The sequence below is a fragment of the Arachis hypogaea genome, chromosome 12 (genome assembly GCF_003086295.3).
Source record: "Arachis hypogaea cultivar Tifrunner chromosome 12, arahy.Tifrunner.gnm2.J5K5, whole genome shotgun sequence".
In the NCBI taxonomy this organism is placed as follows: domain Eukaryota; kingdom Viridiplantae; phylum Streptophyta; class Magnoliopsida; order Fabales; family Fabaceae; genus Arachis; species Arachis hypogaea.
In genome coordinates, this window is record NC_092047.1 from 6,742,649 (window position 1) to 6,800,641 (window position 57,993).

At 30.5% G+C, this 57,993-nt stretch overlaps 3 protein-coding genes across 4 annotated transcripts; all 3 read right to left on the reverse strand.

Moving 5' to 3' along the window:
* Positions 1 to 461: 461 nt before the first annotated feature.
* On the reverse strand, positions 462 to 4,567 carry LOC112726603 (cathecol O-methyltransferase 1). The gene is made up of 5 exons (XM_025776052.3): positions 4,084 to 4,567; positions 3,099 to 3,264; positions 1,750 to 2,060; positions 1,605 to 1,669; positions 462 to 895 (listed from the first exon to the last, which is right to left on the reverse strand). The coding sequence occupies exons 1-5, from the start codon at positions 4,403 to 4,405 to the stop codon at positions 599 to 601; spliced, it is 1,161 nt and encodes a 386-aa protein (XP_025631837.1). The 5' UTR covers positions 4,406 to 4,567; the 3' UTR covers positions 462 to 598.
* Positions 4,568 to 17,463: 12,896 nt separating this feature from the next.
* Positions 17,464 to 21,507, reverse strand: LOC112726607 (cathecol O-methyltransferase 1). 2 transcript variants are annotated; one of them, XM_025776054.3, is made up of 5 exons: positions 21,019 to 21,507; positions 19,782 to 19,944; positions 18,645 to 18,955; positions 18,403 to 18,467; positions 17,464 to 17,903 (listed from the first exon to the last, which is right to left on the reverse strand). In XM_025776054.3, exons 1-5 carry the CDS (start codon positions 21,338 to 21,340, stop codon positions 17,607 to 17,609), a joined length of 1,158 nt encoding a protein of 385 aa, XP_025631839.1. In that variant the 5' UTR covers positions 21,341 to 21,507; the 3' UTR covers positions 17,464 to 17,606. The 2 variants fall into 2 exon arrangements, with proteins under 2 accessions (XP_025631839.1, XP_072066230.1); XM_072210129.1 differs by having other exon boundaries at positions 18,645 to 18,952; positions 21,019 to 21,471.
* Positions 21,508 to 31,445: 9,938 nt separating this feature from the next.
* LOC112726608 (protein DMR6-LIKE OXYGENASE 1) lies at positions 31,446 to 37,207 on the reverse strand. The gene is made up of 4 exons (XM_025776055.2): positions 36,860 to 37,207; positions 35,833 to 36,080; positions 33,802 to 34,123; positions 31,446 to 31,791 (listed from the first exon to the last, which is right to left on the reverse strand). Exons 1-4 carry the CDS (start codon positions 37,100 to 37,102, stop codon positions 31,546 to 31,548), a joined length of 1,059 nt encoding a protein of 352 aa, XP_025631840.1. The 5' UTR covers positions 37,103 to 37,207; the 3' UTR covers positions 31,446 to 31,545.
* Positions 37,208 to 57,993: the final 20,786 nt, after the last annotated feature.

Below are 57,993 nucleotides of genomic sequence, written 5' to 3' on the forward strand. Positions count from 1 at the left end.
TATGATGATTGATTTTAGTATATACTTAATATTATTGTAAAAAAATTTATATTTATATAAAAGATTAATTATTAAATTAATTACTATATATTTATAATAAATATATATTATTTAATTTATTTTTAATATATATTTTATATTTTAATATATATTTTATATTGAGAGTTGATTTTGCGACTAATTTTTAGTGTATGTGTGGTATGGTAGTAAAAATATATATGGGCAATAATATGTTAAGAGGAATGCTAGGGGCCAGCAATTTTTGTGATTTGTAGCCATCAAATAGTTATTAATGATGGTTTTAATGGTGTGAAATTGGTGTGAGATTTTATCCAGTGGCTCACTTTTCTTTGCTGGTTACATACTGGCCAAAATTTAACAAAGTTGCTGGCCCTAGACTTTTCGAATATGTTAATAGAGGGGAGAATGGAATATATACAATAATACAAAGCGACTTTGCGTTAAGATAATTTATCTAGTATTTTATTTATGTATAACTTTTCTATTTTATCTGTATCCAAACATCTAAATTACTTAATATTTTTTTATTTAGAGACACTCACCAATATAATATAGGACTCTAGATACATATTTGTCTCTACTTGTAGAACTCCATAACCCAATATCCAGAGACAGAGCACACAAATTTGATGGAAGAAAATCCAGAAGCAGTGGCCAAATGAATGAAGTCATGTTTGGTTCTCTCTTTTCCTCCAATGTTTTGAGTCATCATCAATAAGTCAGCTTTGAAAGCAACCTTAGCGGCGGTTTTATTCTCCGGAAAAACCGGAACCATTGTGTCTACAACAATCACTTTTCCATCTTCAGGAATGGCTCTATGGCAATTCTTCAACACCTTCAAGCAATGTTCATCACTCCAATCATGAAGTATGCACTGAAATTTTTGGGTTCAAAAATAAAGTCATGTCACATGTCCATATGTAAAATATAAGAAAAATATACAATTTTGTCTTTTCCCCTCCTTATTTTTGTATGTTATATATAAAGTAATAAGTTAGATAAAATATTATAATAGTAAAAATAAAATACTTCTTTTATTAATATAACAAATGTAATTGGTTTTAGTATTTAGCCACATGATAAAAAAAATTTTAATTGCTACAAAAATATCTAATTTAATATTTTTCATATATTCCACTATAAACGATAAAACATTTAAAAAAATGTAATTATATATTATGCATAATTTTTTATAGGATAAAGTATATTTTTTGTCCCTAAAATTTGACAAAAGTTTTAAAAATATTTTTAAGTTTTATTTTGTTTTAATTTTGTCCCAAAAGTTTTCGATTTGCACCAAATATACTCTTGATGGCTAATTTTTTAAAAACTTTAAGACCGATTAAACAATAATTTCATAAAAACAACCCCTTAACACAAATAAATCAAGCATAAATTTTATGCATTATTGTTAGATTGGTCTTAAATTTTTTGAAAATTTAGCCGTCGATAATATATTTGATGCAAATCGAAATTTTTTTTGCATAAAATTGAAACAAAATATAACTTAAAAGTATTTTTAAATTTTTTGGCAAACTTTAGAACAAAAAATATATTTTATCATATATATATATATATATCACCTTCATGAAAATGGCATCTCCGTTAGGAACACTCTCAAACATATCTCCTCCCACATGTTTCACACCTACAAAATATACAAAAAATATATATATAAAAAATAACAATAAAAAATAAAAAAGGAATAATAATAATAATATATTATACCGGGATAGGTGAGGGCATGTTGAATGACATGAGGCAAGTCAAAGTTAATAGCATTGATATTTGGATATTTGGAAGTGATCATTTTGAGATTGAAACCAAGACCACCACCAACATCAATTAGAGTGTTAATGTTGTTGAAACCTTCATAGGACTCAAGAACCCTCTTCATCACTATGGTTGTGTGGCTTATCATAGCTTTGTTGAACACATCATTGAACCTTGGATCCACACTTGGGTACTCAAATGCATGCATCCCATTAGCCCTGACAAATGGCACACCTCCTTCCAATATTGCTCCTTTCAGTTCACTCCTTTACCAATAAAATTATTCTATCAATTTCTGTTAACTCTTGTTTATGTGTTTAATAAAAGTATTTTTATGGATGTGTCTAATAAAAATATTTTTTTTCATAATTGTATCTAATAAAAGTGTCTTTATAAATGTATCTTCTAAATATGTCTCCTTATATATATATTTAAAATATAATTATTATTAACAATAAATTAACAAATAGTATATTAGTACCTTATACTTTTCCATACATTCAAAAATCATTCAACATCATTATGTCACCTAAAAATTCATACAAATTAAAAATAAATAAATAAAGTGGGAAAGGAACAAAGAAAAAACACACATCTACATCTTATTGGCAAGTCAACTTAAATTTCCACCAAACTCTTCAATATTTTATGACTATAGAGATATTCTTACGTTTTTCTATTATGTAAAAGATTCTAATTATTTGTTAGGGACTTAATATCTAATATATACTAGAACGAGTAATATACTAATATTTATGACAAAAAAATATTTAAAAAAATAATAAAAATTTTCCATCAAAAAATTAAAATTACTTTATTTTATATTTATTAATTATTAATTATTTTAATTTTTATTAATTACTACTAATATAATTTAATAATATTAAATATAATAAATATGTAATTATAAATATTACATACATTAAATAAAAAATATTAAATTAAATAAAATAATTTTGAATGATTGGGTTCCTACCAATACGAGTTATGACAAAGGAATAACGTGCAATACTCTTACTCTTTGCTGAAAATGATAGTATGTAAATTAAAATAAAACATGTTTTCTTTTTTTTTTTTTTTATAATTTTTGGACATGATAGTATGTATATAGGTGAATTTTAGTATGACTATATTATGGTAGTTATGATAATTATACAAATGTTGTTAAAATTAAAATTATATTTTTTTAATAATATTTAAAAAAAAAACATTACTTAATAATAAAAAAACGTTAGTTTAATTTTAGTCACATTTTTTAAAACACTGTAATAATAAAATTTCGTTAAAGTTTTGGTAACACTGACCAGCTTTCCAAGAAAACCTTATCCAGAATCAAGCTCAAACTGTGTCCAAAATTGACACCATCATCATCACTCACAAAATATTTGGAAGCAGCAGCTGTAAGACTATACACAATCTTCTGAGGAGATGCAATAAGCTCATGTTCTTGATCATTTTCATCTTTGGTGACTGAATGCAGAAAACATGTGGTAATAATAAGAGCAAATAAAATATACATATGAGTTAGGAACTTTTTATTTTTTATATATGAGTTAAGCACATTTAAGTTTATTGGTCACATACATTCATTTAACTCGTGAGACTAATTAAACTATGTATTTAAACGAATTAGGCTAACATGTTTAACATTCTTAATACATACATAATAAAAAAATTTAAGTAATTTTTATCTTAATACAAAACAAATATAATAGATAAACACTACACCAATTCCAGTAGATAGTGGCCGTTATAAACCATTGCAAATTGTTTAGGGTGATTATTCAAGCAATTTTAAAAAACTATTCTAAAATTAGTTTCTAACTTCTTAAAGAAAGATACTTGATTGCTGTTAAATTTAGCAGCAATTTAAGACCGTCACAAAATTAAAAAAAAAATGCCACAAAAATACGGACCGCGGTGCGGTGAAGTGAGAATAAAATAAATAGAGTGAATATCCAACTCGGTCCTTGACAATTATTTCGAAAAGACTACGAGGCTCTTAACAAATAGAAATACTCAACCCGGCCTCTGAGCTTTACTTTTATGGGAGTGATTAGTCTCTGTGCAAAAAAAAAAACACTGACACAGGAGCTAATCAGTCCCATAAAAGTAAAGCTCAGGAGTCGAGTTGTGTATTTTTTTTGTTAAAGACCTCGTTGTCTTTCAAAATAATTGTCAGGAGCCGTTTAAGATTTTTCTCAAATAAATATGTATAAATTCGTGTATATCCAAATCAGCAAATCCAAAAGCTTTAAAAAGGAATACATGGCCGCTACATATATATACCTTGAGGAAGTGATGAACAAGACAACAAAGAATGACTTGCAAGGAGCCTAAGAAGGCGATCCACCATCGATGGTGCATTAGGGTTTATGCTACCAATCTGTGATGCAATGTCTTCAGATGAGAGCTTTGCATGTTCACCACCTTTGGCCATTATGTCGAAGATTCCAAGCTCAAATGCAGTCTTAACAGCCATTGGAAACGCCACTAAAATCCCCAAGTCCATTGCAAAAAGCATTCCATCTTCTTCTTCTTCTTTAAGAAGATTCTTATTGGATTCATCATCAATAACAACATTTTTATTGCTCTCTAATGATGGAGCCATAAAAATGATAGATATAGCAATGGGTTATTCCTAGATATATAGAAGATGAAGATGTTCTATATATTACAATTGAATAATAATGTATGTTGGTTTTGATTCATGAATTGTGTGGTTATATATACATATATATATATACCATGGTATATATATATATATAGAGGATTTGTATCAAATAAATTTTAATTACTTGATTTATTTTTGTCTTCATTTGCAAATTTTGCTTTTACTTAAGACAATAAAAAATTAATTTGAACAGTTTAAATTTGTCTTTTTAATATTTATTATTAATTATAATAAAATTAATTAATATTAAATAAAATAAATTTAAATTATTTTTAACTAATTTTTTTGTTATTAAATATTTTCGATTAATTTTATTTAAAAGTTTTTGCTCACATTTAACTTTGTAGTTTTTTTTTAATAATTAGCTGTTTTAATAATATATTAATCGGATATTCAAAAATTACCAGTCAGCATAATCACATTATTAGTCAAATAAAGAAGTGATAGCATTCAAATGTCTCTTAGAAAAATCGTCATATTTCATAGTCAATCCTCGTGGCATGAAAATCAAATAATGTAGCGAAACATGACTTCAAGATTAGGTAGGGCAATTCTTTATTCACCAAATTAAACAATTTTAAAACACCAACATGTAGAAAAGTAATCTTATGCATGAGTTAATAAATAGTTAAACACACTTATTAGTTTGAGGCACTAAAAATAGTTAAACAAATAAGTTTCTTTTTTTCATAACAAGATGTAGATATTTTGATTATTTTCCATATGTCATATATGGAAAAAAAGTTATATTACCATTATATTCTTTTATAGATATTTTTTTATAAAAGTCCTTCTAATATGACTATACTACAATAATTAATAGTGATTACGGTATTTTAAAAAAATATTATTAAATTTAAAATAATATTTTTTTATTATTAAACAATATTTCTTAAAAAGTTATTTAAAAAATATTACTTTAATTTTAACCATACTTAATTATCATAACTTAATTATACTAGAATTCACCTCCTTATCATTCATGAATGATTCAAGTTTTGGATTGTCTACCATTGCTCACAAGAATATTGAAATATTTTTATACAAGACTTGTGAAGTAGGTTTCTTACGTACCATCTATCATGCATTATTCTAAGGTAATAAAATGTGGCTGCTAAACCGGGCCGGCATCGTGTATGATGATATATGTATTATGTGTGTTATGAGTATTGCATAGTAGATGTTTTAAGTCTCAATCATTGCTTGTCTCTAATGACTTAGTTAGAAAAAGTAGTTAGCTTGTTTGCATACCTTTCTGTTTTTAAAGTTGGTTATTTTTCTAGTTTAGGAGTCAGTTAAGAGTTTGCTAGGTGTAGGAAGCTTCCACTTTAAAAAAAATATCGAGTAACGTCAGATTTATTGACAAAAAAATAAAATTAATCTGCTAGTAATAAGTTTATTGTCGAATTTTGTGTCAATTTTAATTCGACAATATAAATCTCGTCGGTAAATATTTACCATTAGATTTTGTTGTATAAATATTTACCAGAGAGATGAGAGGGGTAGAGGGAGAGAGCGGGAGGCGAGAAGGTCAGAGAGAGAGAAATTCAAATGAGGGAAGAAGATTCACGATTTGAATTTAAGGCATAATTACCGTCAGATTTACTAGCGAATAAATCCAACGGTAACATGTTGCGGGTTACCAAAACGCAGCATTCTAATAAGTGGATTTACCGTCATAATTTTTTTATTGTAAATTCGACCGTAAATGTCATGCCTATTTCCCTGTTTTTCCTCCCATTATTACTGGCAAATTTATCGTTGGAAACGAGAATCCGCCGATAATATTTTGACACTACGAATTTCATGCTTAATCTGCCGGTAAAAACGCTGCTATTCTGTGACGCTTAATCTGACGTTACTCAGCGTTTTTCTTGTAGTGTTCCCTTAGGTTCTAGAATCTATTGTAACTATAAAGCAACACCTCTCTCATTGTACAACTCACCTCACAATTACACATCACTGAATCACTGCTTCTATGATTCGGTTTCTCTCTCTTTTTTCCTTTACTTCTGATCTCTCTTTTGTTCTTAGTTGTGTTAATACACCTAAGTTACTGATACCTATTGTTTTAGTATGTTAAGTTCGTTTTATCTTTGGTTTTTAAGCTAATTGTCACTTGATTTAACATATTGTTTCAATGCGTGCAGTCTAAGTTATTGGATCATGAGGTGAGGATGGAAGAGACCTTCAAGTATATTCACACTTTGAAGGAGAATAAAGAGAGATTTTTCGATCAGCGATTTGTAGATTATTATGTGTGTGTTTGGATTACAGTTTGCAAACGGGAGTTCGCATAAAATTGATTTTACAAACTTGATTTTGATCAAAAGTAAGTTTATGTTAAAGTGATTTATGTTTGGTAATTTTTGTATCAAAATTGATTATAGTAAAATAAATGTCGTTTGGCTTGTACCATTCAAAATCACTTTTAGATAAAAAATTACTAAAATAGACATCAACTTAAAAAAAAATTTATATTTTAATTTAGATATTTAAATATATCTTATTAGTTAATTTTATAATAAAATTAATATTTACTTACTAAAATAAAAATAGACAAAATATATTTTTAAATAAAAATAAAAAATATAAATTATATATATATATATATATATATATATATATATAAGAATATTTAATCAAATATGTTTCATTTTTTAAGTATTAAATGTTACTTTAGTATTTTTTTATATTGTACTCTTATTCTAGTACTCTCAATAATCTTATTCTTAATATTAATTTGAAATCTAACGTTTATAATTTTATTATTATCTATAATTAATTTTTTATTTAATTTATCTTTTTTAATGGAATCATAATCTATATTATAAAAAATTACACTAAAACATAGAATACGAGAATTACAATTATAAAAGAGAGTAGTGAAAATAATAAAAAAAATTAAATATTTACTTTATAGTGATTGAAACAAATCTAAAAGTTCTTCTTGATCTTTTTATATAATATATTTTTAGTATTTTTAGTACTCTTTTTTTTAGTATGTTATAATTTTTTACTATTATTATTATTTACAGTTAATTTTTTATTTAATTTACTTTACCTAATAGAATCAATAAATCATATTATAAAAAGATAATAACAAACATAATACACAAAAATCATAATTATAGAAATGTATAATCAGTTGAAAAAAATAAAAATAATAAATAATAGAAAAATAGGGCTCATATAAATAGAAATAACAAGAATTTTATAAATAATACAATAACATATATAAAGGATAAAATTGGTAAAATATAAATAAATAGTTAGTATCTATGGCCAAAAGCCCCTTAAGCAAACGCAGAAGCTAAAAATAGTTGCTTCTTGTAAAACGTGGTTTTAGCACAAAATCACTTCTGCGTTCAAGAGAAAAAAATTTGCCAAACCAAAAGTTAAAGCTTTCAAAAAATTTAAACGTGCTTCTTCCCTTCCAACGAGTTTCCCAAACACACCCTATGTGAGTAAGCGTCATAGTTTATTTCATAACATATATTCGTTTTTGATTAATTGTCATCCTAATTACTTTTGCATATAATATGGTATAGAAATCCTATACGCAGAACTTGAAGATTGCAACCCAGCAATCTCAACAGAGTGGGGTGGGGGTGGTGGGGGGGACAGGAACAACTAACTCTTCTGCTTTTGTCGTCGATCCTGATGCGGTATGGTACCATACCGCATCCGAGCCGTACAAGAATCATGTCCATGGGCTGGGGTCGTTCTTTGTCAGAAACCTCAGCACCTCTACCTTGAGGGCTTCGTCTACCTCGGCCACCAGCATTGCCGATCCTGAGGACGTCGATTTGCAGGAGTAGGTTCACAGCCTCACCCAGAGCCTTTAGGACCAGAGTCACCAGATGCATCTGGCTAAGGAGAGGTATAACAAGCTCCTTGCACGCATGGCAGCGAGGGATGTCTGCGATGCAAAGACAGAGTCCCTGAGGTAGGAGCTCAGGTAGGAGCTAGAGTAGATTGAGCAAATGCGGACCAAATGGCGGTGTACTGTAACCAGATATGCATTGGTGGTAGCACCACTGCTGGAGGGAGCTCCTCGTCCTCTGCACCAGATCCAGGACAGGCACCAACACCACTACCTAGATTGCCACCTCAACAGGACCAGGGAGATGATAGCAGCGATAACTATCAGGACCTGTAAGGATTATGGTTTTGTTTTACTCTCTTTGACAATATTTTATCTCTGAGTTTTTATTTTATACATTTGTTATTTAACATTATATATAGTTGATAGTTTTCATTAAAAATACTACTTGATTTTTGCCAATTGGGATTTGACTATTAATTGTTGACAATTCATGATGGTATATTATATTGAGTTCTAACAGGTTCAAAAAAATTATAATTACCATCGAATTTTCTATCGGTTAATTTGCCAATAAATTTTAATTTAATAAATATAAAATAATATGTTACAGTCAGATTTACAGGGGATAAATCCGACGGTAATGAGGCACAAAAATAGAATACAGGGAACCAAAGTTACCATCGAAAATTATCCGATGATAACCACCTCCATAATTTCGCCAACTATTTAATAGAATCCGATTTTATTGTCTGATTAGTCCAACACTAAATCTAATGGTAATAAATTTACCAACATATTTTTTCCGTAATTTCGCTAGTAAATTCGATAGTATTAAAAAAATTTATTGTAGTGTGTGCAGCAAGCTCTCAACTCACCAGAATGAAAAAAAGCAATGGAGTTAGAATATGAAGCACTAATGAAGAACAAAACATGGGAGTTGGTTACTCTCCCTCCAAACAAAGAACCAATAGGAAGCAGATGGATGTTTAAAATCAAGTATAACTTAAATGCAACCTTGCAAAAACACAAAGCAAGGTTAAGGGCATAAGGTTGTGCTCGGAGACTTGGGTTTGACTTCACTAACATATAGTCAAGTAGTAAAACCCACTTCAATCAGATTACTTTTATCAATTGCTTTGGCAAAAACTCTTGAGTTATTAAACAGCTAGATGTGAATAATGCATTTTTATACAGAGATTTGGTCGAAGAAGTATACATGAGACCATCCAAAGGATATGAAATTAGTGATTTTTCATAAGTACGCAAGTTAACCAAGGTTGTCTATCGACTAAAATAAGCTCTAAGAGAGTGGTATCACAAATTAACAAATGGATTAGCTGAAATTGAATTTAAGGCAATTAAGTCAGATGTATCAATTTTTTTTGGAAGTATTGGTAGAGTTAAGACATTTGTGTTGGTGTTTGTAGATGATATCATAATCACCGGTAAATCTGAGAAGCATGTGAAAGAAATAATTAAAAGGTTGAGTGACAAGTTTGCACTCAAAGACATAAGAGATCTTCATTACTTTCTTGAAATTCAAATACAAAGACAAATGATGGTGGGCTGCTTTTGTCACAACAAAAATACACTAGTGAGGTGCTGAAGAAGGCAAGTATGCAAGGATGAACGAGTGTTGGGCTGAATTCTTCGTTGTCAAATCAAGAATATTTTATCTCCATATTTATTTTTGGCATGCAAACACAGAGATTTCATAATATGATACATTTCAATGTAATGGGGGAAGTTAAATTAATCTTCATTTCTATACTGTAATTAGGCGTGATTTACTGATTATACTTTTAAAATGAGTAATTAATTAATGTATGTAAGTTGTAGATAAAAATATGTTGTACTGTAATTTATATATCATACTCTTCAACTAACTTGAGTTAGTTAAGTCGTTAATTTATTTATTTATTTAAATAAATATTAAAAATTCGAATCCTACTTTAAATATGTAGTAATTCATTGACCAAGAATAAATTATTAAATAAAACTCAAATACATAATGAATTAATTCTAAACCTATTAAATTAATAAATACTGTGCAGAGAAAGAGTACGTACTCCGTACTCAAAGAGAATGAGAGAAGGAGAAAGCGGGGGCGAGCGGTTGAGGGTGAAACACGGTGAGGAAGATGGCCATGCCATCGGAAGAGATAAGGGGGAGAGCGTGGGTGGGTGTGCATCCGGTGTTAAGGAGGGTTCTTCTCGAGAGGGGTTAGGAAAGCCATCCAAGGTCTCTTTTAGAGATAAAGTCATTGGTGCAGAAAAGTCTAAGGCCTTTGCATTAGTAGGGTCTTTATCTGAGAATGGTATCGCGACGGTGACAGGTAAGCAGGGTGATTCTCGTCCACCAAGTGTCAGTTTTACCAAGGAGGCAAAGAGCTGTCTAGCTGAACCTTATAAGGAAGCCATCGTGATCAAGGTGCTGGATAAGTATTATGGCTACACGGCTCTCATGCATAAGCTCCGGATAGTATGGCGCATCAAAGGAGGGTTTGATTTGTTGGATGTGGGATTTGGATATTTTTTGGTTAAATTTGATATTGCTGGGGATCGTGAGAAAGTCATTCTTGGTGGCCCGTGGTTGATAGACGGTCACTATGTTGCAGTAAAGCCATGGGATGTGGATTTTAGGCCATGCGAAAAATCCTTTGGATCAACGCTGGTATGGATTCGAGTCTCGAGACTTCCAATTTGGTGCTACCAGGAACAAGCAATGCTGCGAATTGCTTCTGCAATTGGGATTCCGGTGAAAGTAGATTTGGCTACTAAGCTTGCAGAAAGAGGAAAATATGCCCGAGCTTGTGTTCAAATTAATCTTGAGTTGCCTGTAATCAAACATATTATAGTGGAGGGTGTGACTTATGAAGTGGAGTACGAGAGTTTACAGTTGATTTGTGCTACTTGTGCACGGTATGGGCATGATAAATCGCTGTGCATGGAGAAGGAGTCCTTGGAAGGAAACATAAATTCCTTTGGTGATGGAAAAAATAATGAAGCCCCAACACTAGTGCCACACAACAATCATGAGATTCAAAAAGAGGCTGAATCAGAAGCTCGTGATTTGGGTGAGAAATTAGGAGTTGTTAAAGGGAAGGATGTGGTTACGGAATCATTGGCTCCTCACGTGTCTGATGGTCTTGTTAATGAGGCATGCATGGATGATGGAGAGGGCTGGCAACAAGTGCTGCGTAAGAAAAAATTTACAATGGGCCAGTCATCAGGTTTGAAGGACCAAGATGGAAAGCAGCACAAGTTTGGTTCGAGAAGGATTCCAAGGCCCAATTTGCATGGTGATGGAGGCAAATCAACTGGCATTAGGATGGGGAAGCAAGAAAAACATGAAATTGCGCCATCTCCATCGCGCAGAACTCCTGTACGTCGTGGAATTTCTCTACGGAAGCGTCCTCGGCCTTCCTCCTTGCAGAACTCGCCAGTTGATAAAAATGGTGGCACAACGGAGGAAACCTTAGTAGATGGAAGCATGGCAAATGCAGTGTCAGGGGGTCCAAAGGTGGCAATTATTGAGGATCAGAGTGTGCCAGTACCGCAGGACAAACCACCTATTGAGGTTGGTGATTCTGTTTAGAGTTTATGTTCTTATTTATTCTGTCCCTATTATTTATGGATAGTTTAAATATGATTGTTTGGAATATTAGGGGTGCTTCTAATAAGTTAGCCCGGGTGCATTGTAAGGAACTTGTTAGGAAATTTAGACCTGTTTTCTTTATTGTGGTTGAAACTCACTCCCCTTTTCAGCATTTAAAATTATTTTGGGAAAGGTTGGGGTATCACTCTGTTGGTATAGTAGAGGCAGAGGGGCATAAGGGAGGTATTTGGTTTCTATCCTCTATGAAGGGTGTTTGTTGTAAGTTCATTGATGCTTTTGATCAAGGTGTTACTGTTGAGGTTCACTTTGATAATTTAATTTGGAGGTGTAGTGGTATTTATGGCAGTCCTCAATTTAATAAAAGGGTTCTCCTTTGGGATTATCTTGTTGCACAATCCATGGTTTTTCAAGGACCTTGGATTGTTCTTGGTGATTTTAATGAAGTCAAATTTTCTCATGAATCTAAGGGCTGTCAATTTTCTCATCAAAGAGCAGACATGTTTGCTACTTCATTAGGGGATAGTGGTTTGTTTGATCTGAAGACTATCGGGAGGCAGTTTTCTTGGTACAGGAGGGTGAAAAATTATGTTGATGTGGCAAAAAAGCTTGATCGAGTCTGTATAAATAGTAGTTGGTTATCTATCTTTCCAGAGGCTTATGCAGAAGTTTTAAATAGGCTTCAGTCTGATCATTGCCCTATTCTGGTGCGTTGTAAAGGTCGTCCTCAGCCTAAAGGGAATCGACCTTTCCGATTTGTTGCTGCTTGGGCTACTCATCCTGGGTATAAAGATATTGTGAATCAGTCATGGTGGTCTGGTAATAGAGGAATTCATGGCAAGCTTTCAGAAGTACAGAAGAATTCACTAGAGTTTAACTCGAAGGTATTTGGTAACATTTTTGTTAAGAAATGTGAATTAGAGCAGCAGATTAATTATTTACAAAAGCGTTTGGAAGTGGTGGATAGTATTTATTTGCGTCAGAAAGAGCAACAGTTGCTTGATGATTATAATAATACTCTAGTGCAAGAAGAGCTCCTATGGTTCCAAAAGTCCAGAGAGCAGTGGGTAAGGTTCGGGGATAGGAATACAAGATTCTTTCATATTCAAACTCTTGCGCGAAGGAAGCATAATAAGATTCATGGCCTTTTTCTCAAGGATGGAGTGTGGGAAACTGATCCAGAGGTTCTGAGTCAAGAAGCAGAGTCTTTCTATAAAAGCTTATTCTGTCATTTGGATGATGTTGATTTGGGTTGCCTTGGTGATGTGCCTCTTCCTTCTCTGAATGAGGAAGCTTGCAATAATCTTACGGCACCAGTTACTATGGAGGAAGTCAAAACAGCTGTTTTTCACATGAACTCTTTTAAAGCTCCAGGTCCGGATGGGTTTCAAGCTTTCTTCTTCAAAGAATATTGGGAGATCATTGGTCTTGATGTTTGGAAGATGGTTAAGCAGGCATTCTCCGGTGTTACTCTTGATCCGAGAATGTTGGAGACTTTACTGGTTCTCATTCCAAAGGTTGAATCACCGGTATCTATGAAAGATTTCAGGCCGATTAGTCTCTGCAATGTAGTTTACAAGATCATCACGAAGGTCCTTGTTAATAGGCTTCGTCCTCATCTTGCGGAGATTGTTGGCCCGCTTCAAGGAGGATTTATTCCGGGACGAGGAACTCCTGACAACATCATTATTGCTCAAGAAGTCCTCCACTTTATGAAGAAGACTAAATCAAAGAAAGGCACACTGGCCTTTAAGATTGATCTGGAGAAAGCTTATGACAGAGTTGACTGGAGGTTTTTAGCTCATACCCTTAAGAGCTTTGGTTTTCCTATTCCTACACTTAATTTGATTATGAATTGTGTCACTGCTTCTTCCTTATCTATTCTTTGGAATGGGAGTCGTCTGAATGGCTTTACTCCTAGCCGAGGTCTTAGATAAGGAGACCCTATGTCACCCTATCTTTTTGTGTTGTGTATGGAGCGACTGGCATGCTTTATTAGTCATCAGGTTGATTTGGGCTTGTGGGAGCCGGTTGCTATTTCTAGAGGGGGACCAAGAATATCCCATTTAATGTTTGCGGATGACTTGCTTCTATTCTGTAAAGCTACAAAGAGACAAGTGCAAAATGTGATGTTGGTTTTAGAGACTTTTTGCAAAGCATCTGGGATGAAGATTAATGTGGAGAAGTCTAAAGCGCTTTGCTCCAAGAATGTCTCTGCAACAAGGAAAGAGGTTTTCACTGGGGTATCCTCTATCAGATTTGTCCAGGATTTGGGCAAGTATCTTGGAGTTACCCTTAGCCATTCTAGGGTGACTCGTTCAGCTTTCAATGGTGTCCTGGATAAGATTCGGAGTAGGCTAGCAAGCTGGAAAGGGAGTTTACTCAATCGGGCTGGTAGACTCTGCTTGGTTAGTTCTGTTGCCGCTGCTATTCCCACGTACCAGATGCAGGTCTCTATTTTTCCCAAAGGAATCATTAGTAAATTGGAGCCTATGATGAGGAATTTTCTTTGGAAAGGACAAGTTGATGGAAGAGGATTGAATCTTGTTAGTTGGAAGGTACTAGTTACTCCAAAAAAATATGGAGGTTTGGGGATTAGAGATCCTTATTGTGTAAATATTGCTCTTCTTGGGAAGCTAGTTTGGACTTTTTTCCAGCAGCCAAACAAGCTATGGGTCCAATTATTGGATGCCAAATACCGATCATCTCTATATGACTGTTTTAGTTATCCTAAGAACAAGGACTCTCCCATTTGGAGGTGTCTTTGCAAGGCTTGGAAAGTGTTGAAGGATGGGTTTGCTTGGTGTATTGGAGATTTGAACCAGAATTTTTGGTTTTCTAGCTGGAGGAGAGAAGGACGGTTATCTAATGAGATGGATTATGTCCACATTTCTGATTCGAATCTCCGGATACAGGATATTTGGTCGGTTGGTAGGTGGCATTTGGATACTCTTTATTCTCCTTTATCTCAAAATCTGAAAGATAATATTCTCTCTTACAATCCAGATGAACAAGCAGGTCCGGAAGTGGGTTGGTATTGGAGTGGGTCTGCTGCCAAAGTCTATGACTCACGCAATGGTTACTTGTGGTTGTGTAAGCAGCTGTTTGGTTGGGAGGAGAGGGAGAATTGGCTTTGGCTTTGGCGTCAGCTTGTTCCGGAAAAGCATAAGTTTTTGGCTTGGTTGTGTCTTAAGGAGGCTCTTCCTACTGCAAGTTTTCGCTTTAGAAGAGGGATGTCGTCATCGGATAGGTGTCCAAGATGTCTTTCTAGCCAGGAATCGGTTATACATTGTATTCGGGATTGTCCAAAAGCTCAGCTTGTCTGGCAAAGGTTGGATATTCCTTGTCATCCTTTAGATTTGAAGAACTGGTTCTTGTATCATAGCAGAGAGCACCCGTTCAAGTTCTTTTCGGGACTTTGGTGGATATGGCGAGCAAGGAATAACGACATCTTTAATCCCCACGAAACTTGGCCTCCGGAAAAAGTCATTTGTCTGGCATTAACTTCAGAAAAGGAGCTTAGAAATATTTTTGAATTACAACGTATGTCCCTTCCCTCTACTCTAAATGGTTTTTGGAATCCCCCATCCATTGGTACTTTTAAGATTAATTGTGATGCTAGTTATTTTGGTTCGGGTGATAGTGTTGGTTTTGCTTGTGTTATTAGAGATTGTAATGGGAGCTGGCAAAGGGGGTGTTTAGGAATGATTGAGAGTAATAGTATTCTTCAAGGAGAATTGTTTGCTATTTGGAGAGGATATCTCTTAGCTTGGGATGTGGGTCAACGAGATGTTATTTGTGAGACAGATTGTGTGGAAGCATTTAATCTTGTTACTCAAGATGGTTTTAGGTTTATTGATCCACTGGTGCTCAAAATAAGAGATATCATGCATTGGAATTGGCGTGTTGACTTTCGTTTGATTATGAGAGATGCAAACACGGTGGCAGATACTATGGCAAAGATGGCGATGAAGTTACAACTTTCGCATGTGGAGCTTCTTTCACCTTGGGAGGAGTTTAAGAGTAGTCTTAAACGGGACTGTCCCTCTATTTAAGCAGTTCCTTGTTTTGTTTCTTTTGTTTTTCTTTGTTTAATTTATTTCAGTCACCAAAAAAAAAATTAATAAATACTGTGAAAAACTACTCTTAACACCTATTTAGTAATTCTCTCGGAAAAAATATATAATTATAGTGTGACTATGTTAATGATGGTTATCATAGCTATGAAATATTAGAAATATATAGTATGATCATAATTTAATTTATTATTTTTCAAATAATTTATTGTTATTATATTAAAAAATTAATATGATAAAGTCTTTGATTAAATTTAAAAATTTATCATTATAATAGCTAGTAATCATAATAATGAGAGATATTTTTTTATAATTTAATCTAAATTATTTTTTATTATAAAATTATTAAAAGAATATTAATAATCTAAAAAGATCAAAATATATATACATAGTCTTCGTTAGATGAATATTAATACATCTCATTATTTATCAAATTATATATATGGTACATATAGAGATATAACTATTAAACTGACTCACTCTGAGAATGTCTAATGGTTATAATTACTACATATATATTTGTCAATAGGATATTCTTAAGATGAACATGGTAATAGAATTTTCTTTGACCTGTGACTGTCATGACAATTAACAATATATTTATTATACTTTGATTCTGGACACCTAATATCCTAGAGTGTTAGTTAAATGGATATTGGGTGTGATTTAAATATTTATAGAGTTAATGATAAGTCAATAAAAAATCTGTCACTTCTTAGTAAAGAGTTTGAGTTCTATGATTATAATAACTTAGATAAATAAAATTTTGGCCAATAAGATTAAAAGAATGAAAAAATGAGTTTCTTAGGTCATTTATAGTTTATTATAATAATGATAACAAGTTAGAATTTGATAATTAAAATATATTTTAAAAGTTAACAAAAAACTGAAAAGATGGAATAAATTATATACTTTATTCTTCTCAGATTCGTAGTAAAAATGTATTATTTTATCCTATTAAATTGTTGAGGAGTGTTGTTAGATATCAATTTTGATTAATAAATTTAATATGTCTAATTTATTACTCACTTAGTATTAAAACTATGAGACTATACACTAACGAGTATTCTAATTTTACTAAAGGATTATTTAATTATTATTTTAATTTAATATTTTTGTGTATATTAATTTTTTGTAAACAATATAAAAAATATAAAAATATTATTTATATACTAAAATTTAGTAACTATATATGTATATATAAATATATATTTAATTTAATTTATTTTTAATATATATTTTATATTTTAATATATATTTTATTATGATGCCTGATTTTAGTATATATTTAATATTATTATAAAAAATATTATATTTATATAAAAAATTAATTATTAAATTATTTATTATATATTTATAATTATTTAATTTATTTTTAATGTATATTTTATATTTTATATGGTAGTAAAAATATGTATGGGCAATAATATGTTAATAGAGGGGAGAATGTAATATATACAATAATACAAAGCGACTTCGCGTTAAGATAATTTATCTAGTATTTTATTTATGTATAACTTTTCTATTTTATCTGTATCCAAACATCTAAATTACTTAATATTTTTTTATTTAGAGACACTCACCAATATAATATAGGACTCTAGATACATATTTGTCTCTACTTGTAGAACTCCATAACCCAATATCCAGAGACAGAGCACACAAATTTGATGGAAGAAAATCCAGAAGCAGTGGCCAAATGAATGAAGTCATGTTTGGTTCTCTCTTTTCCTCCAATGTTTTGAGTCATCATCAATAAGTCAGCTTTGAAAGCAACCTTAGCGGCGGTTTTATTCTCCGGAAAAACCGGAACCATTGTGTCTACAACAATCACTTTTCCATCTTCAGGAATGGCTTTATGGCAATTCTTCAACACCTTCAAGCAATGTTCATCACTCCAATCATGAAGTATCCACTGAAATTTTTGGTTTCAAAAATAAAGTCATATCATGTCCATATATAAAATATGAGAAAAATATATAATTTTGTCTTTTACCCTCCTTATTTTTTTGTGGGTTATATAAAGTAATAAGTTAGATAAAATATTATAATAATAAATTATTATAATAAAACAAAATACTTATCTTATTAATATAATAAATGTAATTGGTTTTAGTATTCTACTACATGATAAAAAATATTTTAATTGCTACAAAAATATCTAATTTAATATTTTTCATATATTTCACTATAAAAGATAAAATATTGAAAAACGAATGCAATGATATATATCATAATAAAATAATAAATATAATTAGATAGATAATTTCAGCATAAAGAATTGAATAATATTATAATATTATACCAACGAACTAACTTAAATGGTATAATCTTTCTATCTTTATCTAGAGATCTCAGATTTAAGTCTCATTCCTAACTAAAAAAAAAAAATAGAATAATATTATATATATCACCTTCATGAAAATGGCATCTCCGTTAGGAACACTCTCAAACATATCTCCTCCCACATGTTTCACACCTACAAAATATAAAAAAAATATATAAAAAAATAAAAATGGAATAAAAATAATATATAATAATAATTTAAATAATGCATTTTAGATTGTATAATTAAATAAAAATGGAAATGAGATCTAATAATAATAATAATAATAATAATAATAATAATAATAATAATAATAATAATATATTATACCGGGATAGGTGAGGGCATGTTGAATGACATGAGGCAAGTCAAAGTTAATAGCATTGATATTTGGATATTTGGAAGTGATCATTTTGAGATTGAAACCAAGACCACCACCAACATCAATTAGAGTGTTAATGTTGTTGAAACCTTCATAGGACTCAAGAACCCTCTTCATCACTATGGTTGTGTGGCTTATCATAGCTTTGTTGAACACATCATTGAACCTTGGATCCACACTTGGGTACTCAAATGTGTGCATCCCATTAGCCCTAACAAATGGCACACCTCCTTCCAATATTGCTCCTTTCAGTTCACTCCTTTATTTCAATTCAAAAATCATTCGATATCATTATGTCAATTGAAAATAAATAAAGTGGGAAAAGAACAAAGAAAAACACACATCTACATCTTATAGGCGAGTCAACTTAAATTTTCAACCAATTATTTAATATTTTATGAGGATAAAATATGTTTTTTTGTCTTTAACGTTTGTGATTTTTTTTTTTTTAAATATTCCTAACATTTAATTGTATCCAATTTTGTCTTTAATGTTTTTTATTTGTATCAAAATTATCTTTAGACGTTAATTTCATTTAAAATATTGGAGACAAAATTGAAAACGCTTAGGAATAATTTTAAAACAAATTGAATAAATCGAAAACATTAGGAACAAAATTGAATAAAATTAAATGTTAGAGATATTTTTAAAAAAAATTGCAAATCTTAAGAATAAAGAGTATGCTTTTTCCTATTTTATGAATATAGAGATATTTTTTCATTTTCTATTATGTAAAAGATTCTTATTTCATAAGGTAATTTTGACTTTAGTTTTAGTGATGGAAGAAAAAAGGGAAAATGTGAGAGAAAAATTTTAAAGATAGATCAAAGAGAAAATAAGAATTTTCATAACATTTCAAATCTCTATTTATGTAAGAAAATTTTCAAAAAGAGGGAAAAAAAAAAAAGAAGAAATCTTGAAAATAACTTACTGAATATAATTATTAATAATTCATTATATTCCTAACCACGAGGTTTATGATAAAGGAATAACGTGCACTACTCTCTTACCTTTGCTGAAAATGATAGTATGTATATAATAATAAAAGTCGTTTCATTTATTTATTTATTTATTGTAACACTGACCAGCTTTCCAAGACAACCTTGTCCAGAATCAAGCTCAAAGTGTGTCCAAAATTGACACCATCATCATCAGTCACAAAATATTTGGAAGCAGCTGTAAGACTATACACAGTCTTATGAGCAGATGCAATAAGCCCATGTTCTTGATCATCTTCATCTTTGGTGACTGAATCCAGAAAATAAAATGTGGTAATAATAAGAGTAAATATAATATAAATTAAAGTTAGGGTATTTTTTTTATCAAATTCGTGGGACCACCTCCTTTATTCTTTTTTTTTTTTTAATTCTATTGATTCTTTATAAAATAAAAAATTAAGCACATTTAAGTTTATTGGTCTACACAGTTTAACTTCTGAGATTAACTAAACATATCTAGTTTGTTAATAATACTTTTATGTTTATATCTTATGTGTTTTTTAATATTTTAGTTTTAATTAAAAAATAGTGTAATTAATTGTTTAACTTATATTTGATGTTATAAAATTTATTTAAACTGGTTAATTATATTTGGACAAAAAAAGTAGAATTAGTGTTTTTTTTTTTTAAATATTATACATACATATATACTAATAACCTATTTACTTTTGCATGAAGATATCTTTCCTCTTTTTAATTCTTTTAAAGAATTGAATTCAGTTAATAAAGGTGATACAAATAAATCTCATTATTTTATTTAATTAAACTATAGATTTAGACAAATTAGGTTAACATGTTTAACGGTCTTTAACTCTTAATACATACATAATAAAAAGTTTTATATCATTTTTTATCATAATACGAAACAAATATAATAAATAAGTATTACATTAATTCCGATATATAGCAGCGGTTATAAATTATTGCAAATCAATTTTTGTTTAGTGGCGATTATTTTAACAGTTGTTAAAAATTATCGCAAAACTATTTTCTGATACTTAAAGAAGAGGAATGCTAGGGAGCCAGCAACTTTTGTGATTTGTAGTCATCAAATAGCCATCAATGATGGTTTTAATGGTGTGAGATTGATGTGAGATTTCATCCAATGGCTTACTTTCCTTTTACTGGTTACATGCTAGCCAGAATTTAACAAAATTGCTGGCCCTAGACTTTTCCTTTAAAGGATAGCGCTCTATCAAGCACCACTAAATCATCCGGCGACAATTCAAAACCACCACAATATAAAAATAAAAAACCGCCACAAAAAGCCGATGGCAGTGCAGTGAAATGAGAGTAAAATAAATATATAAATTCGTGTATATACCTTGAGGAAGTGATGAACAAGACAGCAAAGAATGACTTGCAAGTAGCCTAAGAAGACGATCCACCATTGATGGTGCATTAGGGTTTGTGCTACCAATCTTTGATGCAATATCTTCAGATGAGAACTTTGCATGTTCACCACCTTTGGCTATTATGTCGAAGATTCCAAGCTCAAATGCAGTCTTAACAGCCATTGGAAACGCCACTAAAACCCCCAAGTCCATTGCAAAAAGCATTCCATCTTCTTCTTCTTCTTTAAGAAGATTCTTATTGGATTCATCATCAATAACAACATTTTTATTGCTCTCTAATGATGGAGCCATAAAAATGATAGATATAGCAATGGGTTATTCCTAGATATATAGAAGATGAAGATGTTCTATATATTACAATTGAATAATAATGTATGTTGGTTTTGATTCATGAATTGTGTGGTTATATATATATAAAATGGAGGATTTGTATCAAATAAATTTTAATTACTTGATTTATTTTTGTCTTCATTAGCAAATTTTGCTTTTATTACTAGTCAGCATAATCACATTATTAGTCAAATAAAGAAGTGATAGCATTCAAAAGTCTATTAGAAAAATCGTCATATTACATAGTCAATCCTCGTGGCATGAAAAACAAATAATGTAGCGAAACATGACTTCAAGATTAGGTAGGGCAACTCTTTATTCACCAAACAATTTTAAAACACCAACATGTAGAAAAGTAATCTTATGCATGAGTTAATAAATAGTAGTTAAACACACTTATTAGTTTGAGGCACTAAAAATAGTTAAACAAATAAGTTTCTTTTTTTCATAACAAGATGTAGATATTTTGATTATTTTCCATATGTTATATATGGAAAAAGATTTATATTATCATTATATTCTTTTATAGATATTTTTTATAAAAGTCCTTCTAATATGACTATACTACGATAATTAGCAGTGATTACGGTATTTTAAAAAAATATTATTAAATTTAAAATAATAATTTTTTATTATTAAACAATACTTCTTAAAAAATTATTTGAAAAAAATATTACTTTAATTTTAATAATACTTACATAATTACTATAACTTAATTATACTAAAATTTACCTCCTTATAATTCATGATTGATTCAAGTTTTGGATTGTCTACCATTGCTCACAAGAATATTGAAATATTTTGATACAAGACTTGTGAAGTAGCTTTCATATGTACCATCTATCATGCATTATTCTAATTTCTAAGGTAATAAAATGTGGCTGCTAAACCGGGCCGGCACCGTATATGATGATATATAGGTAGGTAAAGCAATAACTAATCTGGAATAGTCAGTTAAGGAAGTATTGAAATTTTGCATATAATAATTTATTAGTTAACGACAGATTTTTAAATAAAATTTAAATCCACAAAAAATTAATTATTAATCTGTCGAAATGGGAGATACAGTTAGACAACCAAAAGCTAGGTAAAAAAATTAAGATGAATTCAATTATTATCAAACCCAATAATGGTGAAGCATATATATTAGATACAAGTAAAACTAGTTTCAAAAAAGATTATTCATAGAAACTAGAGGCTTTATAATCAAATAACTTAGAGTTGGATTTTTATTTAGTACTTCTAGTCTTCTATATATTTTTGAACAAAAATGAATTTTTTGTATAAATAATATAAGTGGAGTTGTGTGTAGACTGTATTTCATTTTTAAAAATAAAAAATTTTTATATAGAAGTTCTTATTGATAAAGAACAAATAATTTTGCTATTCAAATTTAGGTTTAGGATTTGATTTGATTTATTTAATCGTGGCATTAGATTTAGGTTTTAATTTGTATTTTATTCTGTAATAATCGATTAGAATTATATCTGCTTAATTTTTAATCGAGAAATTCTACTAGTTAATACTCGATGGATTTTATTTAGATTATAGGAGACACCTTATTAGTCAAAAAATATATATATTCTAAGTCATTTATCTCAATAATATTAACTAGAAAATATTGTTATTTTTTCACATAAGTGTAATATTTATCTCAATTAAGATACGTGTATAAAATAGGATTTCCATGTTAGGGAAAAAATAAAAAGAATTCTCAAACATCTTATCATCACAGTGGCACAAAAGACAAACATAAAAAATCAAGTGCTCATCAACCTACTTTTCATGTCAATTTTATTTCTTTGTAATTTCTTATTTAATGCAATAAATTTATGTTTCTCAATTATTTTTGCATTTAGTCAACAAAAAAATTTTTTCTACATGTATTTCTCTCTCTTTGAACAACATTTCTTCTTTTCTAGCTCATCCTCATTCAAAAACACAATTTCTATTTCATTCCTTTATTATAACAAAATTTTATAGAATACTCTGACTTGCAAATTCACAAAAATATGATAATCATTTTAATTGACAAATTATAAAAAAAATTAGTAAAACGCTATGAAAGCCTTTTAAATAAATAACCGACGTTAAATATAAGTTTCATTAATATGTTTATTATATCAATAAAACAGTAGTTACATTGTAACTAACTAAATAACAATTATAAAACGAAACACTAAATCTATTATTTAATTTTTGTTATATTTCTAGTCGTTTGACTAAAAACATAATAAAAATTAAATAATAGAACATTTCATCCTCTATCTATTGATAATAGTATAAAATATGTGTATAAACCGGAGAACAATGTATTTTCTTTAAACATCACATGACTCTCAAATTTTTAGGAAATATAAATCTAATAATATATATTACTACATGTGTAATTTTATTCATATGCAAATAAAAAATCATCTATATAAATCATTTAAAATGATCCCATTCATATTTGATTTTTTTTAATTTATTGTTATTTTTACTCTTAAAATAAACATATTAAAAATTAATATGACTTATTTTCAGAATCTTTAATTAACTTATTGATTATTGACTCATATATAATAATAATAGTAATAATAGTAATAATAATAATAATAATAATAATAATAATAATACCTTAACACAATAAAATATAATATACATTATAGCAAATAATATAATATACTTAATTGCATTGACTATACATTGTTAGAGATATAATCATTAATGTTGCCTTCTCCCATCAGCTTAAACTTTTGGGATAAGTGGTTTCATAACATGGTATCAAAAGTTAGAACTATACTTCAATTTCAATGGCGAACAGCACAGCATCGACAGAAACTACATCACACCAATCACACCAATCAGCCATAGCCATGGTACCAAGCTTCACCTCTTCGCCAATCTCTATGAAGCTCGATGACGATAACTTCTTGCAATGGAAAGATCAAGCGGAGTCCACAATCGAAGGTCACAATCTGCTTCATCACATCACGGGAGAACAAATTCCTCAACAGCTTGATGGATCTAGATGCATAACACCAGAATTCGCGATCTGGAAAAGACAAGATGCGTTGTTGAAGTCTTGGCTCCTCGCTTCCATGACCAAGCCCTTCACAACTCGGATGGTAGGCTGTGTTTACTTTTACGAGGTCTGGAAAAGGTTAGATGACCATTTCTCTTCACAAATTAGAGCAAGAATTATTCAATTAAAGAACAAATTGAGTACGATCAAGATAGGAAATTCTGTCAGTGAGTATGTGTTAGCTTTAAAAGGACAATTGATGCCCTAGCCTCTGTAGGAGAACCAATGAGGGAGAGTGATCATGTTATTGCAATTTTGAATGGTCTGACTGAGGAATATGGCACTGTAATCACCTCTGTGGTTGCAAGACCAGTGAGCATCACTGTTGGAGAGCTAGAATCATTGTTGTTGACTCATGAAAGCATGCTTGAAAGGTTTAGAAAGTCAGACTCCTTTATACAAGCCAATGTAGCACAGAGCACACAAGGATACTCACAGAACTTTAACAACAGAGGTGGATTTCGAGGTGGCACTCGTGGTGGTGGCAGGAACATGAGAGGCGGCAGAAGCTTCTATAATGAAAGTGGACAGTAATTTGGTCCAAACAGTTACAATTCAAGAACTGATGGGAACAATGTTAGCAATGAAAATAGTAGACAATATTACAATTCAAGAACTCAAGGGGGAAACAATTCAAGATATGATGCTAGACCAGTTTGTTAAGTATGTGATAAACCTGGACACACTGCCAAGACGTGTTGGTATAGGTATGAGAAGAATGATGATTCAAGAACACAACACAATAGGTCAGGTGCACAGCCACTGCAAGAAATTCAAGCCAACTCCAGCAACCATATAAGACCAAAACTGGTATCCAGATTCGGGTGCCTCACACCACATGACATCAGACCAGCAAAACTTGAGTGAGAAAAGCAACTATAAAGGCACAGATCAAGTCATAGTTGGGAACGGATCAGGTTTGCACATTAACCTTGTTGGAAACTCTTATTTTAAAACTGATTTAAGTAACAAAAACTTCCTGCTGCACAAACTACTTCATGTCCCTAATATTACAAAGAATTTAGTAAGTGTGTACAAATTCTGTTGTGACAATGATGTTTACTTTGAATTTTACTCTAATGGCTACTGTGTAAAATCTCAGGCAACTAAACAGATTGTTATACATGGGGAGGTTGAACAGGGAATGTACAAGTTCCTCAACTTCACTCCATCAAGAAACTCAGCTGCGTTTGTCTCAACTGTCTCCACATCTGATAATAACCAATTTCTTCTTTGGCACAATAGACTAGGCCACCTTCCAATAATATTTTTACTGCTGTCTTAAAGTCCTGTAACATTGTTGCCTCTTTTAATAAAAGTCCTTGTGAGTCATGTTGTATTGGGAAGTCTTACTGCCTCCCTTATCCTCCTTCTAATATTGTCTATACTGCACCTTTACAGTTAGTCTACACAGATGTTTGGGGCCCTGCTCCTATTTCTGATTTGAATGGCAACTATTACTTTGTGAATTTCATTGATGCCTATAGTAGATATACCTGGCTCTATCTCATTAAAACTCGGTCTCAAGTTAAATAAGTTTTTAAATGTTTCCAACAAATGGTTGAATTGCAATTGAACACTAAGATTAAGATGCTTCAATCTGACAATGCTGCTGAATATGCAAGCTTAGCTAAAGATTTGCAGGCACAAGGAGTAATTCACAGGTTCTCCTGTCCCCATGAACACCAACAAAACGGCAGTGCTGAAAGGAAGCACAGACACGTAGTGGAGAAGGGCCTTGCAATACTTGTAGGTGCTGGAATGCCAACAAAATACTGGGGAGAAGCCTTTTCAACTGCAGTATACTTGATAAACAGGCTACCAAGTCAAGTGCTGCAAGGTCAATCACCCTTCAACAAGTTGTTTGCAAAATAGTTTGATTACACAAACCTCAAAGTGTTCGGCTGTCTGTGTTTTCCTCATTTGAGGCCTTACAACAAGCACAAATTGGACTTCAGATCAGCACCTTGTGTATTCCTAGGCTATAGCACAATTCATAAAGGCTTCAAATGCCTTACTAAACAAGAAAAAGTAGTGATCACAAGCAATGTGGTGTTTGATGAACACCAGTTTCCCTTAAAAAATGGACAGTTCAAACCCTCTCTGCCAGAAGAAGGAGGCTCCACACCCCAAACTCAGTCAGTTCCAATCATTCCTCTTCTAAGAACCCTTGCAGCTCCAACTTCAGCATCAACAGATAACCTACAAGAAAACACCAATGATACCTCACATACACCAACTCCTATTCAGCCCAGCTTCACCAACTCTCCTTCTCCACAACCACCAACCTCAACTCACTGCACTCAAAACTCAAATCCTAACCCATCATTCATAACAAACAAGCCACCCAATTCCACCTCCTTCTTTCCTATACCATCAGCACCATCAGCCACACCAGTCCCAATCCCTATCTCAGACCTTGAAACTGTTCTTCCTCTAGCAGAGGAACCCCTGCCTGCACCACAAAATGTTCATCCTATGGTCACAAGAAGTAAGAATGGAGTGTTTAAGCCTAGGGTCTTCTCTGCTCAACTTGAACCGAGATCAGTAAGAGATGCCTTAATAAATCCAGCCTGGAAGGCTGCCATGGATGCAGAGTATAATGCTCTTCTCCAAAATCACACTTGGAAGCTGGTTCCCTTACCAAAAGGAAGAGAAGCAGTAGGCAGTAGATGGGTGTTTCGTGTTAAGTATAACTCTGATGGCAGCCTCCAAAAATACAAAGCCAAGTTGGTGGCACAGGGCTTTTCACAAAGGCCAGGCTTCGATTTCACTGAGACATACAGCGCAGTTGTCAAACCCACCTCAATTCGAATTGTGCTTACCTTGGCCTTAAGTAGAAGTTGGACAATCAGACAACTGGACGTGAACAATGCATTCCTCCATGGTGATTTAACCGAGGATGTATACATGAGGCAACCAAGAGGCTATGAGCAAGGAGATGGTCAGCTAGTGTGCAAACTCACGAAGGCGCTCTAGGGCCTGAAGCAAGCACCAAGGGCCTGGTACCACAAGCTCTCTACTGCTCTGCAATACCTTGGATTTAGAGCCATAAAATTTGATGTCTCTGTTTTTGTGAGCTTCAAACAAAACTCTACAATGTTTGTGCTTGTATATGTGGATGATATAATAATCACAGGGGATTCAAAAGAGGCAATTGACCAAGTGATTTAGCAACTAAATCACAAATTTGCTCTCAAGAATTTGGGAGATTTACACTATTTTCTTGGAATTCAGGTAACCAAGACTGATATTGGTGGTCTAGTTCTATCCCAAGAAAGGTATGTTAAAGACTTACTAAAAAAGGCAGACATGGAGAACTGCAAACCTTGCCACACACCTCTTCCATCCTAAGTCAAACTCTTTGCCTTTGGTGGTTCAGTCTTTCACAATCTCAAGCTTTACAGGTCAGTTGTAGGGAGCCTACAGTACCTCACAGTCACTCGGCCGGAGCTATCTTATTGTGTTAGGAGACTCTCACAATTTATGCACACACCTCTGGATGAGCATTGGAAGTTGGTAAAGAAGGTACTAAGGTACATCAGTGGCATAGCAAGCTTCGGGTTACATCTACACAGAACAAGCCCTCACAATATTGCAGCATACAGTGACTCGGATTGGAGAGGTGATCCAGATGATAGAAAATCAACTGGAGGATTTTGTGCATTTCTTGGAAGAAATTTGGTGTCGTGGAGCTCAAAGAAACAAGGAGCTGTTGCAAGGTCCAGCACTAAAGTTGAATATAGGGCTATGGCTGACTTAGTTGCTGAGTTGATCTGGATAAAGAATTTCATGATTGAACTAAGAAGTCCACTTCAAGCATCTCCCTCAATATACTGTGACAACCTTAGTGCAGTATTGTTGGCGGCGAACCCAATCCTACACTCAAAGTCAAAGCATTTTGAGACGGACTTACACTTTGTTCGGAACTATGTTACTAAACAAGCTGTTCAAGTCACTCATGTTCCTGGAACTGTGCAGTTGGCTGATGTGCTAACAAAGTCACTGCCAGTGCTGCTTTTCTAGAGTCAAGAACAAAGCTAATGGTAGAAGACTTGGAACAATACAAATTTCTCTCTGTCAGATGGGGACAAGTGAACTCAGAACAATATGAGAAAGCAGAGGCCAAAAACAGCAGTAGTAACAGCAGGAGTCATAACGGCAAGATAACTAATGAGCCAAATGAATCTGTGAGCACTAGAAAGGAAGTTGAACAGCAGGGGTATGATAGAGTAAGCTAAGAGAAAGGGAGCTAGCTGGCTTTAGCCTTCTGTTAAGCTTAGCTCACACATACACACACAGTTAGTTGTTAGTTGTTAGCTTAGTTAGTTGTTAGCTTAGCAAGTTGATTCTGTTAGCTCAGTTTGTTAAGTTTGTTAAAACACGTGTGGTTTATAATGGGTAACAGCTGTGCTATAAGTCACACAACTGAACCCATGTGACTCACTTCTTCACTTTACCTTTTCAATCTTCAATACCAAAAGTGCAGAACAACTCTGCTTCTCATTCTTCCTTCACTTTGCAACTCCTTTCTTCCCTAATCTTCTTCTTTGAATCTGATACCATTTCATGGTATCAGAACTCTATGTCCGAAAGGTCAAGAGTTCGATCCTTAGTGAACCCCAAAAGTGAAAAAATAGCATAAGACAAATAAAAGAGAAAAAGAAGGCCTATGCAAAATCAAACGAACCCAAAGAGGCTCTTGTTTGAGGGGGAGTGTTAGAGATATAACCATTAATGTTGTCTTCTCCCATCAGCTTAAACTTTTGGGATGAGTGATTTCATAACATACATAAAATAAAAAACTCTTAAAATGATAGAGAGTAATTATTTAATTAATTACACAGATAAAATTAGTTATAAACCAGAAATTGACCGTATAAAAATAAGTTTAATCAACTTGCAAATAAAAAAATCAAAAAATCTAAAATTTAATTTTTGTTATCCTCTTTTCAAAAAAACTATAAGACAAATAAAAAAAACGTGTAAAAATTTAAACAAAATCAAAATGTTTATGTTTAAAAAAATATATTATATATATATATATATATATATATATATATATATATATATATATATATATATATAATATAGGAGCCTAAATCGACCCCTTCTTTTTTATTTGAAAATAAAAAAGAAGAAGTAAAGAAAGAAGAGGTACCCCCTTCCGGAGAGTGATACTTAAAGATGACTCCGTCAGAATTACCAAAATACGAAGTTCTCCCCTTTATTTTAGTGGGCGCCAGTCTTCTTCATCTGGCCGCATTGCATCAATATGAATTATTTTAATCCATATTGATGCAATGCGGCCAGATGAAGAAGACTGGTGCCCACTAAAATAAAGGGGAGTAAATGATGAACAAAGCATCGGTAGCGATCCTCTTGTCCTTATCCAGAATAAGGCTACATCAAATGGCTTAGAGAAAGGTCCATTTTTCTCGTTGTTCATATATAATTCACCTAGTTTCATCCACCTATATATGTCATTTTTGTGTGTGCTGGATATCTTATTTCGTTGGGATGTTACTTGATCAATATTTTTCTGTTTTGATAGAAGAAAGGTTAAAGCATCCCATACTCTCCACTCTTACTCGAATAGGGAGCTTTATTAATAGAAAGAGATTATTATTTTTTTTCTTTCTACGATATCTTCTAATTCGGCAGGCTAAAAACTAATCAATCGCGAATCAAAATTTTATTTAAGAGTTTATTGCTAGTCAATGAGCCGATGTATGCACAAATTAAAGTGAAATTCAACTCCCGACACTTGTTTAAACAGATTAGAAAGCTAATAACTACTACTTAATGTTGGTTTTCTTGCATTTCCAATAAAAAAAATCTTAAACCCATTAGTAGGCAAGTAACTACTACTTAATCATATCAAATCATCAAGAACACTAGACAAAATTTCTGAAATCTTTATTTCTTTCACCCAACACAATGTTTTTTTTTTTTTTTTGGGTTGGTGTTATGCACCAATGAAAGGAATTGGAGCACTTACACATAGATGGATCAGTTATGTGGCCCAAATTAGGCCCATATATTTAGGCCGGGTTCACATTAATCCAAAAATTGAAGAACCTACCATTGCCCATGAAACAAAAAGTACGTATTTTTTTTTATATAAATTATAACAATATCTTGATATTTTTTTATATCGAAATATAAAGTAACTTATTTTAATATTTTTATTGCTCTTTTAATTACAAAAACAAATTTACATTTTTAATTATTAATCAATAATATATATTATTTTCAAATTCAAAAATCAAAAGTATGGAAAATTAAAAGAACAAAATCAAACAAAACGACACATACACATATTTAGAAGCGTTAGTCATGTACTCATGTCCACAAAAATATTTTTTATTTTTTTTTAAGACACAATAATTAATAATAAATGAGAAATTATATCATATCCATAATGTAATCAACAGAAATAAAAATATAGAGAAATCATCATATTTATTAATAGTCCATAATACATGCCATGTATAAGATGAATACATTTTCATCAACAAACATATGAAGAGATTATAAATCAACTACATTTCATTAAACTAATAAATAATCCTTTTTCACTACCCTTATTAGTTTATTTTATTTAGAGGTAGCTTTTTTTTTTTTTTTGGCTAGATTAGACAACCTCTGAGTTTACACATCACATCACAAATTCACACACAATATTTTAAAAAAATTTTATCCATCACTTAATTAGCATTGTCAAATTTTGAACTTAAATGCAATATACTAAGGATTCGTTTGGAAAGATTCAAAAGTTATTTTTTTGAGTTTTTGACTTATAAAAAATAGTAGTATTAATATCTGATTTAATTTTTAAAATTAAATTGTAATTTTTTAAAAAATTATTTAAATGCTTATAAAAAAATTAAAAAAAATAACTTATTTCATAATAAAAAAAATTTTATCATATTTTTTTTAAAATAAGTACTTTTAAAATTAAAAAACTAAAAACAAAATAACTTATTTATAAACTACTTTAAAAAAAATTTAATTACACTATTTATTCAAATTCAACATAAAAAACATACTAATATACCATTTCAATTAGGTCTTAACTACAAGGCAGCTAGTTTAATTAAACCTTGAACAAATCCACACATGTCTCCTTTGAAAGTCCCCTGTTCCAGAACTTGTGATAATATTCAGCATATGTGAAATTTGTGTACTTGGGAGGATCATTATGTTGGTCTATGAGTTGAGGTGCTGGGCCCACCAAAGCTTCAGGTGATGGACAATAAAATGTTGGAATGGACATTCTTTCTTTTTCACAGTTTACCAGTGCTCTATGCAATACACTCTTGTATTTATCATTACTAATTACCTAAAAAAAATATGCAAAATTAATTCATATTTATGAATTATTGTAAAAAAATCTATATAAATAATAAGGAATGTTGCTTTGTATGATATTTGATCTCATCTAATACATTATGCCATAATAAGGAAGTTTTGTTTAATTTTTTATATGATAATGACATCTTAAAATTTTCTAATATATATATTACGACTGACAAAGAATAGGGTAGTGTAGGATTTGGATTCTACTATAATCCTACCTGCGGGTTAAAATTTTTTTTTTTAATTCTATCTTATTTTATTCGTGAGTTGAGAATCTCTCAACCCTAATCTTACCTGCACGCTAAAGTTCCAAACCCTACCCTATCTAACTCTATCCGCGAAAAAATAAAAAAATTTTAAATAAATATAAAATTCAATTATTCCAAATTTCATACATATTAGTAAAATAGAAAATAAAAAATTAAATTTAAATTAAAATTAAAAACAATAAAATCTTATAGAAATCTAACATAAAATTACAATAATATGATCATCAACTAGTTTAGTGGTTATTTTAAATTTCTGTAAGAGAAAGATTGTAAATTCAATACTCACTTTCTTCACTGCATAAATAACTTTTTCATATATATTATATAATATATTAGGGATGCGAGTAGAATAGGATAGGGTATACCCTGAACCCATACCCTACCCTACTCGTAGACAAACTCATACCACATCATACTCTATCCGCAGCGGATTGGATAGACAATCCTACTCGAACAGGTTAGTCCGAATTGAGTACCCGCTAGTAGGATATATATTACCAACCCTAATATATATCATCTCATTTTCCTTTATATCTTCTATATATTTGAAATGAATATATACACCAACACTATAAAAATTTTGGGTAAATTATAATTAAGTACATCATTTTATTTCTTTAAGCATAGGAATAAAAAATTGGAAGTTTGTGTAATTTTCTTTTCCAAAGGCAGTGCTTTAAAAATATTATTTTTAGTTTTATATGAGGTATCAAAAATTAATTAAGAATTATTTTTTCCCACACATTACTATTTATTTATTTATTTTTTGTATAATCCACAAAACGTTTTCGGATCTCATACAATTTGGCAATTCTGTAGTCTATAGTCAAAATAAGTAGTATTGGTGATTATTCATGTAATAGTTGTAAAAAATGTCAAAAATAACATATTTAAAATTATTTTCCATAACGATCATAATATTAATTATATTTCAAAATTTAAGAAATATAGTTGAGGCATCAAAGTGGTCATAACTATCCATTTATATCCACACTTTAATTATATACGTCACATCCTTTAAGAAAACAGTAATATTAGGTAAATAATAACATAAAGTTATTTTATTTAATTTAACATCAATAATTTTATAATGTAATATTTATAATTATATATTTATTATATTTAAAATTATTTTAATAATAATTAAAAAATACCAAATAAAAAGATTAATATAAAATAAGATAATTTTAGACTATTTTAAATTAACGAAAAATACAATACCTTATGTGTAAAAAGTATTTTCATAACTATTAAATTCTTATTTTATTTTTAAAAAAAGATAGTTGCTGTATATGGGAAAGCAATGCTACCTATTTATATTAATTACTAAACTGATTTTAAATTTTAAAATAAGATAAAATAATCAAAATTTCTAGATAATTTTATTAAAAAAAAATAAACATAACTAACTTAGAAAAAAAATAAACGTAACAAATTTTCTTTCTAAAAGAGAAAGATAAGAAAACAAATAAAAATAACATAAAAATTTAATAATAACTCATAACTCAATGAACTTATTTTGGACCCATTTTTAGATAGATTTCTATAATAGACTTAACACCCACCAATGAGTAGGTGAAGTTGGCAAACTTATTTATTAAATATTAAGCATCAAATTCTTTGCACTATAAAATTCATGAAATCAAAAAGTTGTATTTGGACAAACACACAAAAGGGTAGATATAGGAATTGAAGACTTGAATGCAAAGTTTAGAAATATGAACCTGAATTTGGTCACCAATGTTGACAATGAATGTGTTAGGGACATGTTTGACTGTGACCCAATGACCATCCTTGAGAACTTGCAAGCCAGGGACATGATTTTGGAGCAAAATGGTTATGGCATTTGGGTCAGCATGTGCTGGCAAACCATATGTTAGATCTGGCTCTGGACATGGAGGATAGTAGTTTATTGCCATGTGTTGTCCATGTTTTCCAAGTGCTTTTTCCATGTAATCTTTCTCCAATCCTAAGCTTTCAGATATGGCTTCAAGTAATTTCAATGATAATTTCCTCATGTGTTTGCTATACTCACCAACATCTTCTCTGTATTAAATGTTACACATTCAAATAATTTATTATTGAAATATTTATCAAACTTAATATTATCTTCAATCCCGCTACGTTACCAACAATATTTCTGCCAACTTTTGTCAACTCTTATTTATAACCGTGTTTAATGGAAGTGTCTTTGTGAATGTGTCTAATAAAAATATCTTTTTTATGGCTGTGTTCAATAGAAGTGTCTTTATAGATATATTTTTTGGATGTGTCTCTTTATATATATGTTTAAAATATAATAATTAATTATTATTGACAATAAGTTGGCAGATAATATATTGGTATCCTATACTTTTCTTATTATGTTTGGATACCGTCTGTCTCTGAAATAGAAATACAAAAACAAGTTTACTTCTGAAGATAATTAAAGATAAAAAATTTCTTCTATTGTTTGTATTTTTATTTTAGAGAACATCTTCAGCCTTCAATCTAAAGATGGAAAAAAATGTTAAAAGACAACCAATAATAGAATAAAGGTTTAACTATTCTCTTGGTTTTTATATTTTTATTAAATTTTTATAGTTTAAAAATTTGTAATTAATTTTTTATATTAAAAAGAATTTTAATAATGTCTTTTTATTTTTTTAAAATATAAATTATTTTTAAAATATTTATTTTTGTATTTGATGTAAGATGAAGTATAAACTATTCTAAAAGCTAAACAAATGTTTTAAAATAAATATTTTTTTCTGAAAAATAACTATTATTAAGAATCTAATCACAGATTTTTATCTAATATAATATCAGAATTCAATTACAATTTTTTAAACTACAAGGGTTTAATTAAAAGAAATTAGTAAAATTATAAAGACTAACAAAGTAATTAAACCTAGAATAAGTGTATAAAATTAAAATGAAATATCTAAGTTGATATACAAATATTATTTTCTTACACACAAGTATTTTGATTTTTCTTAATTATAGCTCTTTAAAGCAAGAAAAATTAATAACTTTATTAGGTTTGTTTTATTTATTCATGAGAATCATTCATATACTCATTATTCCAAAATTCAAACTCTTCATTTACTTTTTTTCTGTGCTTCTTTTTAACATTTTTTTTTTAATTTTTCAACTATGTGAGGTGTATATAATTTTTATTATATATTAATTGATAATTATTTATTTATTTTTATAATATTTCAACTCTCTCCTTTAACTATTTTTGTAGTGATAAAATTAATTTGATGGAAAAAATTATTTTTTTATATAATGTACATAAGAATTTTAAAAAAATGAGTACATTACTTGAGGGACAAGTAGCCCCCTCCCAAAAAAATGACAATTTATAAGATTGATGTGGGTAGAAAATGCATACATACACATAATATTACTATTACTATAATAATTACTAACAAACAAAATTTTGAGTTAAGTGATGGTTAAATAAAACAAGAGAAAGTCTAGGGGACAGCAACTTTTGTATTTTGTGACTAGCACTTAATCATGCATTAAAAGAAAAGTGAGTGATTTTCCACTATTTGATGTAATCTCACACCATTAAAAATACTATTAATAACCAATTAATGGTTATAAAACACAAAAATTACTGGCCCCTAACACTCTTCATAAAACAATGTTCTTTTTTAAACATATATGTAAAGTTATTGTAACTATATATATACTTTATTTTAGTAAACTATTATATGAAATAATGAATTATCAATAAAATAAGTTATCTTTTTTTGCTTTAGAACCTGAAAGAAGGAGGGTTGGTAGGCCATTCTTGAATGTAATCTTCAAGAGGGTGGCAATGGAGCCTCAAAAAATCTCTCCAATTTGCAACTTTCTCAGTCTTAACATTAAAACTTGTTGAGAGTCTCGTTGTTTTTGAAGGATCATCTGAATAATTCTTCATCCTCTCACTCTCCGGGAAATCAAAGAATGCCTTTCCCACTTTCATCATCTTCCCAACAACATCCTCCGGAACCCCATGATTCACAATCTTAAGAAGAAGAGAAAGAAAAAAAAAGCATAGAAAGAAATAATATTGATTAATCAAAGATTAATAAATACAACACCTATGAAACTAATGATATATCATATATAAGTATATAACAATAATAATGGCTACTAAATTTTATATATCATTACAGACATAATTATTTATACATGTGATTTTTTTTTTCTATTCATGTAAATTTTTAGAATAAGTAATTCCGTGATATAGAATCAGAACTAGCATAACTAAAAAATTTTAGACAAAGAAAAAAAAAAGAAAATATGAAACAAATACACAATTAGTGTATTTTGGCTAAGTTGACACGTAAACACAAATAAAAATGTAAAAAATTATTGAAAAAATCTTCCAACAATATAATAATAGAATTGAATAATAATTTAAAGAGATTTAATTACTCTTTCAGTTTCTATAATTTAATTTCATCGAATTTTCAATTAGGTCCTATATATTTTTTCTTTTTAATTGGGTCCTTGTACCATATCAAATTTTATAACTAAATTTCTACCGTGAGAAAAATATTGAAATTAATAGAATATTCTGTTAAACTATTAGGAATATTCAGTCAAGTGTTAGGCATATTTGTTTTGTTTAAGAGAATATTCCGTTAATTCTAACATTTATTTATCACGGCAGGAACTTAATTACAAAATAAAAAAATATAGAGATTTAATTGAAAATTAAGTGAAATTATAGAGACTTGACGGAGTAATTAAACCTAACATAAACAAAGTTAAAATAAAAGGATTTGATATGAGTTTTACTTGGAAGAAGCCATAATCTTGACAAGCTTGGCCAATGTTGTGGATGATTTGAGAACGGTTGGAGGCATCATTATCTTCATCTAAACCTTGAAGATCAATGATGGGGATGGATTCATTGTTATCATTGGAGGATTGAAGGTTTTGAAGATTAGGACGGTCATTAAGGGGCCTAATGAAATTCAAAGGAATATGTTTCATGTTTGTGACTTGGTCAGCTAAGAGTAATGGCTTGGTGTTTGCCATTTAATTATTTGAAGAAGAAAAATTTATAATCAAATTGAACTTTGTATCAACAAAAGAAAAATATCTCTTATGTGATGGAGTTGAATGAATTTTGAATGATGATGAATATGGTTCTTAAATTTATATAGGGACAAGGAAGCAAATTATTATAAGGTAGCATATGGTGCAGTGGTATTCATTCATTTCATTGTTAATCTCAATAAGCTTACGTTGTAACCATGACTTCATTCATTGCTATCACCATGACGTAATATTGCTATATATATATATATATATATATATATATATATATATATATATATATATATATATATATATATATATATATATATATCATCTTAGAATAATATATTTCAAGAGTATTGATATATCTATATTTGTCAATTAGATTTAGAGTAAGTATTTAAATTTGTTTCTAAAAAATTTTAGACCGAACACTTTATTTTTAAATAAATTTTCACTTTCTTTTTATAGATATTTTATAAGAGTAGTAAAGTATTATTTTTGTCCCTAATATTTGGGGTAAGTTTTAAAATTGTTTCTAACGTTTAAATCGTCCTATTTAAGTTTCTAATGTTTCAAAATTGACTCAATATTGTCTTACCGTTAGGGATCTGTTAACAGAATTGACGATGGGACAAAATTGAGATGATTTTGAAACATTAGGGACTTAAATATGACAAAAACGTTGGGGATAAAAACGATACATAGAAATAAATTTTAATTTTATCCTTCAATAATATCGATTTTTTACGGTACATAGTTATTCAATTATTTTTTAATCACATTTAAGTAAATTACACTTAATCACATTACTTTTATTCTAAATAAATTTACTTTTTTATAATTTTACTCTTAAAGATTTTTATTTATCATAAAACGTTTGTAGAATGACTAGAATCACATTATTTTATTGTATATGTATTATTTTTTTGGTGACTAGTAGAATGTTGATAGAGGCGGTGACTCAATTCAAAAGCTTTGTATCTGCAGCAACAACAATGGCTACAGAATTAACAGATCTAAAACCACAATGTTAATAGAGAAGGTGACTCGATTGAAAAGCTTCTTGCGACAACTATGGCAGCAACGACAGCAAAAACGGCAACTGCAACAGCAACTACACCGACGGTAAAAAACTTAAGGTTTTGTTATCATTTTCTTCTCTTCTCTCTGACTCAATCTCTCAGTTTTTTGAAAATTCAGAAAAAGAAGTTTTTTTAGTGAGATTTTAAATTTTAATTGAATTAACTATTAGGGAGAATTTTATAAATTGCTATAAATAAAGTATATTTTGAAAGTTTTTTAAAATTTTTATTAAAAAATTTTCTCAGCTAAATATAAATCTTGTAATCGAAAAAGTGGTGATATAATATATATACGTATTTTTTATTAAACTTATATCAATTTAATTGAATTTAATTACAAAATAACTTATGCGTATTACATCACTGTATTATTATAAAAGAGATTATTAAATGACTAATGATCCGTCTAAAAAACTTTTAAAGTTATTTTTTTTAACTTATAAAAAGTCACATTAATAGTGTTTATATATAATTTTAGTACAATTTTTTAGATATACTTTTAACTTCCCAAAAAGTTATTTTAGATCGATTTTTTTAAGAAGTTAAAAAATTTGACTTTTTTCCTTTTTAAAGTTATTTTATCACTTTTATTTAATACACAACTTTAAAACAAGTACTTTTATAATAACTTTTCAAATACAAAATAATTTATTTATAAGCTGCTATTAATAAAAATTTTTATATTTTAAACTCTTTTTTTAAAAAAAATTATTTAAAAAATTTATCTAAATTGGCCCTAAATAACCCTCGACTAAATACAGCTATTGAATCTTTGGCTTAATTATATATTATATTAATTAAAGGCCGGAGATAAATACGTATTTCATAACTAAAAATGAAATTTTAATTATTTTGAATTGATTATTAATAAAATTTAAAACGATTTTTTATACAAATGTATGTATACAAATTAAAATAGCACTTCAATAATTCAATTAATGTAGGCTTATTAAAAGAAACACTGAAAGGCTTTTCACAAGTTTCGAAGCAATTTATTTTTTTTCAGAAATGAATAATAAACCATAAATCCTGGCACACAAATTAATAATGGATGACCTCACATGCCTTTGTCACCTTTTATGTTGGTTTTGCGTCTTGCCTTCTTCATATTCATATATATTATTTCATAAATCCTTCACTTAATATATTACACATTATTATCTAATTGACAATTATTATGTCAATTATTATTTCATAAAAACTATTAATTTGTTTCACATTTGTATTATTTGATACACTACCACAAAAATAGTCACAATATTTAGTTTAGCAGCAGTTATACTAGTCGTTAACTACTAAATTATTTTTCTGACATCTTAAATGAGAGATTACAAATAGTCTAGAATTTGCTATAAACATTGAAAATGAATGTTTTCGATAAATTTGTGTTGAATATGTTATTTCAAAACAGTATATAGCAATAGATGATTATTTTGTGAACATTAAAAAAAAATATTACTGTACTTTTATGTATTTTTAAATACAGATTCTAAAATTAATATTTTAGTAGAGTATATTAAAATATTCGTCCAATTTTTACTGGAAGAGTATAGTCTTAGTATGATGCAATAAATAGTAGAGATATCTTAGTAAAAATTATTATAATCTTAGTATTTAATGGGAGAACTCTTCTTATTAACTTTGGTGTTAGACTTTGTATTAGGTGTGATATTTTAGTTCTTGTTAATTTTTTTAGATTAGTAGTGATATCTTATTATTGATCATTATCCTTGATGATAATATGAAGAAAATCATGACTGACGAATAGGCATTGTTTGTGTCTTTTCTCTTCACTTTGGGTAGAGTTTGTAATCCAACAATTAAAAAAAAGATGAAGGATATTCTACCAAGTACCACTAAATTGTGTAACAACAATTTGAAACCGCCACAATAGCTCTCCAAAATCACTGTAATCTATTGGCTGTGGTATAGTGATATATCAATCTCTTTAAAACAATTGTAATTTTTAATGAACAATTTTGAACATTAATTAACCCATGTATTAACATGCGTCTTTAGTTTATTATTTATTAAACCACTCTTCCACCTTAGCCCATGACAACAATAAAGACGTCTCACGACCCACAAATTAAATGATAATTTAGTCTTTATCTTATCTTATAATTATCTTTATCTTTATCTATATCTTATCTTTATCTACTTTTATCTTTCATAGGCCAATACTCTATATATACTTAATTTTACCTTCATAGTTTATAATTCATTCAATCAACAATCAATAAAATTTTTTCATCTTTTTCTTTCACAATTCTTTTATTTTCCTATTCTTTCACAATTTTATTATGGTATCAGAGCTCCTCTTGAGCTCTGCTGACATCCATGGATCAAGGAGAAAGGGCACACCAGCAACTTCATCCGGAGTCTCTTTTGGATCTTTCGCCAGCCCAACACTTTTCTTTCATGGCACTTCCTTTCAATGAAGAAGCTCGTCCTTCAAACCAACTTGAGCTTCTGCCAAGTTCAACTACTCATTATCTTTGTTCTTTCAATACCTTTTCTACTGTTAACAATTCTTCAAATCGAGATTCATTCTTGAATACTTGGATCATTGATTCTGGTGCCACAGATCACATTGCATCAAATTTGTCTTGGTTTATTTCTTACACATAAATTTCTCCTATTATTGTTCATTTACCAAATGGTTCTCGAACTACTGTTTCTTATAAAGGCATCGTTCAATTTTCACCATCCTTGGTTCTTCATGATGTTCTTTATTTACCTCATTTCAACTTTAATATTATCTCTGTTTCAAAAATTACTTCAGCACTCATATGTGAACTCACTTTTTCATCTTCTTTTTGCACTCTACAGAGCAACAATTTGGGGACAATTGATTTGGCCAGAATGAGAGAGGGATTATATGTCTTTGAACCCAATTTCGGTAAAAATTCATCCACTACACACTCCATAAATTCCATCCAATCTCCACCCATTACACCTTCCAATATATGGCATTTTCGTTTAGGACACCTTTCTGGGCAAAGACTTAATCATTTACATAAACAAATTCCTTTTATCTCTATGCATCATGATGAGGCTTGTGACATTTGTCATCTTTTTAAACAAAAGAAACTTTCATTTTCTCAAAGTTTTAACAAAGCCAATGCAAGTTTTGATTTATTACACTTTGATATTTGGGGTCCGTTTCGACAAAATTCTATTCATAATCATAAATATTTTTTTACTATTGTTGATGATTTTAACCGTTTTACATGGGTTACTTTATTAAAATCAAAAGGAGAAGTACAGAATCAAATAAAAAATTTTATTACTTTAATTGAAACACAATTCAACTCTAAAGTCAAAACTATTCGTTCCGATAATGGACCAGAATTTATTTTACTTAATTTTTATGCTTCAAAGGGCATTATTCATCAACGTAGTTGTGTTGAAACTCCTCAACAAAATGGAAGGGTAGAACGCAAGCATCAACATATTTTGAATATAGCTCGTGCTCTTATGTTTCAATCTAATTTACCATCATATTTTTGGTCTTATGCTGTTAGACATGCTGTTTATTTACTTAATAGAGTTCCATTATCCGCAATTAATTTTAAAACACCATTTGAGATTTTATTCAATCATCCACCAAATTATCATGACATTAAAATTTTTGGATGCTTATGTTTTGTTTCTACCCAAATGGCAAATAGATCTAAATTTGATCCAAGAGCCAAAAAGGCTATATTTATTGGCTTTCAATCTGGTTTTAAAGGGTATATTGTTTATATTTTAGAAGATAAAAGAATTGAGATTTCTAGAAACGTGATTTTTTTATGAAAAGATCTTGCCCTTAGTCACAAAAAATGTCCAATTCCAGACACTCAGCCCAACATTGCCAAACACACCTTCTCAAAAACAAGATTCAGTTAGTCTTCCAGTTGAACTCTCACCTATACCCATTGACCCAACTCCACCTAGTTCTTTATTTTCTCCAACAACCTCTCCTTCTTTCTCACTATCGTTTCCTAACCAAGTTGAACACATGACCACCGAATCACTTTCAACACTAGACACCAGTCCACCATCACCTTCTCATCCCCCGTCACCTTCTTCACCACCTGAGCAATCCCATCCTCGTCATTCCGACCGGCCTCACCGACCTCCAGCATATCTCTCTGATTACTTGTGTAATTCTTCTCTCATCTCTACAAATCAATCTCCCTCAAAGTGCAAGTATCCTTTATCTTCAGTCATGTCTTTTTCTTCTCTTTCATCTTCACATAAAAAGTTTCTTTTATCTCTACATTCTGACGTTGAGCCAAAGTCTTTTAAGGACGCCAATCAACACTCTAATTGGCGTAGTGCTATGAAAGATGAGTTGGATGCTCTTGAGCTGAACAAAACTTGGCGTCTTGTTGATTGCCCTGCAGGGGTTAAGCCGGTTGGCTGTAAATGGGTCTATCGCATCAAACGCAAGCCTGATGGTTCAGTTGATCGATATAAAGCACGCCTTGTGGCTAAAGGGTTCACTCAAACTGAAGGTGTTGATTTCTTGGAAACTTTCTCCCCTGTTGTCAAGCCTGCCACTATCAGATTAGTTTTGGCATTGGCCTCTATGAAGCTTTGGCCTATACATCAGTTGGATGTCAATAATGCTTTCTTACATGGGGATCTTTCTGAGGATGTTTATATAACTCTGCCACCCGGATTTATATCTCCTCAACCGAATCAATGATGTAAGCTACTAAAGTCACTGTATGGTTTACGACAATCTAGTCGTATGTGGTATGACAAACTTTCTCATCTTTTGATATCTCATGGATATCAGCAGACCTCATCTGATTATAGTTTATTTGTCAAATTCATTGGTGATCAAATTTCTATCCTTTTAGTCTATGTTGACGACATTGTTCTCACTGGTAATTCCATTTCTGAACTTGCTGCCATTAAGTCTATTTTACACCAACACTTCCGAATTAAAGACTTGGACCCATTAAAATATTTTTTGGGTATTGAAGTTGCTCAATCAGAGAAGGAAATTTGCTTATCTCAGAGAAAATATTGTCTTGATCTTTTGGAGGATTCTGGTTTATTAGGTGCTAAACCTGCCTCTGTTCCAATGGATAGTACCACAAGACTATATCAAGACAAAAGTCCCTTGCTATCTGACCCTTTTGTATATCGTCGTTTGGTTGGCCGTCTTATCTATCTCACCACTACTCGACCGGACATCATGTATGCCACTCAATAATTAAGTCAATTCATGGCATCTCCTACTGAATCTCATCTTCAAGCTGCCAAGCATGTGTTACGTTATATGAAAACTAGTCCCGGCAAAGGATTTTTCTTTCCAAGGGAATCAGAAATTCAGCTTCTCGGCTTCAGTGACTCTGATTGGGCCGGATGTCCTGACACTCGGCGATCTTTAACAGGTTATTGTTTCTTCTTAGGCAGTTCTTTAGTCTCTTGGAAGACCAAGAAACAAACCACCATTGCCCGCTCTTCCACGGAAGCAGAATATCGTGCACTTGCCAACACAACTTGTGAACTTCAATGGATACTAAATGTGTTACAATTTTTACGCATCTCTCCTATCCGCCCACCAGTTTTATATTGTGATAATCAGAGTGCTCTTCATATTGCTGCTAACCCGGTTTTTCATGAACGGACCAAACATTTAGAGGTTGATTGTCACTTGGTTCGACAAAAAGCTCAAGCTGAAGTGATAAAACTTCTCCCAATTCCCTCTTCTGGGCAACTAGCTGACATCTTCACCAAGCCTTTGTCTCCTCAACCCTTCCATCTTAATATGAATAAACTTAGTGTTCTTGACATCTTTCATCCTCCAGCTTGCGGGGGCGTATTAAACCACTCTTTCACCTTAGCCCATAACAACAATAAAGACGTCTCACGGCCCACAAATTTAGCCCAACAGAATACACAAATTAAATGATAATTTAGTCTTTATCTTATCTTATAGTTATCTTTATCTTTATCTATATCTTATCTTTATCTAATTTTATCTTTCATAGGCTAATACTCTATATATACTTAATTTTACCTTCATAGTTTACAATTCATTCAATCAACAATCAATAAAATTTCTTCATCTTTTTCTTTCACAATTCTTTTATTTTCCTATTCTTTCACAATTTTATTATTATTCTCTCTATTTCTAAAAAATAATTGTTTAATGTAAAAAGTATATATGTATGTTTAAAAAGTAATAAATGAAATCTTGTTAATAAGAGTACTTAAAACTATACGAAGATACATAATTATTTGTAAATAATTGTATGCAATTAGTATTTATTCATTGTCACAATAAATTAAAATTCTTACAACAGAAATAATTAGTACTATTTTGATATTAAAATTAAATAATTATTTTAAAATATCAACAACAAAATTATTTTAAGATAGATATTGTAAAAGAAAAGGAATATTACCTTTACAGTGTATTCAAGCAAGTCTTCCAATGGAGTGAGTAGGTGATGAGTTAATAGTAAAAAAATATTTCCACGTTAGGACATTGGTTTAATTACCATGTTTTAAACAAGTATTGGTAATATATTTATGAAAATTTTAAATTATAAGTTTACTTAAAAAACTAGGTTATTAATATATTTAGTATATAAAAATAATTAAAAATTACTATTAAAAATTTTAATAAATACTCTCAAAATACTCATCATTATAAGGCATTAGTCCAAAACTCCTTTGAAAGTTTACAATTTAAATTATTTTATGTCAAGAATAAAATGTGATAACAAATTATTAATTAAAGTGGGTAAGAATTCTTCTAAGGTCTATGAAAGTATAACTTGCGATATTATAAAATTAAAGGTGAATTTAGAATAAAGATGATTCGATAATTATAATAATTATGTAAGTATTGTTAAAATTAAAATTATATATTTTATATTTTAATAATATTTTTAAATTAAAAATAAAATATTATTAAAAATAAAAAAATATTATTTTAATTTTTAACCACGCTTTTTTAAAATACTGTAACCATTGTAGTTATTGTAAAATGTGGTGGAGAATAAACCAGGATCCCCATGGAACTGGTCCAACTCACACCAGAACTTTTAGATCACGTTTGATAATTATATTATTTTAAAATAAAATGTTTTTATTCGAAAAATAAAAAAATGAGACAAATTAAATATGATGTAAAGGAAATCAAAATATCTCAAACTTTACCGGAACAAGAAATAAAGAATCATATCATTTTGTAAAAGTACAAACATGTCTTGACAACATACAGGAAATAAATAATTGGTATGTTATTATTAAAGCAAAATAAATTGTTTGAAAAAATGGAAATAGGAATCTACATTCTACACATGGAAATATATAAACATGAACGTACCAGGGCCTAGCTAGATGGTAAATAATAATTGGAGAAATAAATATCCACGTAGCACAAACTACAAACAGCCAAACATGGCGGTACCTATGTGTTTGAAAATTGTCAAGATTAAATCTTTTTAATTATTAAAATTTAGTTTGGTAAAATTTTTACTTTTTAAGAGTAGTTTATAAAAATTAATTTTTAAAAGATGGTTTTTTAAAAATTGTAACATTTATGTTTGGTAAATCAAATTAAAAATAAATTTTAATAAATACAATCAACATTAATTACGTTTGGTAAAATAATTTTTAAAATTTAAAAATATTATAATAGACATCAATATAAGTATTAAATTTGAAAATTAGTTAATATATGAAATTATATTAGACTTTTAAATTTTAAAAAATATAAATCAACTTTAAAAAATTCTATTTTAGGTATTTTCAAAAGTATCTCGATTTTTTAAAAATTACAAATACAAGCATATAATTTTTTTTATTTATTAAACATAAAATAAAAAACTTAAATTTTTAAAAAATATAAATACTTCTTTAAAAAATTTTACCAAATCAAGCTTAAATACGACAAATTTCATAGGCTCAAAAATTTGGATATGATCCTGAAAATAGTTGGATATATATAAAATGATATGATGATAAGCATTTTGTATCGATATATATATAGGATGGAAAATAAATAAGCAATTTTAAAGAGATAATCACTATAAACAGCACCATTTTGGTAGAAAATAAATTGCATTGTTAATTGCATTTTAGTGCAGTTTATATATATCTCATTAATTTAATCACTATTATTTATGGACTTTCAATTTCGTTCTCTAGTCATCACTTTTGTAAAAGTGTAGACTAATCTAGAAAGTGGCTCAAGAATTTGAATATGGGAAGCAAATGGGTGTTTTGGCCAGAAATGGAGCAATGGTGTGTTTCACCCAATGATAGATGCAAGCCCAAAACGCAGGAACGTGTTGTCTGCGACAAGTGGTACGTGTGATGAAGTGGCGCGGCCTGAGGTGGACACGTGGCACCACGCAAGGGCGTGCTGGTCTAGCACGCGGGGGCGTGATGGTGACGTGTAGAAGCAGGAATGGTCCACGTAGGCAAGACGTGGGGGCGTGCTGACCTAGCACGGGGGGCGTGATGGTGATGTGGCATCACGTGGGGCGTGATGGACACGTGGCCAAGCTTGATTGGTACACGAGGGCATCAAGTGAGGGCGTGCTGAGTCAGCATGCAGGGGCGTCCTGACACGTGGCAGTACGTGATTGGAGTTCGCAGTGAATGCTACTCTATATATAAGGCCGTGGCTGGGTTCATTTTCATTCTGAGGAAGTGTGAGAGTGTTCTTTGAGTGTGTTTCTGGTGTAATGGAGGATACCGCAAAGTTAGTAGTGTATCGTGACGGTGAGATAATACGTAATACTCATGAGGGAGTGAGGTTTGTGTGTCAGAATCCGTTTTTGTTTGTGGTTCCATGCACGATGACGTTTATGGAACTTCAGAACGGTCTCTGTCAAAGCATGGAGAACGGTACATTAATGAGAGTGAGCAGAATTCTGTACCGGAATCTGGTTATAGTTTTTGGTGGTCTAATACAGTTTGATACCATGCCAGTCACTGACGAAGTGACTATGCGTAATATGTTTCAAATTCACCGGCAGACTCAGATGCGACAGCCACAAATTAAGCTGTATGTTGAGTTTGAAACCGTAGAGGCGGAAGGGATTCAAAATGACTTAGAGGTGGAGGATGATAGAGCTGCAGTGTACGAGGGAATGAGTAGTGACAGCGAAGAGGACTTCGAAGCCACTTATGAAGCCGGTGACGAAGAGCAGGATGGTGATGCGGGAGTTGAGACAGCAGCTGATAATGTAGTGGTTCACCCATCGAGCAGTCAACCGATGAACGTGCCACCTTTTATGCGTGAGTTGGATCTCGACGCCATGCATGCACCGGAGTTTCCGGAATATTTAAACATAGGTACGTGATGACCGAATAATATGTTTTTTTTAATATATAATTTGGATTGATTAATAAACGATGATGGGCACTTTCTGTAGGCGTTGCTGATCCCGAGGACGGAGAGTTTCGGATTGGAATGGAATACAGTTCTAGAAAGTCGGTCGTGGTAGCAATTAGAAGTTACACTATCGCTAGAGGAGTTGACTACGACGTGTATGAGTCTGAGCCACAGACGTTCTATGCAAAATGCAAGATGTATGGGCGCGGGTGCGACTGGCTAATCCGAGCCAGCTTGATACGGAAAAAAGGTTGTTGGGAGATACGCAGATACAACGGTAGGCACACGTGCACGATGGGAGTGATTTCACAGGATCATTCCAAGTTGGACTCGGACACAGTTGCTGAGGCTATAAGGCCATTGGTCGAGACTGACCCGTCCATAAAGGTGAAAACTATAATAGCCGAAGTCCAGTCAAGGTTCAACTATACCATCAGTTACCGAAAGGCTTGGTTGGCAAAGCAGAAATCCATAGCGAAAGTTTTCGGTGATTGGGAAGAGAGTTACCAAGCCTTGCCGTGGTGGCTCTCGGTTATGGTTCAGAAGATGCCTGGGTCAGTTGTCCAGATAGAAACACGCCCACTCTACAATGGGAATGAAGAGGTGCAAGGGGTAAAAATACTTCATCGCGTATTTTGGAGTTTCAATCCATGCGTTAGGGCATTCATGCATTGCAAGCCCCTAGTTCAGGTAGACGGAACACACCTATATGGAAAGTACAAAGGTACACTTCTGGTAGCTGTTGCATAGGATGGGAACCAAAACATTGTGCCTATCGCTTTTGCCTTGGTGGAAGGGGAGACAGCTGATGCGTGGCACTTCTTTCTAAGGAATCTGCGAATGCATGTTGTTAGAAAAGATGGTGTGGGTATCATCTCGGACCGGCATGAGTCAATTCGAGCAGCAGTAAATCGTTCCGGAGGTGATTGGCAACTTCCAAGAGCATGGTGGATGTTTTGTATAAGGCACATCGGCAGCAACCTCCAACGGCTCTTCATCTCTGATACTTCGAACCCAACCAAGCTTTATATAGGATTTCGAATTACGACTGAGCACCGGTTGACGTCCGAATATTGCCATGCTCTGACTCTGAACGAAATCACTACTACTATCAGTCCATCCACTCACAGGCTCTCCATCAATTGGTAACCCAAATATATGTGCGACATCTTCCAATGTCACTGTAACCTCACCCACCGGCAACACAAAAGTGTGAGTCTCCGGCCTCCACCTTTCAACCAGAGCAGCTAACAACGGGTGAAATCCTCTTATCATCCCAATCCTAGATACGTGGTAGAATTCAGTGGCGCGTAAGTAGTTTTCGACCCTCGGATTCCAACTCTGTGGCGGATCCAATTTACGCACCAACAAATTTCTGTTAGACTACATCAACAAAAATATATTTGTTATATTAGTTATAACTATTCATTTATTAATAAACAAATATTACCATATCTATTTATAAAATGTATGTAATCACTTCAATTAATAATATTATTTACATATTTATTTATTTTAATATTTTATTTATCAAAATTATTAACGTGGACTGCAGTACCATTAATAGTTAAAATATTTTTTCTGATATTTTAATATTACAAATAACAACTTCTATATATTTTTAATATTTATTTATTACTTTAACATTTATATGTTAAACTTTTGAATATGTTAAAAATATACATATTTATTTACTTACAGTATATATATTTTTTATTTTATTAGAGTATTATTTTTATATTTTTATCGTAGATATTTTTTTTTAAAACTTTTAGTATATCGTATAGTATAGTATAATATAATATATATTTTATTTTAGTATTTTTATATTAAAAAATTAATGTAAAATTAACAAAAAATTATTTTTTAACATATTAAACAACAAAAAATAACAGATAAAATATACAATAAAAATATAATTTATCAACTTACATATATAGGATGATCCAAATAATTTATTATATGTTCCTCCGGAACATTATAATTACGAACCGTTCTTCAAAATAAATACAAAATAATATTTTTTTTATTGCCTATTATTTTTTCACCCTATCCACTAACAGCAACACCCTTTCTCTGCAACCCCCTTCTTCCCTCTCACTAACACCCTTTCGAAACTCTCTCACAAACTCACCCTCTCACAAACTCACCCTTTCTGTCTTCCATATGGAGGGGAATAATGCTCCTTATATAGAGCTTGAACACCACCACGCTTTGCTGTTTACCGGAGAACCTGTCCCCTGCATGCCAGCACCTGCAGCACGCCCCCCGAGGTGAATAAGGAACATTGGAACTCCGCGACGCCAGCTGCACCTCGCCCCTGCGTGGTGTCAGACGCGTCACCACGCCCCTGCGTGGTGGTGACACGTTGGTCCGCCAGCTTCACCTCGCCCCTGCGTGGTGGTGACACGTTGGTCCGCAGCAGCTTCACCACGCCCCTGCGTGTTGACTGCGTATTCCACCACCCGGTAAATCACCCCAGCCTCCAATATTCTCCCAAAACACCAATTGCTTTTCCATAATAAAAATAAATTCCGCTAGAAAGTACCATACATAGTTTTAAATTTTTAATTTCCAGTGTCACAAGCTAACGTCCGATTATGACATCATTTTTGTTTGACATACAACCACATTATTTTTTAACAGAATGACAAGGGATTTGGTTCTCACGGTATTTTTTAATTCGATAGGTTAAGAATTAATCTATTATAAATTAAAATTTTATTTAAAAATTTATTATTAGTTAATAAATTATTATATATATAAAAATAAAATTTAAATATTTAATATTTATTTAAATAGACTAATAAATTAATTATTAGACTAATTCAACTTAATAAAAGATAATAATATATATATTATTACATAAATGATATCATTTACATTTGAAATAAATTATAAAATGATTTGCAAATTAATAAGTTTCTCCAATCCTAGGTACACTCACACACCCACACATTCCTCACACACTTACCATATTTTCTCCTTGATTGCAACCGGTAGAGTTTGAACTTGCAACCTTTGAGATGAGGAAAGGGAGATATGTCATGTGAGTTAAGGTTCATTGGTAATTGGAGAATTTGTATTGAGGTTCAAATTTAGTTGAACTGACCATAAAATATAAAAAATATTTAAAAATTATCTGAATAATATGTCCATATATTATTTTTTGATAGTTTACTTTAGCTCTCATTTTGAACTGAAATTTAGTTTAGAGATCATTAGTTTTATAATAGTAAGAATTTTGATTTAGCTTTTAAAAATAATTTAAATTACATTTTTGAATTAGTTAATCAATTTTTAAAAAAATTCTAATAGATCGAACGATTTTACGGTTTAAATTTTGCTTAAATTTTATGTTTTATGTGTTTAATTTACTCTTGTTGTTAGAGAAAAAGTTGGTTTAGATGTTAGTTAGATAGCGTTTGTTTTAAGGTATTGGGACGGAAACTGGTAGACTGAGATTTAGTATCATATTTGTTGGTCTAGAGACTAGTACTCAAATTTCAATCTCTGTCTCTAAAATTTCAGTATTTTAGTACCTCCAAAAAATGGGGACACAGGGAATTAAAATTTTTTGGGACGAAAACTGAAACTTTAATAACATTTTATACCTAAAATACCTCCATTTCAATTAATTAATTCTAATTTTACTCATTGTACAAATTAAATTAGAACTTCATTTTTATTTCAATTTTTGTCTCCCACTTTATACCAAACACAATACTGAAATTTATTTTAGTATCTGTCACAGTCTCCGTCTCTCAATCTCAGTCTCTCAATATTTGTCTCTCTTCTAAACGCTACCTAATGTTACAAGTAGCTAGAACATAAATGAAAAGCTAACTAACTTTCTATTATAAGTAACCTCAAAGTCCAAAAATATAGTTTAGTTAACCTAAATTCTTGACTAGAAACATACATGTCATTGAGCTCTTTGATAAGATTATCAATATCAGTTTTAGAGCTTCCAAGTTCCAATTAGTATAATATCATCTACATAGGCAGAGAGATACATAACAGAAGAATTAGCACATTTTACAAATAAATAATGATAAGATTTTGTATTTTCAAATCCGAGTGATTTTAATGTTTTAGCTAGAGTTTGAAACTAGGCCCCTAGAGTCTATTTCAAACCATAAATTGCTTTATTCAATTTGCACACCAAATTTGAATTTGTAGAAATAAAATCCTCTGGTTGGTGCATATAGACATTCATCCAATTTGTCATTGAAAAATGAATTATCAAATTCCAACTGCTTTATCACCCAATCATTTTTTTTTGTTCATAGTATTCCTTAATCCGACAGGTCAAGAACTAATCCGTCGCGGATCGGAACTCTATTTAAAGGTTTGCTGATGGTCAATGAATTGCTGCATACACAAAGTGAGATTCGAACCCTTGACACTTAATTAAGCGGACGAGTGAGATGACCATTCGACCAGCCCAAATTAATTTTATCACCCAATCATTTGTTAGAACCAGAGAAATGATAAAATTCTCATAGCAGTAGGCCTAATAACCGGGCTATAAACCTATTCAAAATCCTCTCTTTTAATTTGGTGGAAGTCTTTAGCAACCAAGCGCACGTTGTAGCGCAAAACATCACCATTAGAACTTTTTTTTAATGGCATACATTCATTAACGAAAAGATAAATGTGATTAATTTTAAATCTTTTAAAGATTAATTTGATTAAAAAAATCATTCAAAAGCGAATTTGACAAATAATCCATCTTTTAAAAACAAATTTGACCATCAACCTTATTAAATAATGTAAAAGTTGCAAATTTTCAAAACATAAATAAAGCAAGAGCAAAAGAGAAAAAAAAAAGAAAACATAAATAAAGAACAGTCTAGCTATGACCATGACATATATAGAATTCCATAAATTTCAACGTTTTCCTATCAAATGATTTGTCATGTCCTTTGAAATTGTTGTCTGCTAGCCTTTCTTTTTTCCTTTCAATTTTCCTTTTGGAGTTTTGACTGTTTGGATATCAATATTGATAATTTGATATATGACTATATCCCTACCTTTTTTAATATATATATTATTTTACTTTGGTCATCTTGTTCCTTCTATTTATTCTAATAATACGTTATTCAAAAATTTGTTTTGTTTATTTTTTCAGATTATATGGAGTAATGCAGCTAATTTAAACTTTCTTTTGCAATGCACTTGCTAGCCATGAATGAATATGTTGGTGTTTAATTATGTAGTACCTTGATAATTTATTCTATGTAATAAATATTTAAAATTTGTATTTTAATATAAATAATATTATATGACTAATAAAATTTATTATTTTTAGTTATAATTGGTCAACTCTAAATTTTAAATGCTACCTTTTTTAAATCCTAAGTCTTAATAGTATAAAATAAGATGTTAACTTAAAATATTGGTTAATATTGATTAAAAAAATATTGATATTCTAATATTTTTCCATTTGTTGCAAAAAGAGTAACAGAAAAAAAAAACAAAAATAAAATAACATAAGAAATAATTAAAATTTGAAAAGAAAGCACTAAATGAATTAGTGACAGTTTAATAACCGTCGCAAAAATGTTATTTTGTTGTAAACTTAGCTTGTAGTGTATAATAAATGTTAACATGCTTCAAAATTAACAACTAATAACTTGATTTCAATCTAATATATACAACACTCATGGATTGGAGGTAACATGCATATATTCTCAGTTCTCATCCTTCCTTTTGTTTGATTTCTTCTGGTTCTTTTTTTCTCTTTATCCTCTTTAATTTTATTAATATCATCATTATTATTATTATTATCTTTTTTTTCTTCTTCTTCTTATATATGTTTAGCAAAACTATTGAGCACATAAATTTTAATACACAGCACAAACTTTTTAAAAAATTACATAACTAGAATTTTGACACTCAATTAATAAATTACACATAACACATAAATTTTAGTATATAGTACAAAAAATTTTAGTGCATAATACATAAATTTTTGAAAGACTATATAACCAGAATATCAATACCCAACTAACAAAATATACACAATACATAAATTTTAAAACACAATACATAAAATTTGGTGCACAATACAAAATTTTTTAAAGAATCACATGTCTAAAATATTGATATCCAACCAACAAAATATGCACAATACAAAAATTTTGGTATATAGCACAGAAATTTTTTAAGGACTACATACTCAAAATATTGACTCTTCCAACCAACAAAACACATTCGCAATAAAAATTTATGTGATATTCGCAAAAATTTATCGATAAGTTTTTGTGCTATGTAAAAAAAATTCTATACTATATCGATAAGTTTATATGTTATGTGTAAAAATTTTTGTATTTTGTACAAAAATTTTTGTATTATATATATATATCAATAAATTTATATGTTTTCTAACAAAAATTTTATGCTAACGAAATAGTACAAAAAAGAAAAATTTAAATGCATAATACATATATGCATTAGTTTTTTTCTAAATTTATATTAACTTAATTAGATTTAATTACCAAAAATATTTGTAAGTTTAGCATTATTATTCTCAATTGTTAACCCAACATTACACTACTAAGCTCGTTTTGTTGAATTATTGTTTTTACATATTGTTTACACACCGGACACGTAAATCTCAAGTGAGAATCGATTTATTGTTTGAAAATATGTTACATAGAGCACAATAATGCAATTATTTAATTAATAGATTTTCTTTTCTTTTTTCGACAATATTATTATCATTATTAATTTATTATTATGCATGCGATGACATGTGTATGTATGCAGAGGGTTACAGACTCTTAGTCTTATGGTAGTTACCGACAAAAGGCCAACGTGTGTTGGTGGCTACCTATTATGTTTTATCATTTAAGGTACGTAGTTTATGGAAGCTGCTTACGCCTTTAGTATTATAATTCAATTCGAAATCAAACATTGACATAAATTCATTAAAGTTCGGCATGTTAATTTGTTCAACTTTGATGTTTATGTTTTCATGCGAATGATTTCAGGTATAACTTGTTGGTAGGATCAACCAAACTTTATTTGACTAATTAAGTTGTAGCGACCCAATTTCTAACACGGTATGATTAATGTTAGTTGTCAGGCATTTTTTTACGATTTATTTTAGAGATTTTAGACCTTATATTAAATATATACATATGAATCTGTAACGCTATTCGAGATCGCATGTCAGATATATAGATATAATGGAATAGATAATAGTTAAATAGATAATATCTACATGAAGCATAAAAAATGCAAAAAACATAATAATATCATACATATATGTCTGAAGACTCATTTCGTACATCATAGTTCATACCGGGTTACGTTGTTATTTATTGATAAAAATATCTACAGACTCTATTATACTAACAGGTCCTGACTAACAAGAGCCACCCTAATTTGGGACCTGTTCTAACTTATTTATATAGGTATTTACAAAAGTACATAGTCCTCTAAAATTCTATACAGAGCGAAAGCAAAGACTACTACTACTGCTGCTACTATTACTACTACTACGACTACTGGTCATCGATTCCTAGTAGTTGAAGAAACACAGAAGTGTTGTGTGGAAGTAAAAGAAGTCTCTCTAGCCCATCAATAATGCTATTGTTGCTCACCCGTCTGAAGGCTGGAAACTCAAAGAATATCTCGCCAATTTGCATTTGCAGAATGGAAAAAAGTAAGGAGGTGAGAACCTAAGGTTCTCCAACTGGGTACTAAACGGAAAATCTAAGGGGTTCGCAGCCTAACTCTAAGTGCTTGTATGGTTATAACAGTGATTAATATACAAACAATCACAGTCACAAGTATACAATAGAATAACAGTAAGCAATCACAAGCAAAAAAATGCAGTAACTAAGTATGATGCATGTCTGATCCTATGCAGGCCATGAGCTCATGCGTCAGTTGACTATCTGCAACCCGACGTTACCTAGGAACTAGTCTTAGATATGGTTTTTCCAACTGCATACGTTCTGCTTACGTGCCTAATGGATAAAGTCACGTGCATTCTGGCAACTGGCAATCGTCGCAGAGCTTGATGTCATAGTATGCTAACTGTTGGAGAAATAGGTTTTAACATAAAGTGAGCATACTCGTATCTTATGATTCTGGTTCCATCGGAGCAGAAACTCCTTCTTCTTAGATAATCTCTTAGCAAGGTTCTGGTTCCGTCGGAGTAAACACTCCTCCTCCCAAGATAATCTTTTAGCACCTTGGGCTACGCTTGTTTTTGGAGATAAGACACAGAGACATGGACAGTGAATATTTAAAAAGGTTTTGAGAGCAGAGACATAAACACTGGATACATTGTCTCCGGTATAATTTTCTTTATTTTTGTGTCCACTCTTTTATGAAAGACAATGATGGACACGAGATTTGAGAAAGTGGATACGAATTTTTTTATAAATTTTTTTTCTTTTTTGTCCATATATATTTTTTGTTATTCCACTATTACCCCTTCTTATTTTTCCTAATTTGAGCCTCTTCTATGCATCGTCGTTTTTAGAAAGGTACTCTCTTCTCCCTACCCTTTCAATTATCCGCGTTCTTCTTCTTTTTCTCTTTTTTTCAAGTACTCTCTTCTTCTTATAGAGTTTCTTACTTAGCTTGATAATTCATTCCTTCTTATTGTCCATTATCTTCTCTATGATATGCTGCAGGTTTATTCAATGGAAGCTTAATTCACTCTTCTACTTACATTACTTTGTTTATTCTTAATTTGGTTACTTCAATGCCATTTTTACTTTATTGGTTCATAGACCAATTCTTCTTATAATTCTCTATACTCCCACATACTGTTATTCTCTATTATATTAGTTTATACTTAGCTTGATGCAAAAAATTTAGAATCACAGGACTATTTTAGTCATTTTGCATGATATTTTAGTCGTGTCCATGTCTATACATTATATCCAACCATAATACACAAAGAATAATTTTTAGTGTCTTTATTTTATTGTCTCGATCTCAATGTCATGTTCTATCATGTCCACAAAAAGAAATGTAGTTTTGGGGTTTACAGTTTTTTTTTCCGCGTCACTTTTCAAATAAACTTTATCTCTAAGAGATTTCTCTGTCCTTCTTTTATAAAAATTTGTGCCTGATTTCTTTACTTAAAAAGTCTCAACCTTGTCACATTTAATCATTTTGATCCTAGTATCTTTATATAATTTTAAGTTTGTTCTTTTGTACATAACTTCTCTTTTTACCGTTTTCTTTAGGCTTTTAGTTACGCTTTCACCACTAATGTTATTATTTTACCATTTTATCCTCATATCCTTCCTAACATATCTGTTTATCCTTATTAAGTTAATTAACCATTTTTACATTTATTTTATGTCCAAAATTATCATTTTATCTCTAAGTACTCTAGTTTTTTCATTTAACCTTATTTAGCATCAAAATTTTACCGAATTTATCCTAATATTTTTCTATGCCCCAATTATCTCTAATATTTTTATTAAATATCAATTTTACTCCTAAGGACCTAAAATACCATTTTATTTTTCATTAATTTATTTACTGGTTTTAGTTACTATTTTTTATCGTTTTACTTATAACTTTTACTACAGCTTTTAGTTAGACGCAAAACTTTATTTTAATTATAATTTTGACCCAAATAATTTTATATAATTATTATTTTATCCCTAATAATACTAATTTCAGAATTTTACAGTTCTTTTAATTAAATCTCATTTTTAATCCTCTTTTTATCCGAAAATAATCATAACACCATTTTATTTTTACCTACTTGTTCCATAAGATTAAAATAATTTTTTAACTTTTTTTAACTCTTTTATACCATAATTTTTGTGCTCTTAGTGGCAGAACTTTTCAAAGGTGCAGTTTTTATATTTTTTCTCTATTTTTAGTGACTTTTAAAGCTTGAAACTTAACTCCAAGTGCTTTCATATATTTGGCTGTTATCACATATTACACATATTTAGCATGCTAAAATAGAGATAACTCAAAGAATTTTTAGATTTACAAAATAAGTACAAATTTACCACAAAGTGACTCATATGAACACAAAAAATAAACACAAATATATTCTAACTAATTCTAACCCTTACCTCTTGTTTAATTTAGTTACTAGATCTCTTAAACACTAGAAAATACTCCCACAAAGGTTGGAATACGTTTGGCTATGGTGCAGTTTTTGTTTGGCCAAAAGCATCGCAAAATATGTTAAAATTTGATCACTCTTAGCTTGAATTTTATATAGCTCCTTAAGTATGCTCTATATGGGCTTTAAGAGAGGTTTTATATACATAAAAAAGAGCAAAAATTTATCATGGTCACTGCTAAAAAACTAAAAAGAATAGAGAAGGAACAAGACCTCACCTTGCTGAATTTTCGGTAAAAAAAACGCAAGAATTAGTAAAAACGAAAAAGGAATTGTGTTTGTATGGCTTGGATTCTTGAATAACCCATAAAGAACAATA

Excerpts from the sequence above, each read along its gene's own strand:
- LOC112726603 (XM_025776052.3), bottom strand. The coding sequence starts at position 4,405 with ATGGCTCCATCATTAGAGAGCAATAAAAATGTTGTTATTGATGATGAA. Across the intron at positions 3,265-4,083 it reads TTGTTCATCACTTCCTCAAG|TCACCAAAGATGAAAATGAT; the intron begins GTATATATATGT and ends TTCTGCATTCAG. Across the intron at positions 1,670-1,749 it reads ACATGCCCTCACCTATCCCG|GTGTGAAACATGTGGGAGGA; the intron begins GTATAATATATT and ends TATATTTTGTAG.
- LOC112726607 (XM_025776054.3), bottom strand. The coding sequence starts at position 21,340 with ATGGCTCCATCATTAGAGAGCAATAAAAATGTTGTTATTGATGATGAA. Across the intron at positions 18,956-19,781 it reads AAGGTTGTCTTGGAAAGCTG|GAGTGAACTGAAAGGAGCAA; the intron begins GTCAGTGTTACA and ends ATTGAAATAAAG. Across the intron at positions 18,468-18,644 it reads ACATGCCCTCACCTATCCCG|GTGTGAAACATGTGGGAGGA; the intron begins GTATAATATATT and ends TATATTTTGTAG.
- LOC112726608 (XM_025776055.2), bottom strand. The coding sequence starts at position 37,102 with ATGGCAAACACCAAGCCATTACTCTTAGCTGACCAAGTCACAAACATG. Across the intron at positions 34,124-35,832 it reads ACCAACCCTCCTTCTTTCAG|AGAAGATGTTGGTGAGTATA; the intron begins GTTCTAAAGCAA and ends CATTTAATACAG. Across the intron at positions 31,792-33,801 it reads ACATTGGTGACCAAATTCAG|GTAATTAGTAATGATAAATA; the intron begins GTTCATATTTCT and ends TATTTTTTTTAG.